Source organism: Ochotona curzoniae, unplaced genomic scaffold (genome assembly GCF_017591425.1).
Source record: "Ochotona curzoniae isolate NIBS_2020 unplaced genomic scaffold, NIBS_Ocur_1.0 scaffold_3835, whole genome shotgun sequence".
NCBI classification, from domain to species: Eukaryota; Metazoa; Chordata; class Mammalia; order Lagomorpha; family Ochotonidae; genus Ochotona; species Ochotona curzoniae.
The window spans coordinates 1288986-1359066 of NW_024467114.1; positions in this window are offsets into that span (position 1 = coordinate 1288986).

Sequence of the window (70081 nt, forward strand, 5' to 3'; positions counted from 1 at the left end):
TCCACACTCTGGAGTGGCCATGCCCACCACCAGGCTCTCAACAACCCGCTCCGGCACACAATGTCTGGGTGGAACATTGGTCCATACAACACCTGAGATGAGGTGAAGTTTCCTGTGCTGAGGCCAACTGTGCCTTCAGAAAGTGCCTCTCACTGCCACTTTGGCCAAGGCAGCCCCAGGTAGACACAGCCAGCTGCAGGCTGTGCCCTCCTTCCTTCCACCTCTGTGGGAGCCCCACCCTCGCCACCTCATCTCATCTCCATCTCCACCCAAATCCTTGCCTCCTAATTCCGCCAGCAGGTGGCTCAAGAGGACTAAGCTTCCCACAGTCACCCTAGCAGTGTGCACCACACCTGTCCCCGAGCGACCCTCAGCTTGGCAGTGTTGTCTAGAGCACAGCCAGGAGTCCCAGGTGAGCCCCGGCCGTCTTGCCACTTTGACACAGAACCTGCAGGTGAAAGCAGGCTGTCGTGGTCAGTGGCTTCGCCCTTGCCACCTGACAGCTCCCAACTGTTGATCATTTTGGGAAGATTCTTTTGTTGCCCGGCCTACATCAAGGCTTTAACCTATCACAAAGGCTTTGCTGTTTTGTCTGGAACCAAGCTTATTGATTTTATTTATGTATCTGCCACAATTCCTAAAGAAGGACTCTTCCAGAATACTTCAGGCATACATGTAGGGATATCACCAGCAGCTAAGAAACGACCAGCACAAAAAGGTAGCCGTCAGACAAGAGGGTGTTTCTTATCAAACATTTGCCTTGTGAGGCAGCAGTAGACACAAAGGGGACTGTGGAGCCTGGTGGCCTGGGCCTGGATCCAGCCATGCCACTCAACAGCCGTGTGACTCTGGGCATGTCTCAGTGTCCTCACCAGAACAGATCATTGTAGAAGCCCTCAGGGGACTGTGATGAGACCAAAGCTCGTCAGATGATGCTACGTTAAAGTCAACCAACACGCAAGCACAGGAAAGTGGGTCAGGAAGGACTCCCAGCACTCCTGCCCGTTGTCACATCCCCAGCAGGTCTCCAAAGCAGCTACTGTTTTACAGCTACCGATACACAGGTCAGGGCAAGTGACAAGGGCTGTCATCAGAACCCACGTTCATCGACTGCCCCGTCCGTGTGGTGGCACCGCTCACAGGATTCCAAACTCCCTGAGGATTCACTAGGCACTGCCATCCGCGTATCTGTTGCCTCGGTGGCTGTGACAGCCCTCTGCGTTCAAGACCTGGACTAGGACTCAGGACAATGGAGGCACCTTCAAGAGATGTCGACCCAGCTCGGAATCCTGGCCTTGTGGAATGGAAGCAGTGACTGTCCCAGCACACTCAGAGCCACAGGCGTCTCCACGCACCGCACATACACGCTGCCAGCCTCCTGCCTCCCAGGTCTTCAATGCAAATACTTCAGGCTGGATGACATTGGTAGCATAACACAGTGAATACCCAAGTATATTTTACTTTGTTTCAATAATTGATTTTATCATTATAGCTTTCAACTCCACAGAAGAGTTGGAAAGGAATCTTAGATGAGGAAGATCACTTTGCAGTGATAAAGGATGCATAGTAAGATCTAGCTGGTGAATTTGTTGGCACCAAATAATAATGGTAACAAAATTCCTTAAGCAGCCACCATAGGAGTTTTTAGGATGCAAGCAGAGACATCAGGAAAGTGAGACTTGCAATCCTGCATGGTCCTCTGTGAAAGCTCCAGTACGGACACTGCCACGCATAGATGCTGCCCAGGTACCCTGAAATAAAACACAAGGCCAAGGTGCTACCTTCTACTCCGTGGATGTGACGATTGGTAAGTGCTTTGGTGGCCTGGCTGCGTCTAAGCCTGGGAATCGTCTGCTTGCTGTGGCTGAGCAGTCAGGGAACCCAAAGTGTCCACCCCGGGGAGAGCATAGTGGCTGGGACGAGGTGGTGGAGGCTGGAACACACATCACCTACAGGGGCACCCCACAATGTTTGTGGAAAACGGGACCAAAAGACAGGTGGGGTTTTGGTGCAAGCAAGTTGAAATCCACGTGTAGTTTCCTCATGACACATTTCCCATGGCATTTTATGGCCCCTGTAAGGTCTTCCACCACGGGTGCCACTGGTGTCCCTGAGCAAAGACTAAGGGGAAGGAGATTTTAATGCCTACAGGAAGCCAGCCTGGTTATAGCCGCCCCCAGTCCAGAAGACACATGGCTCCCCATGGACTATGTGGTCCCTGAAAGTGACTACCAAGGCGCTGTGCACCGAGTGAGAGAAGATGAAAATGCAAGAGATAGGAGGGGACACAGGCCCCAGGGCCGCGAGGCGGTCACTGTTCACAAGCGTTGAGACTGGGACAAGGATGTCACCTCTGGCCATGACTGAATGGCGTATATCCTGTTTACTCTGCCAGCTGAAACGGCAGGGCACAGCAAGCAGCAGACTTCTTGCCAGAAATATAGAAGCCACAGCACTCTGACAGCATTTTTGAAGCACACACTACCACCGCCCTGGGGTTTCCTGTGTAGTGAGAATATCTTTCAGAGAGGAAGGTGAAATTTTTTATTTCAGACATTCAGAAGATTTTAAGGCATTTGTCATCAGAAGAATCACAACACAAAGAGATAAAGAGCCCAGATATGAACTTAATGCAAGTCAATATGGAAGAGGTTTTGTTCTGATCTCTTAAACGTCCTGACTTGGAGCTGGTGTGGTGGCATAGTAAGGTAAACCACTGTCTGAGACGTCAGCATTCCACATGGATGCCATTTTAAATACCAGCAGCTATACTTCTTATCACATTCTCTGCTGTGGTGACTGGGAACGTAGCTGAAGATGGTCCAAATCCATGCGGGCTCATCTGGGTGGCCTACCTGGAGCTGCTGGCTTCTGGTTCAGCCCAGCTCTTGTGGCCATCTGGGGAGTGGATCAGTGGGCAGAAGAATTCCCTATTTCTCCCTTGCTCTTGGTCGTTCTGTCTTTCAAATAAATAAAATACGTATTTTTAAAATTCCCTGAGTGACAGCTTAGTGCATAAATCCAAACAAATAAGAGTGCCCTGCAAGGCTGATAACACGAGGAAGTGCAGGTGTGGCAGAGTGCCAGGCCTGAGACTAGGGCGAAAGCAGACGCAGAGCTGTACAAGAAGCCAGCTCGCTGGGCGCTGAGCTCGATGTCAGGACGCCGAGTTGACTGGAAGCCCTGTGACTTGCCAGTGGGGTTCTGTTTCTTTTGGGGGTGTAACATTGTGCCCCTGGGGTTGTTGTTTCTTTGTCCCTGCCTTAGGACTTAGGTCCCCTGTACTGATGCCACCTTAGCTCAGGGCCAAAGGTTGCAAGTTTCCTGGGGAGGGAGGAGGCCCTGGTCTTGGGGACCCTATTACCCTACCTGTCTCAATGTATGAGTCAGTGGTGGGACTGGTGACCTGCTGGCAGTTGGTTGGAATTCTGATGCCTGAAGGAGGGAGGCCAGGAATCCATGTAGAGCAATGGCTCCAGGCACCTGCCTGCCCGTCCGGCCCACTGGGACATCTGGACAACAAGCACCCACTTCTCCAAGGACTTCTCAGTCAGACCCTGCCCATAGGAACGCTGGGCACAGCAGACTTGGAGGACCTCTGCAGGTGCAGGATCCCTTCACCTTAGCTCATGGACCCAGGCAGCTCAGGACCTCACTCACCCAGCTCTCAGTACCCAGGCAGCATATGTTGTCTTGGGTATATGTGCACGGAGAGGAGGCAGAAGAATTTGGAGTGTCAAATAATTACTGAGCACCACATGGTCCCAGGCACAGACTAAGCAAGGGTTCGGAGAGGTTAGCCAATCTGTGGAGGCAAGAATCAGGCTGGCAGCCAGGGAGCCCTCCTCCAGGGCCAGCTTCCCACCATGCCGCCACCTTTCCTGCCCATGGCAATGCACACGTGCTCCTCTGGGCTGCCTGCAGGAGGCAGACACTCCCCTCTTGGCCTTACAGGCATCTGCAGGGCCTAGGTTTGTTGGGGCCTGGGAAGCGTCCACCCTTCACAGGCGCTGGACAGCCCTGGCCCCGGCACCTGACGGCAGCTCACTTGCGTGAGCCCATTTGCTATGTCCCTCTTCCGTGCCTGCCCAGCGCAGAAGACGGAGCAGGACTGAACCCAGGCCCCTGAGCTGTGACACAGGGCACATGCCTTACAGAAGTGGGGTGACAGTAGAGGAGGCATACAGGCCATGGGCTCAGGCTGCCCCAACTATGTCTGCACGGAGCCCTGTGTCTCCCCATTCCTCAGCCAGCAGTGGGTTCTCCAAGGCCAGCAGGACACAAGCTTCTGGAACAACGCTCAGTTGTCTGGTCTGTAAGCTTCTGTGAGCCTAGGAGTCTGCATTTCTAGCATGTTCCCAGGAGGCGCAGCTGCTGCTGCTCCACGCCTCTGGGCGGCTAGCAGGACTGCCGCTGACTGCAAGAAAGTCCAGCAGAAGTGGGTCAAAGCTTTGGCTCCCACTGCAGAGCCTGGGGTGTAGAGGGAGCATGGCTGGCTCTGCCCTGCAGATGGCTAAAGTGTGAGCTTGGGGCATGCCAGGCTCCACTGCCAGGCACTGGTAGGTGGCGGGATCTCAGCAGGGTCCTGCTCTTCTGCCCCCAGCCTCCACACAGTCACACCAACTCTGCCCTCAGCATTTGCATCTGTGCTGTGCACCTCAGCACTGGGGCACACGGCTGTGCTGGCTGCTCAGGCACCTCATGGAGGCCCCCTGACCTTTGTGAGCCCCCAGCCTTGGCTCCTGAGCAAGGGTGGAGGCAGATGAGCGAGGGAGACAGAGGGCTGCCATAAGCAAGCCCTGGCCCATCCTTGCTTCCCTCCCTACCTTCCTGGGGGTTCCCCAGGGGCATCTGCGGGGTATACCCCACACTGTCATCTTCTGCACCCACCTGAGCTGGCCTCACTTCATCCCAGACCAAGGGCAGAGGCTTGCAGGAGGCAGTCCTGGCCTGCCCAGCCCCTTCTCCTCTGCAGCATGTGGCAACATGTGGAGCAGAGTCTCAATGTACGCACTGAAACAAGGAGACGAAACCGCACAGTGAGATGCAGCCCTTCACCCCCATATGCAGCCCCTGGGGGTGGAGAGGGCCTGTCAAATGGCCTTCACCGGGGCTATCCATAGCCACACACCCGTCTTCCCGGTGGGCCCTGGCCTCGGTGCTCGGTGGCCTTCGTGTTCGATGACCTCAGCAAATGTGGCACAGCAGGGACATGTGCTGTCTGCCTCCCTGAGGCCACATGAAGTGACCGTGAGTTGAGTTCCTGTGCTACAGGCAAGGGGTCCTGGGGTACTGCTCACCAGGCCAGGCTAAGCCAAGGTCAGGAAACCATGAGTGAGTGTGACGTGAGTGAGTTTAGTCACTGCGCCTTGGGAGTGGTTTGTGAAATTCCACTCAGAGGTAAAATTAGGCTGGGGTTTTCCCCTGTAGGACACAGCCCTCCTGCCCACCAGGAGCATGCCTGGGACCATGCCCTGCATGAGATCAGAGTCAGACTGGTGAGGGGTGCCAATGAGAACAGAGCTGTGGTGTCTGCAGGAGCTTGTCATGTGAACACTGGCAGATGTGGCCCAAGGGACTACGGGGTCCTGAGGAAGACAGACTTGAGAGACAGACTGTGGGTCTCATGGGTCTGGCAGCTGGAGAGGCCACACAGCAGGATCAGGGGTCTGGCAGTGTCCCTCGCTGCATCGCAGCCTCACCGACAGGGTCCCCAGTGGGTGTGTGTCATGAGCCAAGTCAGGAAGTGGGGGTCCTGCCAAGTCTGAGGAGGGTCTCGTCCCCTTTCCTATGCCGTGGGAGGAACCAGCACCAACCCCTCATGGGGCAGCCACGGCCAGCCCAGCAGGAGAGTGTGGCAGCCTTGGTGAACTGCGGGCAGTGCCTGGGGTGGCTTGTGTGTGTCAGGAAGGCAGAGGAGGATGGTGCTCTTGCTGAGCGTGTTTCCTGTGGCACTGTTGACAGTGCCGTGAGTTGGAGCCCACAGACACGCACCCCACACTCAGCCAGGAGTGGCAGAGGCGGGGCGCATGGCTGGCATTCCGAGTATTTTTAGCTCTTCCTAGGAACGTGTGGCCGTGAAGGAGCTGAACGTGGGAGGGTGGTGACTGGCCCACAGGCGGCCAAGGAGATCATCTCTGTGTTCTGTTTTCTTGCCACGAGCATCTAGTTCCCCGTGTGGTCACAGAGGCCAAAGGGAAGCTTACTGGAGAAGGTGAGTGGACAGGTAAGGGGGTGGTGACAGGCAGCGCCCACTCTGCCCCGTCCTCGGAAGGAACCTGACCACCTGACAGAACAAGCACAAGGTGTCCCAGACGGACCTGAAGGGACAGAGGTGTGTCCTCTGGACACTGTCATCAGCTGATAGGCACGCCTGGGGCTGTCCCAGCTGAGTTCCCCTCCTAGTAAGACGTGCGACATTGGGAGCATGCAGGTCCAGCACGTACTGCCAGTGCCCTGAGGGGCATGGTCCTACGTGCTACTGATACTGGGCTGTGCAAAGATGACTGTGCCGTTGGCTCATGGGTCTGGCAGCTGGAGAGGTCACACAGCAGGATCAGGGGTCTGGCAGTGTCCCTCGCTGCATTGCAGCCTCACCGACAGGGTCCCCAGTAGGTGTGTGTCATGAGCCAAGTCAGGAAGTGGGGGTCCTGCCAAGTCTGAGGAGGGTCTTGTCCCCTTTCCTATGCTGAGGGAGGAACTAGCACCAATCCCTTCATGGGGCAGCCACAGCCAGGTGCCTCCCATGTGGGCCACCTCACATCCAGGCCCGTCACCCCGGGGATTCACCCACCAAGGGCTAAGTATGAACTGGCTACTGCAGGCCATGGCAGCACTGCTGGGCGTTTCGTATGGAGGGCAGTTCCAAAGCTCGGGTGGAGTGGAGAGACAAGTTCATTTTAGCACAATGATTTCAAGTCTATGCAAAAAAAAAATCGTCATCCATGAGCTTTCTGAAGACTCCACGTATGTGTGGATTTCAAGACCCATCTGCCTCCAAATCAACTTCTCTTTTAATCTCGTCTCCCTTAGTCTGAAGCCCTCTCTTGTACTCATGTGATACCGGAAAATGGCACTGGGCGACAGGAGCTGTTGCGCCGAGCTCAGGGGTGACCCGACAGCAACAGGTGCAGAGACCCTGTCCCATTGTGAGCCCTCAGACATATCTGCAAGTGAGCTCGCATCCAGGACAGACAACACTGGCCTTGTCACCCAGGCTCCGTGAGGTTGTCCAGAAGCCCTCGGCATGCAAGGGTGCCATACTGACACCAAGCCTTGGCTCTTTGCTGTGCCCAGTCCCACACTTGCTGGTGCTCATGGCCTAAATGGGCCCCACCGGGAGATGTCTCTCCCATCTGTGAAGGTCTCTGGGCACTGGGTATCAGACAATCTCTCAGACACTTGGCTAAGGTGCTAGGAAGGGGCATGGAGGACAGGTCCCCTGAAGGTCCAGCATCACAGAGTATAAGTGTGGGCATCTCTCCCAAGGACCAGATAGAGGACAGTCACAACTCACACGTGAGCCCCAGAGCCCAAGGCTTGACTCGGGCCACAGCTGCCAGGAGCTCGGGCTCTGGTCTTCCCCCTGCACCTTGCCTGGCTGGGATGAAGTAGGTGAAGCCCCTGGGAGCCTCTCTCCGTGTCCATAACAATATGGAGTCTCATATGCTATGACAGCAGAAAGGCCAGAGCCAAGTCCAGGCCAGGTGCAAGCCAGTGGCCATCATGCCGATGGGCACACGTCACCTGTAGAGAGACAGTGGGCACCGTGCAGCAGCTCGGTAGTAGGCTGAGCGAAGACCAGGGTGGCACATCTGAGATGACACTCCTCCGAGGCCACAGGATGGCATGAAGTTTACTGGCTCCTCGAAGGCTGCAGCACCTGCAGCCCCACACGTGGCCAAAGCTCGCATCCTAAAGAGGAAAGACAATCTCAGTGAGCACCTCCCCCACTCTCCTCTGGTCCAAACCAGCTTCCATGTCCGTGGGTCACGGGATCCCGGCTGCCTGACATAGCCACTGACTCCCAGGCTTGCAAACAGTAAAGTGGTTTGGGCTGCTTGACTGCACAGCACCGGAGAATGAAAATGTCATGAGCAAAATCAAGTTAAAATTCACCAAAACAAGTCTTGAAAATCGGAGTGCCTGTCCTGATTTATGAAAGAGAACATGAATGAGTTGGTTAAGAATTGCACAGCAAACAGGAACAAAATTAGAACAGTACCTGTTGCCAACCAAGGCGCAAGTCCGAGCGGCACAGAACAAAAAGCCCCGACCCCGTGCTGCTTCAGGGCGAGCGATGGTGTGCAGGAGGCAGCCATGAGGTTGTGTGTTCAAATAACTGGCTGCTTGGAAAATAACAAAATCGCAGTGCATGCTGGGAGAGAGGGGCCTTGCAGCCCGAGACCCTGGTCCTGCCATGCACTTGCTATGTGACCCAGAGATTTCATGGGTTCCCTGCTTGGGATGGGGATGGTTACAATTTCCTGTGAGGACTGAGTGCAGCATGAAGCTCAGGGGCCCAGCCTAGGTCCAGCACTCATCGCCGGTCCTGGCTTAGCAAGTGCAGGAAGGCCGAGGCTGTCTCTGCTGCTGTGGCAAGAAGAAAAGAAAAGCTGCTGAGGAGGGAGGCAAGGAGGACAGCAAGTCCTTTTGGACAAGCAGCCCCACGCCGTCCCTGCGTCTCTGAACCAAAGGAGCCCAGGCCACATTCAGCTCTGAGTCAACCAGGCAGACTTTGCCCACTGCACAAAACCTAAGTGTCCCCTGCACTCAGTCGGCCACGCGTGGCTCCCAGTGCAGGCCCTGAGACCAGACGGCGGCTGCGAGGCTCTGGACCCGCTTCTTGTCCGGCAAGCGTGGCTGCCGGCGCTTTATCAAGTTCATGTCCAGGATTAGCTGTTCTATTTTCTGTGGAGTCTCACACACTTGCAGGCAGATTAATCCTCTTAAACAATGCGCGCTGACTAACCCGGGTAGTTTCTGGTTTGAACCATTTAAACATTAACCGTAAGGTGCAAGCTGTGAGGCAGGCACTGCTCAGCCCGATGCACACCCCGAGGTTGGAGCCCCGGTAGCTGTAGGTAATTTTTTACCAATTAACTAATTCTGTTCTTATTTTGGATTCTCCTGCTAGCTCTGGAACTTTGGTTATTCAAACCATGGAGTGTATTGGGATGGAGATATATTTCATTAAGTACAGTTTGTGCCACATTAGTGGTTAATTAACTTCTAATTGAGTTAAAGGGCTGGGCTGGCTTTTGTTTGTAAGTGGCTGTGGAGGAGCTCCTGTTTCAGAGGCGGAGCTAGGTTTGGGCGCCAGAACTCAGAGCTGCCTGCAGCCCGGCTCCCAGCCCGCCCGCCGCCCGCCGGAAGGTTCCTCCACCCCGCAGGGACCATGGGTGCCCCCGCCCGCGCCCTCTGGCTGTCCACTTAGCAGGCACCCGGGCCTGACCCTCGCCTTTGGCTGGTGGAAGCCGGATGCTCACGGCCTTGCCTTCCTACCTCCAGGCTACTGACCCCAGGCCATGTCCTGGACACCGAGAGCAAGACCTGTGCTGCCCCTTTCAGGAGTTGCCATTCACCAACACACGTAGACTTCTGCATGACGCCAGGGAGTAGAAATGTCCCACTTTGTGTCCTGGGGCACAGCGGTCATGGGGACAGCTGGGCCAGTGACAGACAAAGCCTTCAAATCCTGAAGATGCTGTGGGCAGAGGCGGAAGTGCCAGGCCCAGGGTGAGGCTGGTGTCCCTGGTGTCCTGGGTGCCAGTGGAGCTGTGTCTGAGCGTTCCCCGGCAGTGGCTGGCCACCCGCATCATCACAATACATGCCCGCTGGACTTCAGCTCCCGCAGTACTGCTCGCTCACTATGCCTGCTGTCCTGCCAACCCCAGGTCTCCTCCAGGCCCAGAGCCTGCCAGACACACAGTCTCACAGAGCCTCCCCACTAGCCAAGTGTGTCAGCCATCTTCCAGGCTTCTCTCCTAGGCATCTCCTAGGCTTCTGCCAGGTACAGGCTCTGCCCATGGTTGAGGGTAGACCATCGTGAGGCCATGCTGCCACATGAGCGAAGCTGCACGCTCCCCCAAAATTCCCAGTGCAGCACAAAGCACCATCCTACCCGACACAACCTGACCTGGACAGTATTTGCCCCCTGAGGCTTGTGTACTGGCACACTGGGCCTCAGAATGACGTGGAGGTGCTGGGTCACGAGGCGCTGCCCCCACAAGGGCCCCCCGCCACTGGCTGCTCAGGGCTGCTTTGAAAGCTGCAAGCCTGCCCCTCCCAGCCTTCCAGCCTCACCCGTCCTCACTTCCTGGAGCCCCTGAGAGGCCACTCCAGCTGCCTCCAAGATGGAAAGCTGGAAGAGTCACTTTTCTGTGTAAAGCACCCGGCTTCACATACTTGGTGACAGTGGTGGGAAACGGATCTGCCCTGCCATGCAAGCAAACAATGGCCATGCTGGCCTCAACCCCCTCATGTGACATGAGCTGCAATCTTGGCAGGGGGCACCTGCCACCAGGCTGTCTCCTCACTGAACAGCGCCCATCGCTCACCTCAAGGCCACATTCGCCCACCGGGTCACTGCTGTCTGCCTCCTCGGCCACAACCCAGCCCCAGCCCCAGCCCTAGGCGAGCTCGGGCTTTTTCACATCACCTGGCTGAGGCCAGGCTGCTGCTTCTGTCACCCAGGAAAAGCAGTGCACAAGGAGGGACAACCAGAGCCCCAGGGCAGCCAGCCACACCGCCTGTGATGGCAGGCTGCAGTAAAGACTGGGCAAAGACTTGAAGTCTGTGGGAAATGGACTGAAGACAGATGTACTGTTGGTGTAGTCTGATGACACATACATGTCGTCTGTGATAACATATCAGAGCTCTTTGAATACACACATGAATGCTGACAATCTGTGTGCAGTCCCACAATGTGTAATCACTGATGATGCACTTATATATACACTCTGATGATACACATGTGTAGTCTGACAACACACGTGTAGTCTGACAACACACGTGTAGTCTGATAACACATGTAGTCTGATAACACACGTGTAGTCTGATAACACACGTGTAGTCTGATAACACACTATAGTCTGATAACACACGTGTAGTCTGATAACACACTGTAGTCTGATAACACACATGTAGTCTGATGATACACATGTGTAGTCGGATAACACATGTAGTCTGATAACACACGTGTAGTCTGATAACACATTGTAGTCTGGTATTACACGTGTAGTCTGATGATTCACTGTGCAATTTGATAATACACGCAGCCTGACAGTACTGACACACCGATGCACACACGTAATCCAATGCACATGTACGTTGTCTGAGAGTACAAGCTTTTTTCTAATATATTTATAGTCCAATGACACACAGTGTGGTCTGATGGTACACACATGACCTGTGAACACATATGTGGGCTCTGTTAACACACATATGGAGTCTTTACTAATACATACCTCCCATTAACATTTTGAAGCCCTTTGTACAGCTCTAAATATTAGAGCTGAAATGAGAATTTCTAGAAGAAAACTGTTGCGGTATTGGGTTAGGCAGCAAGTTCTTAGCATATAAACCAACTGGGAAAGGGTAAACCAAAAATGTAGTTTTTTAAAAATACCTTCTGTTCCTTGAAAGGCACTATTTAAAAACGGAATGCTGTGAGAAAATATTTGCCAAACATGTCTGCTCAAGGGCTGATATCCAAAACATAAAATAGGGTCTTCAGAACCAATGACAACAAACGGTCCCATTTGAAAAAGAGCACAACTCAACATTCACACAATTCATGCACGCACAGACACATGGACAAGTCCACGAGGAACTGGCAACTCACCATCGGACTAACGGTGCGGTGCCCGGGGCAATGGCTGCCATCGCCGTGGGGAGACTGGGGTCAAGTCCATCTGCTAGTAATGGGAGACAGCAGGGGATGGTTCGAGCATGGTTTGTGGGAGACCCAGATGGAGTTCCAGGCTCCAGTATTGGCTTGACCAAGTACTAGCTACTGTGGGCATTTGGGGGCATGAACCAGCGATGGATGAGCTCTGTTTCCCTGTATGTCTCTCAAATATAAATAAAGTAGTAAGATCTGCCTCTACCCAGCAACCAGGACAACTGGAATTGCAGACTGGCAATCAGTGGCCCTCCATGGGGATGTAGAGTGACTAGAACATTTAGGCATTGGGGTTGGGTGCCATGTAAGACTATCTTGAAAACAGCCAGGGTTCTGACAGGTGAAACACACAGGTATGCCTTGACTATTCATGACCCCTGTACATCCATGTGGCTGCTGCACTCTGGACTGACTGCAGAGCCTCTGAGCGGACAGTGTGAACCAGGGAGCCCAGCTGCACGGCCTGGGTGCAGTCTCTACCCAACGCGGGTGGACGATTCTGCATCACCACAAAGTCGGGTCACCATAAGCCAGGCAATGTGTGTGCTCAACTCAGCAGCCTCTTAGGGAAAGCCTCCGTCCCTGGAAGTCACACAGACAGCAGTTTCCTTCATGGTTGCATATGAAGGATTTATTGCTTCTAGCCAAGACTGCTGCCAGCTGGGAAACGGTGGGCAAAACTGACATACCCTACACAGATCACACCAGAAAGGAAAACCCTGGGGTGAAGGCACTGCCTGCATTAGAGTGCCAGTCACTGCACTCTGAGCCAGCTCCCTGCTAACAAGCCTGGAAAAGCAGCTGAGGATGGTCCGAGCAGCTGGGCCCATGTCACCCATCTGAGAGACCTGCTGCAGCAGGCCCTGGCTTCAGTCACTAGGGCAGTGATACAGTGAGTGGAGGAACCCTCTCTGTTGCCACCTTCCTAATAGATCTCAGATGTAAAGGGCAGATGCTGTGGATCCATGAGGCAGGAGTGCACTGGATGTAGCACGCCAGCTCACTGCGCCCATGCCATGCCCTACTGTGGGAGTGCTGCGGGGCCCTGGAAGACCAGGGCTCCGTCGCACACTGCAGGAGCACTGGCTGCACCAAGCCCCACTGGCCGCAAAGCCCCACGCAGTGCAGCATGGTCTTTCCTGTCAGCCGACCTGCCCACCATTAGCCAGCTGAAGACACCTCTGTGAGCCTTGTTCAGCCTTGCAGCTGTCCGGACCCAAGCTATGTGGGGAAAAGCAGAGTCTCTCAGACTCTAAGGAAGGTGAGATGGGATGGTGGTGGTGGGGATCCAGGCAACTCCAGCCAGGCAGGGGAAATGGAACCACAGCCCCTCTCTCCCATAGTCCTCACCCTGGCCCCAGCCCTCCAGTTCAGAAGCCCAGGTGCATCCATCTGATTGGCTGGCTCATCCCCCAACCCCATGGGCCCAACTACCCAGGGTCCAGTGTCATCCTGATCCACCAAGGTGTGCCAGGTTGCTGGGATCTGCAGACAGCTATGGGACACTGGCAGGTAAGCCCTATTGGGCATGTCTCTCAGCCTCCCTTCTTTGTCACGGTCAAGTACAGATAGCACAGCCTGAAAGTACAACCCCCTCCCATCTCTCCAGCCTGATTTCAGTGCCCTGCACCCTCCCACACCCACCCTATCTGCTGGGGCAAAATGCAGCAGATATGTGGTGCAGTCAATTGAAATGACACTTATAATGCCCCTTTCCCATCCCAAAGACCCGTCTGTGCTTCTGATCCAGCTTCCTACTGCTGCACAGCCTGGAGCTGGGGGCAGGCGAGTGGGCAGTAGATACCAGCCCAAGCACTTGGGTTACTTCCACCTGCAAGGGAGACCTAGATGGGTGACCAAGGTTTAAGTGTTGCAGGGACTTGGGGAGTGTCTCTGTCACCCTGCTTTTCTAAAAAGAAATACATCTAGGGCCCAGCGCAATAGCATAATGGTTAAGGCCCTCGCCTTGAACGCGCCCTGGATCCCATACGGCGCTGGTTCTAACGCCGGCAGCTCTGCTTCCCATCCAGCTCCCTGCTTGTGGCCTGGGAAAGCAGTCCAGGACGGCCCAAAGCTTTGGGACCCTGCACCCGCGTGGGAACCCGGAAAGAAGTTCCCGGCTCCTGGCTTCGGATTGGCACAGCATCAGCCATTGCAACCACTTGGGGAGTGAATCATCAGATGGAAGATCTTCCTCTCTGTCTCTCCTCCTCTCTGTACATTTGCCTTTCCAATAAAATAAATAAATCTTAAAAAAACAAATACAGCTTAAAGATATACAAGTTACTGAGCACCCTCATTGGGTGCTGCTGGGTTTGGGCTGAGTCAGACCCCTCTCTGCCCTGCTCACTTGCTCGGGGTGGGGGCATGGTCATCGCCAGGAAGCCCTTCCTTTATGCCACTGAGCTCCCCATGTCTGGCTCGAATCTGTCCTGGTCAGAGGACTTGGGGGCAGGTGCCCCTGAAGCTGGATGGGAGCTTCTGGAGTGTCGGTGCCTGGTGGGTGGAGCCTGGTGGGTGTGCAGGCTCCTTGGGTCCTAGGGCAGGTGTGACCTGCTGGCCAGTGAATTGCCACTGTGTGCCCCACATGGTGAGCAGTGAGCCATCGGTGCCTCTCAGGCTGGTCTGCACCTCTCTCTCCTGAGCACCGTGTATGATGGCGCCCAGAGTGCAGGTCCTGCAATGGCCATGTGAGCAGGCACGAGGGCTGGTGCTGGTCAGAGCACTGAGCTCACCCAGTCCCTTGCTCTGAGCACAAGGCCCCCAGCAGTGTCCGATGTGGGGCCTGGCACTACCCCTGGCACTGACGTGGCACTTAGTGCCACCAGATCACCCTGCTGAAGGGGATGTGCTAGGGAAGGGCATGAGGCACACGGCTGGCACAGTCACCAAGGTTTGAACCACAGCAGCAAGGGGAATAAATGTCAATCAGCTCATCACGCACTCAAGCAGCACTGCCCGGCTATAGCTCCCATCTGGATGGCAGCATTCCCCGTGACCAGGTTTTTGTCCTGGCCCTTCTTCCGGCAGGTGCACTGCCCCATGGTCTACTAAGTTCATCAGGCAAATGGACCTCAATTTTGTTTCTCCTGCAGAGGGGTTTGGGGAACCTGGCGACTATGAGGGCAGAGTCTGTTGATGGGGTGACACAGACTGGGAGACAGCAAATGTGGGGAACACTGGGGTGGTCCCCTGAGCACTGGAGGACTTTTATGTTGTTCCCAACTCAGGGCACAGCATCTTCTGAACACCCATGCCCTGGAGACTGGACAGGCAGCCCCAGACCTGTGACTTGCGTCCCACAGTAGACATGAGAGAACCATGGAGTTCAAACTCTAGTTGGACACACGTGTTTGACAGATGCAAACCCAGGACTCTGGTATCCAGTCTCAGGGAAGACACACAGGCACCCCCAGCACTCAGGGTCGAAGCATGGTGCCTTCTCACCATGGATTCAGAAAAGAATACTGCCATGTGGCAGGCAGCGCAGCAGCAAAGCCCCCTGCATAAGAGTCCTCACTCACGCACCTGGGGACGCTGTTTCCTGTAGGTCAGGTCCTCTGTGTCTCTTCCCAGCGCAAATCCCGGCTCGCGGTTCACTTTTTCATTGTGGGTTTCAGGGTCCGCACGGGTACGCCGTGGTGTCGGGAGGCCTGTCCACTAAGCGGAAGGAGATGTGGGAACCCTTCGCTGACTACAGCGGTCTGAAGAGGGGAAGGCCGTGGCAGGGAGATGGCGTTTCGGGAGGTGGACTGCGAGGGTCTGGTTCCCAGGTCAGGCCCTCAGCCGCCTTGGGGACTCAGTTTCCCCTTCCCAAGGGGGGAGGGGACATCTCACAGGACACCTCTGAGGGCCACAGCGGGTTCACAGCGAAGCAAAATCTTGGAGCTGTCTTTACAACACCAAGGAAGCCAAGAAGGCATAATTACTGTCATTATCCCATTTGTATTATAATTCTGACAAGGAGACATTAATAATCCCGTTAAGGACAACGCTTTCCATGGATTCAGGGGAACCCACTCCACGCCATGGGTCCCTGCGTAGGGCCGATCATCCACGGTGTGACCGCCCCGGAAAGCTCCTGCGGGCCTCACCGGCCCATTGCGAGGATGGGAGCACCGAGGCTCGCCAGCACCCAGAAACACAAACAAAACACCCAGGGCCCGCGTTCCCAGCCCCGCGCACCCGCGTGGAGCCCGAAGCAGCTCTCCAGCCCTGCGCCCCGCTGCGCCCGAGTTAAAGGATTTGGCCGCAACAGTGAAGACTTTTTGAGTTGCAGACAATTCGCTTACAAATTGCCTTTGGGGACGTGGGTCCCGGTTTGTCTTCCGCGGGCACGGCTGCTCCGGCCCGGGCTGTCGCTCATCGGGGCGATGGCGGGACGGAGAGGGGGGCGAAGGGTCCGGCCCGTGGCCGCCCGGCCTGCACCCCGCGCCCCCGCGCCCCGCCCTGCGCCCGGCCGGCTCCTCCCGCGCTGGCGGCCGCCGAGCGGTCCGGGCGGCGGCGGCGGCGGCGGCGGGAGGAGGAGCAGGAAAGGCGGCCGGGGGAGGAGGCGGAGGCGGTGGCGGCGGCGGCGGAGGCGGCGGGCGGGGCCGGGCGGGTTTAAAGCCCATCGAGGGGGTGGGGAGGCCCGGAGGAGGCAGGAAGGGCAGGGCGCGCGCGGAGCCGCTGGAGCCGCTGGAGCCCAAAGTTTCCGTGCAGCCTCGGGCCAGCTGTGGCGGTGGTACCGCGGGACGTCCGGGACCGTCTTTCGTGTAGTCTTGTGCGCGGAGACCCGTGCCCGCCGCCCGGCACGCCGAGTGTCGCCGGTGGCCACGCGGAGGGAGGAGCGGAGCCGCGGCAGGTACGGAGTTGGGCGCGCAACGGCGCAAGTTACTTTGTGGTCCGCGCCGAGGCGGCCCGGGCCGGCATTGTCTGCGCGCTGCCCGGCCGCGCCGGGACGCCGGGCCCCGCCGAGGCGCGGCGGGCGGAAGGGCGTCGCCTGCGGGCCGGGGGGCTCGGGCGCCCCGGGGCGGCGGGACGGGGCCAGGGGCGCGGCGGAGGCCACCGGGCTCTCCCCCGCTTGCGCCCCGAGGGTTCCCGGGGGGGCCGCGTGGAGAAGCCCGGGCGGCGCGGTCCGGACCCGTCGTGTCCGACGCCGCCGGCAGCTCGAGGGCTGGGGCAGGGCGGGGGCTTGCGCTCGAGGCCGCGCTTCGAGGGCCGCCACCCCCACCGCATCCCATCCCCACCCCCACAGCCTTCTCCGCGAGGGTGGGCGCCGGGGAGCCCCCGGTGCTCTGGCTGCGCGGCGGGGGCCGCGGTGCGCGCACCCGGGCGGCCCGCGGCGGTGCCAGACACTCCCCAGTCCCGCGCGCGCGCGCGGCCCAGCCGCGGCCGGGGGCGCCTTGGTGCCGGGTTCTGTTGGTGACCCCGTTCCCCGCCGAGGGGCCCCGCGGATTAGCCGTGCGCCGGCCGCGCGAGCGTGATAAGAGCGGTGCGGTTTGCAGGAGGAAATTTCTGATGCAACTTCTCCGCCTCGCCGGTCGCTCCGCGAGGCCGGCCTGGCCCGGCACGGGGGCATGTGCCTTATGGAAACGAGGCTGCTCTTCACTTTGTGCTGTGCGCCTGCTTTCTTGGGGATGGGGAGAAACTCCGGCTGCGGGGTCGCGCGCTGCGCCCTGGAGGCCGGCGAAGCGGGGCGGGAGAGCCACAGGTGACTCCTTTTTTTCCCCTTGGGGTCCCGGGCGCAGGAAAGGTTTTTTTTTTTTTTGCGAGCGAAGGTGGCCTGGTTCGTCCCGGGGATGCGGACCGGGGCCCCGAACACGCAGCGCGAGGTGAGGGCGCGCACCCGGTTGCACATCGCCCCCCCGACCGGCCGCCGTTTAAAAGGCCAGGCCCAGAATACTTTGTTTCTGAAAACGCTGATTCAGCCGTTTGGAGCCCCTGAGTTTCAGACATGGAGCTGCGCGGGGCGTCTCGCGCGGCCCGACTGAGCACACGTGTGGCTGGTGCGGCGCAGGCGTGCACGCGGGGCCGTTTGCACGGGAGGTGCCCCGCGGTACCTTTTTTTTTTTTTTTCACCCCCAGGAGAAGGATGGATTCTGCCACCATCCAGGGAACAAAGTGTATTTTAGGAAGTGCTTGGTGGGGGATAAGCCCTTCTCCAATGCCCTTCCAGGAATGAAGCTCGGCCTCTAGGGTTTTTTTTTTTTTTTTTTTCCTGTTTTTAACAAAATGCAAACTCTGGGATTAGTATAGAGAGCAATCGAATGAGTTTCCCTGGAAGCCCTTGAGCCGGTCCCTGGGTTGCGGGAGGCGATCTGAGGACAGCGTTTGCCGGCCTAGCCGCCTGGCTGCTGTAACTGAGAAGCAAGGCTCGGTCCTTGGGCCGCGCTGGAGTTTCACCGGGCGCAGGCCATTGCCTGCTGGTTTTTTGTCCCTTCGCAGGCCTGGAGCCGAGGCTGGCCCATGCTCCTAGGGCAGGCATGAGGCCTGCGCCCCTCGCTGCAGGCGCTCCCAGGCCTGGTTTTTGGCCCCCCTCCCCCAAAAGTGCCTCCACCTGGGAAAGAGCAGCAGTTGGCGCAGAGGCGGCAAGCCCCGCCCGCCGCTCGGCCAGAGAGCCCAGGGGGCTCCGAGCCTTCAGGGGAGGGCCCCAGCCAGGCTGCCACGTCAGCCCTCCTCACACTCCAACATGCAGCTGTTCTGGGAGGGCGCGGTGGGGGTCTCCAGAACTTGGTGAGGAAAGCACGGGGACTCTCCTAAGTCATCCCATGTGTTTCACCCCTGGCTTGCTCCACGGTGGCTTTCGCTTTGTGGACCGGGAACCCGGAGCTGGTGGGATGGAGAGCCGCTTACCCGGGCTTTGCATGGTGGCGGCCCTGGGCCGGTTCCAGCAGCCACGTCTAGTTCAGAACCCCGGAGCTGGCTCTGGGTTTGGAACCTGCCTGGGCCCAAGACGTTACACTGTGCTTGAACAAAGACCTCTGGGGGGCCTTCCACTTCGTGCTGGGGTGGGAGAATTTCTTCTCGGCTGGAATCTTTGCTGAAACTGGAGGCTTTGGAGGGGGATTCCTTTAAGGAACCCATTTCCTCGAAATTCTGTCCAGCCCTCAGATGCAGGGGCAAGAAAAGCCCATGGAACAGGATGTGTCGGTGTGCTGGTCCCGGTCTGCCTGCCAGCCTGGCAGCACTGGCACTCAGGGATTTTGCTCAGCTCTTGGGCCTGTGTATTTGCACGTTTGCATAATCCCTGTGGCTGCTTCTGGCTGCTAATCCAGCATGGAACTGCACGAGCTTACGACCACAAGGGAGAGGAGAAAGGGAGACTTGCCTGGTGCCTTTCGTTGAAGTTCAAAACTCGATACACTTGTGCCCAGTTTTTCAACCTCTTGTTTTTTCACTCCCGCTTTTTGACCTCACTCTCCCTTTGCTAACTTCTTAAGGTAGAACTCCAGGGCCTGGCTCAGGTTTTTGCGTCTTGCTGGAGACATTGTGAAGCTAGCTGTTTCCCTCTAGGCACTGCTTTGACTGCACCCAGCACGTTTAGATGTTGTGTAACTCCCCCATGAATTGCAGCTCAGGAGTGAGGTGTTGACGTGATCCAGTTATTTCTGGGGTTTGCATCTGCAGGGTCTGTGTGTAGGTGAATGTGTGTCCTGTGCTCCGTGGCTTGGAGCAGCACAGCTGAACTCATCTATGAGGAATGAGCCTTTGGGGCCCCTTGCGCCATGCGACAGCAGACTGGCCTTCTTCCTGGGACAGAATGGGGTTTGGCATGACACAAAAAACCAGTCTTGGAGTTAGCAAAGGCAACCTCAGGCAGACTAGGTGCCGCTGACCTCCAGCACTGGTCTGCCCCCTGTCCCGTCTCCTTCACCCATGTTCTGCAGCTTTGGGGGTCTTCAGATCCCTTGATTTGGGGGAGTCAAGTCACAGGGGTGGACTTTTTATGGCTGTTGTGAGCACTAGGGGACTGAACCAGTGGCTGCGAGGTCTCTCTGCCTTAGAGAAGCCTAAACGGCAGGTAAGGGAGGTGACTGTGGGCTCTGGCCGCCATTCTCGTCCTAAGGAGGTGAGGGGAGAGGGCGGAAGGGACAGAGAGGTGTCTCCCTGAACTCTGGATGCCTCAAGCTTCACTTCTCTGATGTGTGTGGCCTGTGGCTTACGTATTTAATTTTGCAAAAAAGGATTATTCAAGAGCCTGCAGCTGAGGACTAGGAAGTGGAGCCTACTCTCCCAAGTGGGTTATAAGAACCCCATTGCTTGAGTTAGGGTTACTGCCTTGTAGGGCCACGGGAGCATAAAACTGGAGTGGGGAATTGGAGCCCAGCAGGTGAAGTGCAGGTTTCTTGGCTGGTTAGACCACTACCCCTCTTCCCCATGCAAGTTTCACTCCCAGAGTATCTAGACAACACCTGCGCAAAAGTTTACGCTATCAGATACACACATGCTACAAGTAGACACTTCTACACCCTGATACTTTGTTTCACGTGCAAAATGATTTAAAAGGTTGTATAGTATTGGTTAAGACTCTCCTATGTCAGAGTGACTGGCTGTGTTTGTGATTCCAGCTTCCTGCTGGCGCTGCTTGCCTGCTTGCGAGGCAGTCCCATGGCGTTCTGGGTTCCCGGGTTTGGTGGTCCCAGCTCCTGGTGTTGCAGCCAGATGGGGAGAGAACCAGCAGATGGAAGATTCTCTCTGTGTCTCTTTGCCTTTCCAGTAAAAATGGGAATAAATAAAGCTAAGAAAAATATAGTGTACTATACTAGTTTAGGCCATGTCCAAAAGGTATACAAATACATTTCCTAAACCTATGTGGAAAAGCAGAATTAAAAGAGGGAGTTTATTTTGTTTGAAAATATTTTCAACTCTTTTTCATAATCTGCTTTTCCGTGAACTTTTAAAAGACCCCTTGCATATGAATACCTGCATTTCATGTTTGCACTTGGTCCTCCCAAGAGCTCACTATGTGTGTGCAGATCTTCCAAAGTCTACGGAAACCCGAAGTTCTAAAGGCATATGGCCTCGGGAGTTTCGGGTCTGGAATTGGCAGCATGGGGTTAGGGTAGCAAGTTGAGCTTCCCCGCGGAGAAACGCTTAGCGACCCGTTAGGGAGCGGTGCAGTCTCCGAATTCTGGCGCGTGTCTAGCTGCCGGCGGCGTTCTTCTGCGCCGCAGGGCAGCGCGCTCAGAAGCGCGTTCCCGTAACGGGCCGCGCAGCCATGCGCTGGGAGCTGTCCAGGGCCTGCTGTCGTTCTCCTCTAGCGGCTGGTTTCGCTGCCCGGTGCAGTGCCTCCTCCGGCCGCTGCTGCCTCCTGCAGAACCCTGTCGGTCTCCCAGGCCCTCCACAAGCTCTGTCCAGAGAGAGGTCACGACGGAGCCATGATCGAGGCAGGAAAGACTACGAGAGCAGTGGCTGTCCTGGTCCTTCTGAAGGAGTGTGCAGGCTCGCCCCCCCCCCCCCACCTGCCTGGGATGTCCCTCCTGGTCACCTGGAGGCTCAGTCAGCTTCCTGAGACCTCAACACCTTTCTGCTTCATCAGGTGACCTGTGCTTGTTGCTGTCAGTCTCCCTGGAGGAGAGGGTGCTCCGGAGCTGCTTGCTTGGGACCCTCTGCACCCCATTTTGGAGTGTCAGGGGCCAGGTCTTGCCTCCACTTCCCATCCGGCTTCCTACTGGTGTGCTGGAGAAACAGTGGGGAGGACTTGAGTTCCTGGCATCCACATGGGAGCACTGGGAGGCATCTTGGCACTTGGGGTGTGAGCTTGGGGCAGTTACGCAAATTTCCAATCTTTCTGTGTCCCTGGCCTTCTGCCTTTCAAATAAGCAAATATGTAAGTTGATCACGAAAATAAAATTTAAGAAAATGAAGTGCAGGAGCACATGGTATCCGAATGCCTGGGAGCTGGTCTGTGTGCTTATGGGTGCCATCCATGCCAGCTGGGTTTACTTCCTGTCCCGGCTGCCTCTTGTGCTGACCATGAGGACCTGGGAAACGCCGTGGGCATAGGCCCACACAGTCCCACAGGACATTAAGTGTCCTCCTAGGCTGTCTTTATGGACTGGTCACGTCTCCCTTGCAGCGTACGCAGCTATGTGGCTCTTCTTACAGACGCATTAGCTAATCCGCCAGATTTATCTCTTGGATGGGTTTTCTCAGGTGCCCTTGGCAGCAGAGCCTGCTTGCAGCATATACTCCTGGACAGCCTGGTCTCTGGACAGGCTCCGTGCTCCTGGGAGTGCCCTCTGCTTCGCCTGGGGCCTCACGGTTTCTTTCCGGTGTGTTACCAGAACTTGGTAAAGAACTTGCCAGAAAGAGCTTTTTAAGAGGAGATGCATGGGTTGTACCTCAGAGGCCTCTGCTTTGGGCAGCCTCTGGAGGTGGCTATGGTGTGTGGTGCATTGAACACCAACCAGGTCCTGGGAGCCAGGGGTCATCCTTAGGGTTCTGGGAGGGGACGCAAGGAGCACAACCAGGTGACCGTCCCTCCAGCTCCTGTCGCTTGCAACCCTATGTCACACATTTCCCAAGGCCTCCTAGACTTCCAGTGATTGCATCTCCACCCATGGGCTTGGCTCAAGGGGCTTTGCAACTGCCCGATGTGTCAGTCACCCTCTGTCCCTCATCCTTGACGCGTTGAAGAAGGTACCCTCCTGTTGTACGGGGCTGGTGGTGTGACTGGTGGCCACCAGGCTTGGGCCGCATCTCCTTTCATCTGTCTCAGGAGGGGTGTGCTGAGTGACTCACACTCAGAAATGCTGGGAAGTGGATGACAGAGGTGGTGCATGGTCGGGAGAGCCAGGGCGCAGGAGTGAAGCCTTCTCGCTGGTCTCCCCGTACCTCAACCCCTCCTGGGACCCGAGTGGAATTCCTGGCTCCTTTCCATCTTGTGGGCCATGTGGTATGTGCCCTTATACGTGCCACCTGCCAGGGAGGAAAGAGGAGGCCTTGAGGACACGGGTGCATGTGAGGAGGGCCCCTTGGGTTTGGGTAGGGTGCTCTACAAGTGGCTACTCTAAGAGCTTGCCTCAACGCAGCTTCCATCTGATTGGCTTCGCCATATGAGGACTTTTGCCTGTGGTCTCTCCTGTGGTGTGGTCAGCAGATGGGATAGCGGGGCCTGAGCTGGCCTCCAGCACTTGGTGTCCTGGCGGGACTCCCCAGTTTGTGCCCCTGTAGATGGCACACAGGTCCTTTTCTCTTCCGCCATCCACAGCATCCAGCTCTCCTTCCCTCCTGTGTGGCATGTGCACACTTGCCAGTGACCTTCAGGAATCCGCATGTGGCATCTGCAACCCTTGTCTGTGGCAGGCTAGGCAGGTGCTCCCTTGGCGTTTCCAGGCAGAGCTGGAAGAAATGGGTGGGTGGGAGTCGGCTCTGCGTGGCTCTTGTGCACACCACCTTCGTGGGATCACGCAGCAGCTGCGTCGTCTGAGGCTGCATAAGCAACCTGGCGATGACAGGGGTGGATGGGAGTGTGTAAGCTGAAGGTTCCCTGCCAACCTGCCACTGTTTCCAGGGAAAGGACTCGTGTGTCCTTTGGTTTTAGTATCCAGGGGGGTGGGGGTCCTGGAACAGCCTCGTGTGCGTGTGAGGAGTCACAAACGCTCGTCATTCTTCCTTTGTTGCCGGCTTCTCCTCCGCACCTCGCACAGACGCTGTGCGGGGAGCTCCCCCTCCCGGGGTCCCCCCCCTCAATCTTGGGGAGCCGCAATGTCCCGGTTCAGGAGCGTGCGGTCGGGCAGCTTTCGCATGGGCGCTCTGCGGTTGCCGTGCGGATGCCGTGGTGCTGAAACGGCGAGCGGCTGGCGCGCTGGCCGCACAGGGACCCGCCCTCTGCGCGGCCGCGGGAGCTGCCCGTGGTACTGCCGGCGGTGACCTGCCGCGAGCCGAAGCGCTCGTCTGCCGCGCTGCGGGCGGACATGGAGATCTCGGCCGCCAGAGCGACCGGGATGTGCGTCCTGTCCCTCTCTTGGGCGGGGGGCCGTGGGGTGGCGTGTGGTGGGAGGGGGGAGATGGGAGGCGGCGCTGCCGGGAGCCCGAGGTTCTTGGGGGTTGCCATGAGAACCAGGGATCCAGGGATTGGGCAGCAGAGGGCCCCCGCCGGGCCTCGGGGCGTGGCCGCGTCACATGGGTTGGTCCTGGGGTACCATAGTGCGCAAGGGCGCGCGGTGTTGCCCGCGTCTGCCCGGTCCTCGGGGCTACCGGGCCCGAAAGGCTGAGGAGCGTGGAAGGAGGGCGCTGGCACCTGTGCGGTGATGGGCGTGGGTCCGACCGGCCGCGCTCGCGGCCTGCATAATCGCCCGCTTGCCGGGATGGCGGCCCCGGAGGCGGCACCGGCCCGCTGGGCGTGTTAGCGCGAGCTTGCCGCGCCGGGTGGTGGCCCGGGCGGCCCCGCTGCGGAGCTCCGCACTGCAGGCCCTTGGTCAAGGCCGAGCCTGGGCGCCGCCAGCGCGATCCCGCGGCCGAGCGCTGTCCATGCAGAGCGCTGTCCAAACGCTGGAAACTGCCGGGCGCCGGAGCCCTCCCCGGGCCAGCGGCGCGCACGCAGCGACACCGTGCGGCCGCGGCTGCAGCGGCCGGGTCTCCAGGTACGCAGGTGCACTGCGCCGTCTGCAAGGCACGGGTCGGGGGCTGGAGGTGGGATGCGCCGCGGCTCCTGCGGCAGGGCAGCGGGAGGGCCAGCTCTACGTGGGCCGAGGGACCCCCCGAGGTCCTCGGGTGCCAGGAGGTAGGGCCGCGGCCGCAGTGCGTGCCGCATCGCTGCCGCTGCCGCCGCTACCGGTGCCGCCACCGCGGCAAGACGGGCTTATGTAACCTTTCCCCGCGCCTCGGCCGCGGTTACGTAACAAGTAGTAGCGGCCCCGGCGCGCTCTCGGGACCTGCACTTCAGACGTCTGCGGTGGCGGCAGCGGGTAGCGCCGGTGCGCGCCAGCCTGGGAGCCGTGGGCAAGGGGATGCAGTGTGCGGCAGGCAGGGGTGATCTGCCCTGCTGGAGCTCCTGCCGCGGAGCACCTCGTGACTTTGCACCCTTTTCCACGAAGCCACATTCCCAAGCGATGCTGTGGGTAGCACGAGGGACTAGTGCGGTGGAGATGGCCTTGGGTCTGTGCCGTTGACCGAGCCGAGCACACGGAACTGGAGTGCTCACGATGGCGCCAGGAGGAATGGCCCACCTGGGCCTGTGAGCGGGGCAGCTGGGTTGCCCGTGTGCATGCCTGCTGTCCTTGATCCAGGGCCGTCTTCCCTGTGGGGGCAGAAAGGTCCCCTCGCACACAGGTGGCTGCACCTACAGGTGGTCGGCCACCAGGCCAGCAGTCAGCGGAGTGAGTTCTGTCGACGTGTGGCTGGAATCTGCCTTCACTTGCTGCCTAGCTGGCTTGGTTGGGGTCGCCCATGGTGGGCGCAGCCTGCTCAGCGGATGCAGACGGGAGGTGGTGGGCAGGGCGGATGTGTGGGCTGGGAGAGGGTTTGGTTTTTTTCCTGCCGCTTCAGGGAACGAAGGAGGTGCAGCGACCCAAGATTCCAGGCTCCAGGCTCGCCACTGAGCGCTGAGGCACAGCCTTGTGGGCTGGGAGGCCAGCGCCGAGTCCCTGCTTGTCCCACCTGGCCCTTCCCCGGGGCCCCCTCCGGAGCATGGCTAACAGTGGCTGCCCTGTGAGATGGTGTGTGCTGCTGGTGGAAGATCGCAGTCAGGGGAGGAAACGGCTGTCTCGCTGTTGGTTCAAAGAGAGTGAGGCGAGTTCCAGATTGGTAGAATAAAGATGTGTTATTTTTATTCCTGAATCCTCCACTGAGGCTTTCCATCCAGCCCCGGTGTAACTCCCGCCCAGAATGGGGCTTCTGAACTTGGAGAACACTGTGCCTTTTGAGTTTAGACTGCAGTCGGGCCTGCATGGTCTCACAGCCCTGTGGGCCCGCCATGGCCCGCCAGCTTCTGGGGCTTGAAGCTTACTTGTGCTCACTGGGGACTGGCAGCAATGTGTCTGGAAGCCTGCCTGCCCCCCCCCGGGCGGGCCTCATCTTTTCAGACCTGGAGGTTGCTCTGGGGGAAGGCTAGAGTGTCTGTGAAGGGGTGGCTCCTCTCGGACCCCAACTTGCCTGTGTGTGATTGTGTGTGGTCGCTGGGCCCTGCTCCCACCTGTGGAGCTGGCTTCAGGTCTGAGACCTGTCCTCTTGGTTCTTCGTGGAGCAGCCCCGGGGGAACTTGGAAGTGGGAGGCAGGGGTCCTAGGCTCTGGGGCTCAGGGCAGCTCCTCCACTGCTGGTCAAGGGCAGAGTACGGCAGAGCCAGGGAGCCTGTGTCCCTCTCCTTCTGAGGGGGAAGTCAGCTGCCCCCAGTGCTCCCCCAGAACACCCCGAGAGGGCACTGGGGAATGCAGAGCTCTGGGAGGCTGTCAGATTGTGGAGGTGCTGGCATCGATGTGCAGTGTCACCAGAGCCCCTTGGCAGAGCTGAGCCAGCTACTGGGCTGGTCCCCAAGACCACCACGGGCTGTGATCTGCCCTTGACTGAGGTGCCTGTTGAGTTCAGAGGTCCCTGTTTGGAGTGGCACCATTCGCCATCTTCCCTGTGGGCACATGGAAGCTGTCTACCCTCAGCAGGCAACTTGACTTGTACATTTGCTCTTTCCCAGGCCAGTGCCATGCCCTTGGCCTCTTGCACTGCACTGGGTCCCCACGTGGTGGTGCCCTGTGTGCCGAGCCTGGTGTGCGGTGGACCAAGTGCATCCCGCTCCTGGGCCACCTGACCAGGCTTTTCACTGCGAGTCAGGAGGTGTGGAAATGACCCACCGAGGCCTGACCCCCAAGCCACGTCAGCACCTGCTCCGTTTCCATGACGACTTATTCCGGTTTGTTCTGGTTTGTTCCAGAACGGTGTTCCCTGGCCCTGTGTTGAGTGGGCTTAGGTCATTTCCACACTGCCAGAGTTTAAATTAAAATGGGCAAGGGAGATGTTAACCAGGGCTGGGATTGGGGTGTGGGGGTAGCAGGCATTTCTGTGACCTTCTTGCTCTTGTCCCCCCTCTTTTCTGGGCCTCCTTGCCTGGTCCCTGCCCTTGGGGAGCGACTTGTGGGCTCTCAGGGGTCTTGCTGGCTCAGGGTGCCCCAAGCTGCAACCTGGCATTAGAGGGGTGGGAAAAGGCTATGTGTACCTGTGGCCCCTTTGGTCACCTCCTCTCCCAGGTTATGTGAGAGACACTTTCCATCTGCTGCCCCCCAGATGCCCACAGTAGATGAGGTGGGGGCAGGCTGAAGCCAGAAGTCCGGGCTCCAGGTTTCTTGTGAAGTGGCAGGGTCCCAAGCACGCATGACCCATTGCCTCCAAAGATGTGCATCCAGGAAGCTGAGGTGGAGGTCGGGGAGCAAGGCAGGGGCTCCAGCCCCTCGCTTTGATACGAGATGGTAGTGTTCCCAGCAGCGACGTGACCAGTGTGCCCAGGCATCACCGGGGAGAGTGCTTCTGAGTTGTCAGTTGTGGCGATGGTTTGCAGCTGGTGGGCCGCCCCGTGAGCCCAAGCAAGTGTTCAGTGCCCAAATAGGATGAGGATTACAGGGAGGCCCCGGAAGGCTGCGCAGAACTGCTCCCACTGTCACGCAGCACATGCTGCAGGGGCCAGCTGGTGCTGTAACTTGCTCCTGCCCCGGTTAGGTTGCAAAGAATGAGAACCCCTTGCATTTAGGAGGGGGAGGCATGTGGTCCCGTATCCTAGGGAGGGCCAGGCCCTCCAGTGGACACTTGAAACCATGGACAGCACTGAGCCCTGGGCACAAGGGGCCCTCTCAAGGTCATGGGACGTGAACTTAAAAGATGGGGTTGTTCTGGTGCAAAGTAGCTTTGAGTGCACGTACAGAGACAGTCTCGAGCCAGCACCTGGAAAATGGACGTTAGGAAAGAGCACTTGGGTATTGCGGAGTCTCACCGGAATAAACCAATCTTTTACCTCCGAAAAAGAGTATCCTTATCAGCTACAATAATGCTATAGGATGATTGGAACACTGTGCTGCCATGGGAGTTGCATGGATATGGGTTATTTCTCTCAGACCTTGTTGATTTGTTTTGGCACTGCTGTTGCACTAACAATTTGGTGGTTAAGGATGTAGGAGTGTTTGAACGGCAGCATTGTGGTCCTCCAACTGTGAGCCCCATAGTCCAGGCAGCTGTGAGTATCTGATGTGTGGATGGTGTGTGGTGTGGATGGTGTGTGGTGTGTGTGGTGTGGATGGTGTGTGTGGTGTGGATGGTGTGTGTGGTGTGGATGGTGTGTGTGGTGTGGATGGTGTGTGTGGTGTGGATGGTGTGTGTGGTGTGTAGTGTGTGTGGTGTGTAGTGTGTGTGGTGTGGATGGTGTGTGTGGTGTGGATGGTGTGTGTGGTGTGGATGGTGTGTGTGGTGTGTAGTGTGTGTGGTGTGGATGGTGTGTGTGGTGTGGATGGTGTGTGTGGTGTGTGGTGTGTGTGGTGTGTGTGGTGTGTGTGGTGTGGATGGTGTGTGTGGTGTGGTGTGTGTGTGGTGTGTAGTGTGTGTGGTGTGGATGGTGTGTGTGGTGTGGATGGTGTGTGTGGTGTGGATGGTGTGTGTGGTGTGTAGTGTGTGTGGTGTGGATGGTGTAGTGTGTGTGGTGTGTGTGGTGTGGATGGTGTGTGTGGTGTGGATGGTGTGTGGTGTGTGTGGTGTGGATGGTGTGTGGTGTGGATGGTGTGTGGTGTGTGGTGTGGATGGTGTGTGTGGTGTGGATGGTGTGTGTTGTGTGGATGGTGTGTGTGGTGTGTAGTGTGTGTGGTGTGGATGGTGTAGTGTGTGTGGTGTGTGTGGTGTGGATGGTGTGTGTGGTGTGGATGGTGTGTGGTGTGGATGGTGTGTGGTGTGTGTGGTGTGGATGGTGTGTGTGGTGTGGATGGTGTGTGGTGTGGATGGTGTGGATGGTGTGTGTGGTGTGGATGGTGTGTGGTGTGTGTGGTGTGGATGGTGTGTGGTGTGTGTGGTGTGGATGGTGTGTGGTGTGTGTGGTGTGGATGGTGTGTGTGGTGTGGATGGTGTGTGGTGTGGATGGTGTGTGGTGTGGATGGTGTGTGTGGTGTGGATGGTGTGTGGTGTGGATGGTGTGTGGTGTGGATGGTGTGTGTGGTGTGGATGGTGTGTGTGGTGTGGTGTGTGTGGTGTGGATGGTGTGTGTGGTGTGGATGGTGTGTGTGGTGTGGATGGTGGATGGTGTGGATGGTGTGTGTGGTGTGGATGGTGTGTGTGGTGTGGATGGTGTGTGGTGTGGTGTGTGTGGTGTGGATGGTGTGTGTGGTGTGGATGGTGTGTGGTGTGGATGGTGTGTGTGGTGTGGATGGTGTGTGGTGTGTGTGGTGTGGATGGTGTGTGGTGTGTGTGTGGTGTGGATGGTGTGTGTGGTGTGGATGGTGTGTGGTGTGGATGGTGTGTGTGGTGTGGATGGTGTGTGTGGTGTGGATGGTGTGTGTGGTGTGGATGGTGTGGATGGTGTGTGTGGTGTGGATGGTGTGTGGTGTGGTGTGTGTGGTGTGGATGGTGTGTGTGGTGTGGATGGTGTGTGTGGTGTGGATGGTGTGTGGTGTGGTGTGTGTGGTGTGGATGGTGTGTGTGGTGTGGATGGTGTGTGGTGTGGATGGTGTGGATGGTGTGTGTGGTGTGGATGGTGTGTGGTGTGGATGGTGTGGATGGTGTGTGTGGTGTGGATGGTGTGTGGAGTGGATGGTGTGCATGGTGAATAACAGACTGAATCATGGCTCAGGTTGGGTGGGGCAAAGTGGTGCACATTTTGTCAGTATAGCATGCAGTTTAAAACTTACAAATTATTTATTTCTGGAGTTTTCCATTTCCTATGTCAGGCTGCAGAAATCTCAACCGTGGGGCCAACACAGTGGCTCAACTGGCTAATCTTCCACCTCCGAGTGCCAGCATCACATATGGGCACCATTTGTGTCCTGATTGCTCCACTTGCAATCCAGCTCCCTGCTTGTGGCCTGGGAAAGCAGTAGAGAATGGCCCCAAAGCCTTGGGACCCTGCACCCACATGGGAGACCCGGAAGAGGCTGATGGCTTCTGGCTTCAGATCAGCTCAGCTGTGATCATGGTGGCTATTTTGGGAGTGAACCAACGAATAGAGGATCTCTCTGTCTCTCTTGTAAATCTGTCTTTCCAATGAAAACAAATACATCTTTAAAAAATAAAAACATCTCATCCATGGCCAAGGAATGGCTGCAGTGATGAGTGTGTGTTTGTCACCCATTTCCTGAAGGACCTGCAAAGTTTTATTGCTGAAACAAGGCGACCATAAGGTGTCTGGCCACAGCGTCTTTGGGCATGCTGAGCTCTAAGACACTGTGTCCATGGCGACCTCCAGTTGTGCAGGTCTGACCTGGGCTGCCACACTCCCCACTGGCCCCCACATGGCTCACGCTTTGCACAGTGGGATGAAATGCATTTTCATATTTGGTTTCTTTTTCTCTAGGAATTTTCTGAAAAGGCACACTTTGTCATGTAAGAGCAATTATTGATTGTGCTGTTACTGAAAGATTATGTACTTTGAAAAGTTACAGAGATGGAGGGAAAGAGGGAGAGAGAGATCTTCTGTCTGCTGGATGTTACAGGCACTGCTCGGTGGGTGCAGGGAGCTGGATAGAGTGGAACATGGAACATGGACTGGCATCCACGTGGATGCTCGTGTCACGGGCAGGGACTCTGCTGGTGGAGCTGCATTGCCAACCCCTGTTATTACTTGACTGGTCATCTTCAGCCATGAGTAGCCATCGGTATCCTAAATGGCAGTTTCAGCTGTGTCCACAACCATTCTCAACTGGTTATAAATGTTTGTGTCGACCCTTCCTTCGACATTTGCCAAGGCTCCTGGGGGCTTCCTGCTATTGGTTTCTGTTTTGCTCATGTGGTGCGATTCTCTCAGGAAGGTCCAGGCAGCTTCATCTACCTTCCCGATAGGGAGCCTCTGAGCTGGCACACTGATGTCTTTTGGGGTCTCAACCTTGCAGTCATGGACAGGGGTGAGGGCATGGGGGGCTGCTGGTCTGAATGCCCCCTTGAAGTTCTGGGGCTCAGAAAATGTACTTTGTGAGGCTGGTGGAGCTCCTGCGAAATACAGGCACAAAGCCACACGTGGATATTGGAATGGAGGCCCTTGCAAAACAGCCTCGGGTGCCGCTCTCACCACACACCTGTGAGTGCCCTCATCACAGAGTGGGTGGCTCCAGCATGGGGAAGAGAGGGAATGGGTGCCTGCGGCTCCAGGGTGGTGCTGTTGGAGATCAGGCGGGCACTCCCAGACGAGTTCCTCACGACATGTCAGCTGCACTGCGGGCAGGGATGGCTGGTGAGCCGGGCACCAGGAGGGGGCCTGTGGCTTCCTGGAGGTGGTCCTGGTGGCTCTCGGGGCACATGCCAGTGAGCTCTTAGACAGGCACAAGAGCTGTCCTGCTGCAGGGGAGTTGACCCTTGTCACCACGTGGCAGAGCTGCTGGCCGAGCCATGTCCTTGTCCCCAGCTTTGCAGGAGGCAGGACTACAGAGCCCTGACCTTCAGTGTTCTACAGAGGGAATCCCTAAGGAGCCGTCGGGGAAGCTGCCCGGCCTCTCTAACCACGTGTGCTAAAAGGCAAGAGAAGTGGGCTGAAGCGGCTGCATGAGATGTGTGGGTTCAGGCCTGGCTCTGTTCCTTGCCAGCTTGCTGCCTGAGAGGCAGCAGAGCCAGGCCCATGGGTGACAGTGCTGGGGAGGGCATGGGGGCCACCAGAAGGCAACACCAGCCTGAGACAGTTCCAGTCACCCACACGCAGCTCAGAGGAGCTGCTGTGTGGGCTGTGCTCAGCCAAGCTGGGGCGCAGGAGCTCCAGGGCCTTGGGTGGCTGTCTACAACCCTGTGTCCTGCCTCAGGTGGGACACGGGTCAGAGCCTGGCTGGTGGCCGAGAGAGGGAGTGCTTGCCCGGTGGGGCTGTGCATTGCTTCAGACCTGTTATCGCTTTTTTGGGAGGGAGGGGCGGGGGGATGAGATTGTGTGTTTGGTGCTTGTCCCACCCTGGGTTGTGAAAGCAGAGGGTTCTGCACGTCGGCAGTGTCCGTGTCAAGGCTACCTTGGAGTGCCGTGCGCAACAACAGGTGAGCTGTGCTGCAGGGCTGGAGGACACGTACTCAGGACTTTGTGTGCGATGACGTGGCTTCAGGGGGCCAGGGCAGAGAGCAGCAGATTCATAGGAAGAGGGGCTCCCCCACCAGCCCCACAGTTTGGACTCTGCCCTGACTGTAGGCGGACAGCCCCAGAGGGAGCTGGTTTTTCTTGCAGCAAGGGTTTCGCCAGAGGTCAGCGTCCAGGTCTCCATCTTATGTCCCAGTCTTGGGAGAAGAAAATGCTTGCCCTCTATAAACCCCTACTGTGAGACTGAGACACACGCAACACATTTACACGTGCAAGCACTGCCATGGCACCATGACTTCAGCAAGATCCGCTGTGCCTTCTCACATTACTCCTGTCACTGCAGCCACACCAAGGAAACCCCACTTTCTGCCTCCAGAAGGTGACCCGCAGACCAGGGCAGGATGTCTGTAGGCCTGGTTCTTCCCTAAGTAAAGTAGATCTGATATCCTCTCACTCTGCATTGTGCCTCTGGATCCATGGCGTTGTAGCATTTATTGTTTAGCTGTGGGACTGTTGGTGGCTGGTGAGGAGTATTCTGACTGTCGGGCTCTGGTGTGTGTAGCCTTCTCGGTGCCTGTGTCAGCTCCTGGGGGAGGCGGGGGGCGCAGGGTGGTTGTGCAGTTCTTGCCCAGCGGTGATTCGACACTCAGCTTGGAGGGAACAGCCATCTGCTTCCATAAGTGGGTGCACCATTTTCTAGTCCTAACGGCCAGGAGTTCCAGCTTTCCACATCATTGCCAATACTTGACACTTTCCTCCTTTTTTTTTTCATGGTTCTTGATAAGAGGTATTCCAGTAAGTGGGAAGTGGTGTCTCATTGTAGATTTCATCTGTTTCATGAACACACTCCAAAAAGTTTGTGGAAGTTGATTTTGGTGCAAACAATTTTTAAAATCTGTGCATATGAGAAGTCTTCGAAAGTTCATGGCAAATGCATATTATGAAGACAAGTTATTTGCACTAGAATCAATCCATGTTTTAATTCCATCTTCCACAATACTTTTTGAAGTATTTTCTCTTCTGGGTGTGAATCCATGATCAGTTTGTGATGTACAGCTGCTTTGGGCCTGCGCTAGGGTTGCTGTTCTATGACACCCAGCTTCTTTATTTTCTTCTTTAGTTGCCTTTTTTTGGTGTCCTAGCTGATAAGTTATAAAACTCAGTTCATGCAGATTTTTCCTAATGATTATGCTTAGAGTTGATAGTCTGATGGTGGCTGCTGTGGTGTGTTGGTGGCTGCCGTGTGATGGTGGCTGCTGTGGCGTGATGGTGGCTGCTCTGTAGATTGATAGGTAGGCATTGAGTACTGCATGAAAGGCCTTGAATCTTGAATGAACTTCAGCTGTACAACTCTCCCAAATTTTCCGTCTCAGGGTTGGGGCTGGTGCTGACAGTGCTCATGCTGAATGGGATCCCCAGCACCCCCAGCTTTTCCTTGGTCTCCTGGCCTGATGCCAAATGGGATCCCCAGCACCCCCAGCTTTTCCTTGGTCTCCTGGCCTGATGCCAAATGGGGTCCCCAGCACCCCCAGCTTTTCCTTGGTTTCCCCGGCCTGATGCCGAATGGGGTCCCCAGCACCCCCAGCTTTTCCTTGGTCTCCTGGCCTGATGCCGAATGGGGTCCCCAGCACCCCCAGCTTTTCCTTGGTCTCCTGGCCTGATGCCGAATGGGGTCCCCAGCACCCCCAGCTTTTCTTTGGTCTCCCTGGCCTCAGCTGCAGGTGTGGGGGACCATGGGCCCTTTGTCTCTCTTTGCCTTTGTAGTGACAGGAGAGTGGGTCTCCCACTGCCCCCTCGTGATCTGCAAGGGGCTGGTGAGCTACAGGCCTGGACTAGGGCCCTGGCTCGGTCCCTGCGTCAGATGGCAGGGAGAGGGACGTGAGATGCTGGGTATCAGCAGAAGCTCTCTAGTGGGTAGGGGGTGCGGGGGCTGCTGGGTGCCGACCCTGTTTTCACACAGGGTAGGGGAGGATGCAGCCAGGACTAGGGTATGCTTGGAAACTGGAACCGCTGGACGTGTGCTGCCCTCCGCCTGCCTGTCCCCCATACATGTGCTTTCAGGAGGCAGAGATCAACATTCAGTGGCTTAGAGCCCTAGGTCCTACCAGCAGCCTGAGATACTTCAAAGGCACTGACCCTGCTGGACCCCTGCTTAGAGCTGGCCCTGAGGCATGGAATGGAGTGGAATGCCTGGCCTGCTGCACCCCGCCCAGCTCCATGGGGCCGTGTGCAATGGGCTGAGGCCACCCAGCCCCAGCTCCAGCCTTGAGCGGGCCGTGTGCAGCAGCTGAGGCCTCCTAGCCCTGTGGGGCGGTGTGCAGCAGGCTCAGCTGCCACGTGGTCCTGGCCAGTGATGCATGTTTGTGCGGCCAAGTCTCAAGGTCTGAAACTCAGTATTGTTTTAAGGAAATCCTTGTAGAGTGGCAGGGCCTCCTAGGTCGGTACAGTGCAGCCTCTAGCAGCAGCTCTGCCCTAGGCGTGGCCCCGCTGCCTTCCCACTTTCCTGTGTGTGGGGCTGGCTGGGGGCCCTGGAGCAGAGGGAGCCTGTGTCCCCGACAGGTGTAGTCCTGGGGCCCCCGACAGCTCTTCAGGCGGAAGGAAAGACGCCTGCAGAACTTGTGGCTGTACAGGGTCCCTGTTTACTGGTGCTTTCTGACCATTTTAGAAATTAAGGCAGGAATTTTAGAAAAACATTTATAACTGTTTAAAAAGAGCAGCAATCAGCTCATTCTATTGCAGTTAAATGTCTTTTGTGAAAACAAAGGGAAACGAGACAGGCTGCCCGTTGGTGTGTCCCCTGATGTCCGTCTTCAGAGATGGCAGCTGGTCTTTTCCCGGCTGCCGACCTCCGGTCACATGTCATGTGGCCTCCAGAAAATTCCAGCACCCTCCCCAGAGGAGGGGAGACAGATGATCTGTGAGATAATTTTGGCTCCACCAGGCTTGAAGGGGTCCTGGCCCCAGGGCTATGCAACAGGCCTAGCCAGGCTCCAGGTGAGAGGCCACTGCAGGCACGCGCCTGTGTCTGGGGGTGGGGAAGAGGCCCAAGAGGCCGTGTCCTCGCCTCCCCAGCCCCCGCTGCCTGGGGCCCACCGTGCACACCTGTCGCTGTGAGGATGGAGCTGTGCCCGGCGCCGTCGCGCCTGTTGGTCATGCCAGCTGCAGGCTCAGCGGCTCGGGCCTGTGACAGACCCCAAGGACGCCGCTCACACCAAATAAGGGAGTGCATAGCTCTGCGGGCCTGGGGGCCCCTGCATCTGTGTCCTTTTTTGGACTGCGCTCTGGCTGAGGCCTGAGCACGCTAGTGCCAGAAGCTGTCCACCACCTCGACGGGCTTTGGTCGACAGCAGGAGTCGCTTCCCGGCCTGCTTCCCCCTGGCTGTGAGTCTGGGGGCTGAGGCCCAGGTGGGGTCGGCCATAGGGGTGCATGGCGCAGCTCAGAGGGACTCATGGTGTGGGCGGCTTTGGCGGTCTCCTCCCCCAGCCCTGGGTGTCTGTCAGTGCCCCAGATACACACAGTGGGCTGCTTTCCTGTGGACAGAAGACTTGTCTGCCTGGGGAGCCTGGGACACCCCAGCCAGGAAGGTTTGGGTGTGCTGTTGAGGGGAGGGAGTTTGGGGGAGTCCAGGGGGCTCCCCGCTCTCCTCTCCATGCTCGGGGTGCACATGGTCAGAGGCCCAGTGAAACCCTGCTAGTGCCCCCGGGAAGGCAGCCGGGCACACTCCCTGGGACTTGGGTCTTGTACCCACGTGGCAAACCCGGGTGAAGCTGTTCCTTTAGCCTGGCCCAGCCCTGGCCTTTGCAGCCATTTGCGGATTGAACCATCGTGTCTCTGTCACTCTGTCTTTTCCACTAGCTGCAACTCTGCCCCTAAGAACTAAGGTTTTTTGAACTTATTTTTTATATGTTTATTTTTAATACTAATGAAGTCCACCAGTGCTGAATTGCAAATGGTCTCAAAGCAGCACTGTGGTTCAGAGCTCTTGTGTGCCGGGTACCTACAGCTGCCCATGAACTGGCACTGTGGCAGGACAGGCTTCCCTGTGGAAGGGATGCATGCTCCTTTGTGGAGCAGCGTGCGGTTAGCTATGGGCCACACCGGTGAAAGGGAAGGCTGGGAAACGACCACCGTGGGCTTGCATTTGCACGGAGGAGCTTTGGGGTTTGGGTTAGTCTCCCTGAGGTTCCTGTCCTGCTCCTTCACAGCCTGCCCACCCACAGGTGCAGTCCTGGGCTTCTGGTCCAGTCCTGACCATGCCATTCAGGCTGGGGGGTAGGGGCTGGGGACCTTTAGAGTCCAGAGGAAGCTGGGGTTGTTTCCTGGGGGTGTCTCCAGAAGTGTGGGTACAAGCTGCTGTTACGACTGTGTTAGTAGCTCTGGCTGCAGGGCAAGAGCCTGCCTCGATGGTGGGCTCAGGGCAGCCCCCAGGCCAGCCTTGTAGGCTGTTACCGGGCTGGAGAGAGTGTGGCTGGGGGCAGGGCCTCTCAACATGCTCTCTGTTGCTCTCCCTGGTGGGCGAGCCCAGGTCCAAGGGGCAGAGGGAGGGCAGTTGTGTGTGCTGGCCCTTGACCCCTGCAGAGGTCAACGCCCTGGGGCCCCTGCGGGACGTGTGCAGAGGTGCTTGCACAGCCCCCCACATCCTCATTTCTGGGCGTCAACCAGAGGGTGAGGACTGCCTCTGCCTCTCCCTTCTGCAGACCCACGGACACCAGCGCCAGAAGTGGCCAGTGCTTCCTCAGCCTTGATCCCGGGAGCCCACCAGTGGGTGAAGGTACCGCAGACCATTGGGAACCAACTCGGGCAGCCCGGCAGAGACCACCAAGTGGCCGGAGGGGTCAACATGGATCACGCACGAGCACACAGCAGTAAGTGGCCTCTGTTGCAGAAGGGAGAGGGCGTTCCGGGAGGTGGTGGGGTGAGTCCCGTGTTTGCTCCCAGGTTGCAGGAGCAGAGCAGAGGGTGAGCCGGCAGCTGCTGCCTTCGCTCAGCCCAGCACCTCGGAGCTGCCCTGTTGGACGGGGTGGAGGGCCCGAGTGCCGTGGGGAGGGACAGGCATGTGTCTGGAGGCTGGGAATCACACTGGAACACCCAGGGGCACCCTGCACATGAAAGGACCTAGGGCTTGGAGTGCCATGAGGCTTAAGTCCTCCCACGGCTGCCCTCCTGCTCCATTGCTGCCCTGAGTCTGCAGAGGAGACACTGGGTGTCCTGGTCCCTGCTCTATGCTCTCCCAGAGGACCTCACGGAACCTGCTGGGCATCCAGGGACACAGGGAGGTGGGAGGATCCGGAGTAGGGGCTCATAGAGTGAGCCATGTAGAGGCCACCAGGTGATACTGAGATCGGTCGCCACTGCTCAGCTGTGCAAAAGTGACGAGTCCCTTCGCGATTGATTCCTGTCCCTGAGCCCAGCCCCGGCTTCCTTGCGGATGTGTGCCTGGCTCTGCCCCATGCCAGCACCCTGGGAGCTCCTCACTGGGTGCAGAGGTGTGGCCGTCCCTCCTCTGGGGGCTCTTGTCCCATAGGCAGTGCCAGGGCTGCCTGGCTGGCCTTGGTGGCTCCACGTCCATAGAGACTAGTCCAGTAAGGAGGGACCCTCACCCTGTCTGTGCCACCCAACTCACTGCTGGGATGGCTCGAGTGGTAACAAATGCTTCTCATCGCTGGCGTGTGGGGGTCTGTGTTGTATTTTTGTGTCTTGAAGCCTCTTAAGGTAAGATGTATAAGGGAAAAAAGGAGGAAAAAAAAAGAGAGAAGAAAGCAGGGCCCTAGGCAGCAGGCAGCAGGCAGCGTCCGGCTGCTTCTGGACAGAGCGGGGTGTGTGCCCTGTGCTCATGAGACCCAGCCTGCAGCACTTAATGGCCTCATTGTGCTGAGGTGGAGTGGGGATTTCTCTGGGATCCCTGGCCAAGGAGGGCCAGCCCTGTGCAAGGGCCAAGGGTGGACAACGGGCACCCAGCGTCCAGAGGTCGGGTGAGGGCCGGGGCGGCACGGGGCCCTGGCACCTGCAGCCACCCCATGCGGCAGCTATGCTGTGGGATCCCTGGTCTTCAGGAACCTGCCGAGAAGTCCGCAGGACCCTCGCCATGGCCCAACCCCAGGCAGCAGCATTCCCCACTCCCATCCCCTGTTCCCACTGCCTCCCTGAGCAGTCCTCGCTCTGCCAGTCCCAGGCCACCTGTGTTCCAGTTGCGCAGGAGGAGCAGTGCCCAGGCTACCTTCCCACTCTCACACTGGTGCAGGCGGGTTCCGAGTCCCTTCTGCTGCAGCCCTCTGGGCATGCTCCCATGAACCTGCTTCCCACCCTGAAGGGCCACGGTGCCCTGCCCTGGTGGGCGCTCTGTACAACACTGAGGGGCACATGGCCTCCGGGCTGCTGTGCAGTCAGAGATGGCTGCAGACCTCTGCCTCTCAATAAGGGAAAGGGCTGAGCCACAAGGGGCCAGTCTGCCCCACTCTGCCCATGGGGGGCAGGGACAGGAGGCCAGCATCGCATGGAGCACCCAGGTGGACGACTGGGAAGACAGTGGAAGAGACCCAGGTGAGTACTTTGGCCGCTGGACAGATCAGGTCTGGCGGCCATGGCAGGTGCTGCGACTTGCATTGTGTCTCCAGACTCCTCTGCTGGGGTTCCTGCCCTGCAGTGACTGCTGAGGGATCGTGTGTGGGCTGCCTCCAGGGGTTCTGTATTGTAAAATGTTTCTATTTGAGACGTTGATGGAAGAGAGGGAGGAATGGGGAAAGACACACAGATGGGTCTCTTAACAGCTAGTTCATGTCCCTGATGGTCTCAGTGGCCAGGGCTGGGCCAGGCAGAAGCCAGAAGCCTGCCCCTTCATTCCGCTCTCCCAGATGGGCAATAGACCCTGGGCCTTTTGAGAGGTTGTAATGATTGCCATGTATCAGTCAAGCGTGGCTTGCCTGGCCACACTATCAGGGGGAGTAAGCATGGCTGGACAGCCTGGGTCTCCCTTCCTTGGGTCGACTCAAGTGCTTGTCCTCTGGTACGTGGTGCCATGATGGGAACACCCACACAGTCCCGGGGGCACAGCCGCCTGAGTGTGCATGCTAGAGCAGTGCCGTTTGCCCTGGAGAGTATGTTGCACACATGAGGGGGCCACTCCACCTCCTTGTTCAGTTAAGGTTAGTTTGTTTTGCTAGCGTTAGGAAGCGTTTGGACGTGGGTTAAGATCGCGATTTGTGCTGACGCCATTTTGGCTCTTGCTGACTGCTGCCATCCTGGCAGCCTTCCTGTGCAGGCTGTTTCTGCTCCTCAGGTAAGCTGTGTCAGCTGTGCTATGGAGGATCACGCTCCAGTCTGAATGAATAGCACCACAGTAAGTGGAGTGTCCCCAAATCCAAGAGCCTCCCAAGGGCCCCACGGCCTTGGGTGTTGTGCACATCAGTGTGTCTCTACCTTGGAGAGTCCAGGGAGAGTCGGTGGGCGCTGCTGACCCTGGGTCCCTGTGCCGCAGCAGCGTGAGCAGGATGTCCTGGGCTAAACTGTACCTTGTTCTGTTACTGCTTCTCAACTGGCGTTTGCAGCTTGTGTGCCTGGGACCAGAGGCCCTCCTCTTTGCTTCCCTGCCTGGCTAGAAGCTTCAGGAAGCCCCACACTGAGGGCAGCACCATTTGCTTTCTGGGTCTGTGATGGAGTCCTGTCTCGGAGGCCTTTCGAGGTTGTGTCAGACGCTTGCCATTGCATGTCTGTTCACACAACTTGCATCATGTCCCTGTCATGGCTTCCATGATGGCATCTATGGTAGGATTCGGTCTCCCTCGGGGTCTGGGTCCAGCCCCCGCCGTGGGCCCAGCCACCTGCACGTCCTCACTCTAAGAGGAGGCATCTGTTGGGTGTACCATCACTGCTGCTACTCCAGATATTTCATTTCGGGAAGAAGGCTTCTTGCTCATTCAGGAACTTCTGGAAGTTGCCAACGATGTTAGCCAGGCATCAAGAAACCCTTTGTTTCTGAGGTATTTTGGAAGTGGGTTGGGACACGATTCAGTGTTGCCCAGGTCAGTATATTCTGTAGGATTTGGAGTTTATGTCGCAGGGCTGGAGCCCCCGAGTCCCATCTGGACCCTGTAGCGTTTGTCCAGTGCCGAGGGCCAGTGTGTGACCATGTTGCACTGCCCAGGGCTTGTGTCTGCCACAGGCTCTCTCCCACGTGCTTGGGTGCCACTGCAGTCAGTAATGGGCCGTTGTGCCGTGCCAGGACTCCTCTGTCTCTCAATAGCTGATGGCAAAACTTGCCATCTGCTGTTCTGCCAACAGAAGTGGTTGGCACAGAGACCAGCCTGCCAGGGCAGCTGTCACTGCATTGCACTGCTTGTGCCTGTTAGACGTGCCGGCTCCCCAGATGCAGGCTCCACAGGTGAGAGCTGGGGTGGAGGTGCAGGGCACATGAGGGGAACCAGGCCAGGTCCGAGGGTGAGAGGCGGTCCCTTTAGGAGCCTTCATCCTTGGTTGACCATGAACTTCAGGATTTCTTTACTTGTGGTCAGCATAACTTCGAGATGTTAGAAGTGCCCTAACTTGAAATTCTTGGAGAGAAGTTGAGTAGGTGTTTTGTTGCAGTGTGCCTCCAGGTGATGGTCGACCTTGGGCTGTCCTGTTCTACATGTCTTCTAGGAAGGCAGCCATGTTTGAAGACCAGTCTGCATGAAAGTGAAGGAGGCACACACACATGCTCACTGAGATCTTCCACCCACCGGTCCACCCTCCAAATGGACACTCCACAGCCAGGAAGCTGGAGCTTCAGCTGGGTCTCCCACAGGGGTAGCAGCAGCCCTCCGCTGCCCAGGCTCCATTAGCAGGGAGCTAGATCAGCCGGTAGAGCAGCCGCCCCTCAGTCCAGTGCCTCATTCTGAGACGCCAGTCGCCGGCAATAGTTTCACTGGCCGCTCTCACGGCTGGCCAGCCAGCATCCGGGTAACTTCGTCTGCGACAGGGCCATGCTGGGAGTGGTGCTGGGCCTCTCACTCCCAGGCTGCTGGCCGAGCATTCCTGCCCTGCAGCTCAGGGGCTCTGTGTTTAGCTTTTCATCAGGCACTAGCTGGCAGGGAGCAGCATGGAGTGAGAACCAGCTCATAGCTTCTCTCCTAGGCCAGACTGTTGACGGTGGCCATGTCCTGGGCCCGAGTCCTCTGTGGTGTCCCTCGGCCATCTTCAGGGTCGCTTTTATTGCTGTTCTGGGGCCAGCATGGAACTGTGCCTTTTCTGAAGACTACTTGGAGCTGCGGCTTTTTGTTTTTTCCCCCCTTTCTGTGCTTCTTGTAGGTGATTTTATCATTCAGAATGGCCCCCGCAGTGTGAGCGGTGGCTGGTCCAGGATGGGTTTGTATGTGTCTAAGTGGCAGTGCCTGTTGGGTGGTGCAGTGTGTGAGCAGGAGGCCTCAGGGACTGTGGCTGGAGACTCTGATTTGGGGGTCAGGATGACTCTGGGGACTTGACAGTGAATAGGGAAGACTTTGTATTCTGGATCACACCAGGCTCTCCTGTGTCTTCCTCCCCCTGAATCATCTTCTGTAAAAAACCAAAATGCAGGTAGGCTGCGATTAACGTGCAGGAGGAGCAGGGAGGAGGCCCTGCAGTTGCGTCTGGCCGTCTGTTCTCGGTGCCCTCTGGCTGTAGGTGACTTTTGTGTCTCTGAAATGTCACGTCCAGGCAGTGAGCCCCGTGGATGGACTTGTTGGTTTGGAGGTCGGCCTGCGTCTCCGTCGCACTCACGTGTGGATTTTTGCCAGCTGCTCACGGCTGAGGGACGCGGGGCTGCAGGTTGCCAGCTTCCGTCTCTGCAGCTGAGTTCTTCCAGGCTGCTGCCTTCAAGCCTTTCCTCGGGACATGGCCTGGCTTGGCCAATCCGGCTGCCTGGCTCGGTGATGCCTGGCTGTGGAAGTGGGCAAGGTAGGTCTGAGAGGCCAGGTTGTGGGCTCCCGACGTGTGGACTGCTTCCTAGACGAGAGCCATAGCCGTCACGGGCCCTCCGCTTCTTTGCTTTTTTTTTTCCACCTACTTTTGTCTTAGGTAGATAACTAGAGAGAGCTCTCTGAAAAGGGGTCCCCAAGGCAGCAAGGACTGTGGCCTGGGACAGCCTGTCCTAGTTAGCAGCGAGTTGTTCTGGGGCCCTGCTGAATCCACAGCCAACCTGGATGCTGTTGTACCCTCTGGTTCAAATGGCCGCATAATTGGAGCTGCATCTTGAGCTGGGGCCAGCTTGGTTCTGCTGGGGAGCACGGAGGGTCCAGTGTGGAAGCCCAGACATGTTCTGGTCTGTGTGTGTCTGCGTGGCAGCGGCATCCTTCTTGCAGCCACGTCCAGGGTGTCTTCCCCCCGGGGCAGCTCCAGCCAGGCACGGGGCAGCTCCAGCCAGGCACGCTTGCGCCGCGATGATCCCTGGAGCCCGCGGCGGGCAGCGGGAGGAGCCTCCCTGGGGTGCAGCAGGCTTGGGACGGCCCCTTCTCTGTGCATCTGGCTTTCATCCAGGGCTGGCGCTTGGCAGCTTATTCAGCTTTTCAGGTACGTTGTGCCTACAATAAATAGCGTGGCACCTACCCAGACATCGCTTGTGGCCGTCTTTGGAGTTCATGGTAAACAGAAGCTGAATTTTGCAAAGAACTTTGGCGGCGGCGGCTTCCGCGAGAGGCAGCAGAGGGAGTCCCTCTGGGGGCGCAGCCCCAGCCCCCAGCTGGCTCCTAGAAGCTGGCTCCCCCTCCTTTGTGAGCGAGGGGGCCGCCCAGCGCTGAAGTTCCCCGGAGCGGCAAGGTCCGTTCTGAACGGGATGGCGAAGGGCTGTTTGCAGCGTTCCGGCCTCCATTATGGGAAGGTGGAGGAATGCAGGAACCGCCCGCAGCTCTGGGGCGGACAGCCGGGAATCGCCCCGCCCCCCGCGCCACCTGCTTCCCGCCGAGACCCTCTGAGGGCCTCTCGCCGACGGAGGGGGCGGGGGACATTTTTCCTGCCCTTTTCTTTGTTCCATCCAGGGTTGCTGGTAGATGAATTGCAGACGGAGGCTCTGGGTGTGTGTGTGTGTGTGTGTGCTTGCGCACGCGCGTGCGCGCCTGCATGGGTTGAAGGTCACCCCTCTCTGCAGTTTTTTGAACCAGGGAGGGAAGGGGAGTTGCATTGGAAGCGCCAGATCCCGCGAGTTTTGCAAACTTAAGGAGAAAAACTTAGGTGGTTGTTGAGGGTGATCCTGGTTAGCAGGAGACTCTGGCTGTCCCAGTCGACCGAGATCAGTTTTATACTGAAAAAAATTCCATATTTTTAATTTGAAATAGATGTGTGTATTCGTAAAAGTGGGGAACTGTGGAGTTTGAGTTCCTCGCACCCCTCCCACCCCCAATACACACAACTCCCGAGAGCAGAGCCATCTTTATCTCCTGTGCTTGCAATTCGGCATCACTGTGAGGCTGGGGCCCTGCTAGCTCCCCCCTCCTGGAGGACCCCCACAGCCCTCCAGGGCTGCTGCTTCAACTCCAGGCCTCTGGTCTCTTATCTGCTGGCCTGGCCTGTAGCATTGAACATGCAGGAAATTTTCTGGAAGGTCTTGGACTCACTGGGGCCAAGTGCCCCCAGGCGCTGCATCCAGCATGAGCCTGCGTGCATCGGTTTTAAAGATCTTTTTGGCTTTTGTTGTGTTTTTTAAAAGGCAGAGTCGTAGAAAGGAGATCTTGCATGAGCTGGTTCCTGCCACAGTGGCCACAGTGGCCAGTGCTGGGCCAGGCCTCAGCCAGGAACTCTGTCCGTCCCCCCGTGGATGCAGGGACCCAAGCCCTGAGGCCATGTTCTGCTTTCCCAGGCCGTAAGCAGGGAGCTGAATTGGAACTGGCGCCTGTATGGAATGCCAGTGGCGTCCTTGGCGGCTTAATCTACTAGGCCACGTCGACAGCCCCAGGCCCAACCCCTAGACCCCCATCCCCCCTCCTACCACTGCCAAGGTTGGAGCATTGGTTTCTGGGAGCTGGCTTCTGGCCTGCCCCCCTTCTGGGGCCCCCTGCCTGCAGCCCTGCTCTGGCGCCCAGGCGGGGTCCTGGAAGGAGGTGTGTGGTGGGGGTAGGGGGGGAGAAGGCCAGCGAGCCAGGAGCCAGCCGGACAGACGCCTCCTGGAGGGAGCTGCCGGCTTCCTGTGAGGCCCCCACTCGGCTGAGAGGCCCCAGGGCTGGGAGGGGCCAGGGAGGCCACCCCAGCCTCTGCTCTGCCTTTCCTCGTGCAGAGCGGGCGGCCAGGCACAAGCCCCACCTCTGGCCGCCGTGTCCCTCCTCAGCCTGGCTCCCCCCATTCCGGCCCCACTACTGCCGGGAGAGCCAGAGCGCATGGAGCAGCGTGCGGGACGCCAGCGTGGCTCCATGCTTCGCGGTATGAGCAGCCCCCCGTGCGCCCCCGTGCACCCTGTGCACCCCAGCTTTAATCCTCCCAGGCTCGAAGCCTGCTGAGGAGGGCGCATGTGGGTGCGGCATGCGTGGATCGACAGGAATTTCGGTCGAGCCAGGCGCGGTGGGCAGGGAGCCAGAGGGAAGCCCAGGGAAAAGGCTCATTCTGGGTTCGGGCCTTTGGAGAGTGGGGGGCTGGGGACAAGCCCGTGGGCCGGAGGAGTGGACGGGATGGTCACGGGAGGCCGGGAGGTGGTGGTGGCAGGGAGAGGGCTGCCCTCCCTCCGCCCTTCTTGCCTTCTGAACGTGGGAAATACACCAAAAACCTCATGGGCCCACGGGCGGGCGGGGCGGTGGGGAGGGCCGGCAGTGGGGTGAGGGGGTGGCCCTGCGCAGGGTGGGCCAGAGGAAGCCCTAGGGAGTGACACTGAAGCCGAGGAGGGGGAGGGTCTGCCCGAGGCCCTCTACAGGGAAGAGGCCAGCTGGGCAGGAAAGGGGAGGGCAGAAGGGTTGGGGGAGCAGGAAGAGTCAGAACTGAGCGGGAACAGGGGGAGAGCAGGAAGGAGGGGGGGCCTGGGCTCCTCCCCTGGCCGCCCAGGAATGGCTGCCGCGTGTACACGGCCGCCTGGCCTGGCGGGGCCTTGCTGGCCACCAGAGCGTGTTGGCTGGTCTCTGGGCTTTCTGGACAGAAAGGGCAGAAATCGCCCCGATGGAAAGCTGGCCACTTCTCGGGGTCCCGGAGGGCACCGTGGCCGTGTTCAGAGCAGGCCTCCCTGGCTTCTTTTGAGGCCCCAGCCGATCCTGGTGCAGAGCCTGGCTTGGTGCGGCAGACCCAGGCTTGTCCCCTTGGCCAGTTCTAAAAAGCACCTCCTTAGCAGGCGTCTGGCGGCGGTTACCAGCCCGTGGGCCGCCGGGCTCCCCTCCCAGCTCCCCGTGGAGGAGGGCAGGCCCTGTGTGGAGGTCTCGGCCCGCCTCTCCGCCTTTTCTCGCTGAAACAAAGAAGGAGTGGGCCGGGCGGGATGCCGGTGTGGGACACCAGGCTGGAGGCCGCGGGGGAAGCCTGTTCTGGTGCTGAGTCCTGGAAGCTGGTGGCTTTTACCCTTCCACGCTGCCCGCTCAGCTCAGTGATGCTCGGCCTAGCTCGCGCTTCTCCACGCTGGCTGGCCCGTGCGGGGCGGAGGCGCCCCCCTCCTCGGTCAGACTGGCAAACGTTGAGCAATCCGCCGAGTGGACTCCTTATCTGAGAATTCCTTCTCTCATTCTCTCACTCGGCTTGCTTTATTTATTTAGTTGAAGGGCAGAAGTGTTAGAGAGTATCTTCCTTTAGGCCAGGCCAAAGCCTGGCTCTCCCACAGGGGTGCAGGCGTACTAACAGGGAACTGGATGGGACGTGAGGCTGCTGGTTCTCAGTGGGGTTCCAGCCTTCTCTGCCACAGCAGCCTCTTCCCCCTTGGCTTCCCTCCTCGCTCCCCTCATTCAGAGGGTCACTCCCCGTATTCCATCTCGGTCTCCTAGGTGGGTGCCAGGAGTCGATGTGCCTGGACCGCCAACTGCTGCTTTCCCAGATGTGCCAGCAAGGACTGGGACTCGAACCAGTGCTCTTACGCGTGTCATGGGGTCAGGCGTGGGTTGGCACTTGCAGTGCTGTGTTGATGTAGAGAGGACGTCGGGTTTTAGATCAGGGAGGAGCTGGGGCACTTCAGGGTTATAGGAGCTCCTCCAGCTGGATTCCCATCTAGGTGTGCCCGCTGCGTGGTGTGCAGTGGGCGCACAGAGGGTAATGAGGCTGGCAGGCTGCTTCATCATGGGGGCATGCCAGAGGCCTGTGGTCTGATAAGGATGGCATCGTCTGTGGTTTCTCGACCCTTGAGCTAGAAGGACAGGTGTCCCAAGTTAGAGAATTCACGTGGGCTTTGCTTTTGTCAGGTGTGGGGTGACCTGTGGGCAGGAGCTCAGCCCACTCGGGGACACTGTGGGAAGTTCCAAGGACTGTTGCTGTGGCTGCTGAGGGGCAGACCAAGTTCTGGCAGAGGGCTTCTCCCTGCACCCTGCACCAGGTTCTGGAGCCTGCTGGGGCGAGAGGGGACTGTGCTGCCATCTGAGCAAAGGAGATCCCAAACCCCAGCCATGGTGTCTCGCAGAAACAAATTGCTGGGCGTGCTGGGGCTCCCTTGCAGGTGTGTGAGGTGCTGGTGGGGGCTGGAGCTGTGGGTCCCTGGGTAGGTCCAGTCACTGCCCCCCTGCTGGGGCTGGGGTGGGCTTCACTCAGGGCCAGCTGAAGTAGCTTCTGTTTCAAGGAATTTTACTGTAGCTCAGCCTGGTTTTGGTATGTGCCTTTTTCATAAAAACTTCAGTTTTATTGAAGTTTCCACATTTGTTTCTTTACTGAAGTCCATAAAATTACAACCTGATTAAAAAACATTATATCCCTTTTTCGTGTGTGAAAATTTTATAGTTTTCTGGATTATGTTTTTAAGAGATGTGTTTTATATTATTTCCCTTGGATTTTTAATAAATTCTGCTGTTTTGCTGTTATTTATTTTCCTTTTATTTGAAGTGCAGCGGGAGAGAACATGAGCAAGTGAGTGCAAGAGGCTGGTCTTCTGTCTGCTGCTTCCCGCCCCAAAGGCCCCCCGAACTGCAGGGCTGGGTGCACCGTGCCAGGGGGCGGGCTTCCCGCTGGGCCTCCCACCCAGTGGCAGGGTCGGCTGGCTGCCGGGTGTGTGCAGCCCACAGTGGCCTCTTGGGCCGCTGCCCTTCCGGTTGGTCTCTGGGGGGCGTTGCCCCTGACATCTCCTTGCTCTGGCTGAAGGAGAGCGGTGGGTTGTTCACTTCATCTTCTTTCATGCAAGATGGGAATCTCACAGTGCTCGGATCCTTGCTGCGTTTTGTCTTGACCTGTGACCGCATGGTCCTGACTGACGAGGGCTTTCATTGCGTCTTAGTTTCTCAGATCAGTTGTTTAGGCCAGTGCTTGCTTGTCATTTTCCAGTGGCTGATTTTTTTTCCAAGGCGTTTGTTATTAATTCCTAGTTTGTTGTCTTGCGGTCCATAGCCCCTTGGTCTCCGACTCCGGCATCTGGAGAGCTGCTGTGGCCCCTGGCGAATCAGAAGAGATAGCCTCTGCCAGACTCTTTCTTCGAGCCCCTCTCTCACCACAGAAATCTTTGCATTTTTGCAAAAAGCATGACTTTTCTTTTCTGGTTTGTTTTTATTTTGAAAGATTTTTTATTTAAAAGGCAACATTAGAGGAACCCATCTCTGCTGGTTCACTGTTCAGACAGCTTCACCAGCTGGAGCTTCGTCTGGATCTGCTATGTGGGTACAGGAATTCTAGCACCTGGTCCACGCTCTGCTTCTTCCCAGGCACACTAGCATGGAAGTGGATCAGAAAAGGAGCAGCAGGGACTTGAACCTGTGCCTGTGTGGGATGTTTGCACTGCAGACAGCCATTTTACCCATGGACTGGTCCCAGTATTTCATGGGACCAAAGGTGTTTGTGTTTGGAAATGCTGCAACTCTGTTGCGTGTGCGGGTGCGCTTTGGAGCCCAGATTCACATCCGCCTTTGCCCTTCAAGGGCAACTCGCTTTCTCTGACTTCTTTGCTTTCATCTGTTCCTAATGTCAACATCCCGATGTCTGTTCTCCAGAGCCGAGATCTGTGTGTGTGTTTGCCTCGCTGCCGGAGCCAAGGCTGAGGCTGGGTCCCTTAGCACATGCTGACAATTTGGGTTAGTGTGTCTTCGCCCTAAATTTTGCAGGTACTTAAAAAGCATCGATGAGACAACGGAATTAAAATACGAGGCTATTTTGTTGCAGAAAGTTTTGGAAGCTATGTGAAGTTTGGTTTTTTTGTTTGTTTTATAATATGTGTTTTCCAAGAATGTTTTTGAAAACTTCTGCATGGATTTTAGTTGTTTGTTTGCATGAAAATGAGCTCTTTGTTGGATTTGAGAGGGAGACACAGGCAGACTCAGCTCCTGGCTGAGCTGCAGCCCACGTTGCCACCGTGGCCTGGGCTGGGAGCAAGTTGGGGCACAGTGCAGGTTCCTCGGGCCAATGGAAGGAGCCCAGTGCCTGGACCCCTCAGCCTCGCCTTGCGCAGGCCGCGGAGTCAGGAGCCAGAGCCAAGCGTCAGACCCAGCCCTGGGCCCTCTGCTGACTGCAAGGGTGGACGCTGTGTCCACCCCCAGCAGCTCACCCCATTTCTCTGGACAATAGGTGAGGCCCTCCCTGGGCTGCCACTCCATGCTTTATGTCTGTTGGTGGTTGGTTTTCATACCCTTGCGATTCTGTTTCTGTCTCTCCTTTTAGATTTGTCAAAATGGGAATATTTTTGGATTGCCGACGTTCTGTTGTAAAGTCTTTCCCAAACACTGTCGCCTGCTCTTGGTTTTCCCTTTGATAAGCAAAGTATTTGTTTCCATTTACACTTCTGTTGTGTTTTGCTCTGTTTTCGCTTCTTGTGATTATCTTAATAGATTGTGAACACTGCTCATTTGAATTTTTCTCAATGAGGACTGGACTCTTGCGGCTGCTGTGGGAGGTACACCCTTTCTATCCCAGGGTGACTTGGCATTGATTTATTGGAAAGGCAGAGTTAGAGGCGAGGAATGAACAGGCATAAGGTCAGATCTCCCGTCTGCTGGTTTGTCCCCGTTTGGCCACGTTGAAGCCAGGAGTCTAGAATCGCGCTCACGTGTGTGGCCGGGACTTACGGGCTTGGTCCGTCCTTCCCTGCTTTGCAGGCACCTCCTCAGGGAGCTGGCTCGGAAGTGGCACATTTAGGACTTGAACTTAGGACCCAACAAGATGCTGCCATCACCGGTGGCATCTTAACCCCCTGTGCCACAAGTTGGCCTCACCAACTCATTTTTAGCATTTAAATTTTGGGGCCGTTGCAGCAGCCTAGCAGCCTAATCTTCTGACTGCAGTGCAGGCATCCCCTGGGCGGTCTGAGTCTCGTTGCCCCACTTCCAGTCCAGAGAAGTGGAGAACAGTGGAGGATAGCCCAAGGCCTGGAACCCTGAACCCACGTGGGAGAAGCAGTGGAAGACGCTCCTTACACCTGGCTTCACTTGTGTGGCCGTTTGGGGAGTAAACCAGCAGATGGAAAATCTTTTCTCTCTCTCTCTGTAACTTTACCTTTCAAATGAAAAGAAAATAAACCTTAAAAAGAAATCTGAACTTTTCTTTGACACTTTAAATGTTAATTGACATGTATTATTTGACGCTGCGCCTGAGGACCAACCGTCCGGAGCAGGAGGAGCTGGGGTGCTGAACTGGGACTGCCCGTGCGGGTTCGAGTGCGCCACGGAGGGGGTGGTGAGCCTTGGGGGAGGGGTGGTGAGCCCGCGGGGAGGGGAGAAGGTGGGCGCCAGATGTGCTGGACGTCTCCCAGCAGCGGGGAGTGCTTGTGCTGATTTTGTGGTTAAGTGCTACTAGTAAGGGTCGTCTCGGCATGGGCAGGGGCTTTCGCCAGCCACGTGTGCCCGCACAGCCAAGCTGCTGGTGCATAAGGCGTGTGTGCAGGCGCGGGTTGGGGGCCTACGTGGCACCTAGAGGCGCGGCAGTTGGCCAGGACCAGCATGGGAGCAGGCGCACGTTCTGAGCCGAGCAAGAGAGCAGAAGCTATGGCAGTGGGAGGTAGAGATGGTGGGGTGGGGGGACCTTACTGGGGACTGGTGTTCCCGGAGAGCTTGGTGGCCACGGGCCTGCCACGCGTTCATCTGCTGGCCTGGCTCTGGTGATTGGTCCATCACCCGGATGAGAGGGGGAGCAGCCTGCATACGGTTGAGTTGTGGCCTGGATACTGTGTGCAGTCACCTGGAACATGAGGGGCCCGAGCCAGTGTCCCCTGCCGTCTGCCACCCACGACGTCACTTGAGCACACCCAGTGTGTGTTTCGGGGCAAGGGTACCCGGGCATGGTGATTTTCAATTTATGGCAATTGTGTTATTTTAATTTAGTTAGTGCTGATTGCCCTTAAAATGGAAAAACAAACAAACAAGCACAGAATCAAAAGAACAAAGGCGTGTCAAGTTGAGCGGCTGGACCCAGAAGTGTAAATATTGACATTGCCGAGTGTTGACTTGAGTGCTGGCCAATTCCCCACTCTACCCAAGCTCTTTCTGAACTATACTTTTAACCGAGAATTTCAGTTTTTTCCCAACTTCAGTACTCCGGTAAAAATCACACTTCTGTATGTTGGTTTAAATTTTTTCTCTTTTAGGAGTTGCATTTATCTGGAAGTCAGTGTTACAGAGAGGAAGAGAGTTCTTTGATCCACTGGTTCACTCCCAGATTGGCCACAGCAGCCACGGCTGGGCCAGGCCAGAGCCGGGCACTGTATCCGGGTCTCCCACGTGAACGGCAGGGCCACATGCTGCGGGCTTCTCAGCTGCAACAGCAGGGACCTGAATGGGGAACGGCACAGTGGAGGCTCGAAACGGCATCTGTGTCGGATGCTGACGAGTAGGCAGCTGCCAGCTCACTGAGCTTCATCGCTGAGGCCTGCCACGTGGTGATGATCAGGGCAGACACAGTGGCCTCACACAGCAGTCCCAATTCTTGGGTGACAGTAGTCAGAATCTGTCCTCTTGGCTTTTTTGTTTGTTTGTTTGTTTGAAGTGCAGGGTGTGGTTGTCCAGTCATCCTGTGAGATGGAACGAGAGACCTCTGGCTGTTGTCTGACTGTAGCCCCTCGCCCCCTGCTCCTTACCCTTCGCCCCTGCTCCTTGCCCCTCACCCCTGCTGGCTCCAGGAGCACTCCCCCAGAGAGGGAGCTGAGCCCATGGGCTGGCTGGGCTCACAGCACAGCCCTCACTGAGAACCCTTTGTTGTGACGCACACAAAGCTGCTGTATCTGCTGCCTGGCACGCCCCGCCCAGTGTTGGGGTACGGGGCACAGCTGGAAAGCAAGCTGCTGAGCTCGGGACTGGAGCTGGGGTGCAGCGGAGAAAACCAAAGCCGGTCATGCTGACATCCTGTATGGATGGGCACTGGTTGCAGACACAGCCACCCGCTTCTGATCCAGCTGCCTGCTCGTGCTCCTGGGAACACAGTAGAGGAGGGCCCAAGTGCTTGGACCCTGCACAGAGTGCCAGCACCTGGCTTTGGACTTACCTAGGCCAAACTGTTGTGGCCGTTTGGGGAGTGAACAGGAGGGTAAAAGATTCTCTCTTTGTCTTTCAACTAAGTAAATCTTGAAAAAGAGAAGCTGAGCTCTGAACCCAGGAAGACCACACAGAGATGGTGGCGTGTGTGACGGTAGGGCACGGAGCAGCCAGGTGTGGTTCTGTCTAGGTGCCCTACTTGGAAATGCTGAGGACTGCACGTGTGTCGGATCTGGGAACGTTTGAGTAGCTCAACACTGAGCAGGCCTGAGGTGTTCTGAAATCCAGACCTTGAGGAGCATCCACGGGACTGGGAACTCCTGTGTGCCGGGGACCCCGGGCCTCACGAGGGCACTGGTGGCAGAAGAGAGCTGTGAGGCTGCGTCACTGTGGGTGGCCAGATGACCGAAGGCTGACTCTGTTAAGGACCTCATGGCTTCACAGCTTGCCTGGAGCCACAGAATTAGGACGTGGGAAACCTGTGACCAGCTTCTCTTCATGGAACATGTGAGACCAGCTGTGACCAGCATCTGTGTTGCCAGAACACATGAGAAAAGACTTGACCAGGTCCCATGTGCTGAAGCAGGTGTGAACACCTTGTGTGTATTGTAACATGTGTGACCAGCCATGGCCAGGTTCCACGTGTGACTAGTGAATTGTGATGCTCAGAAGAGCTTTTGGACTCTTCCAACAGCCTAAGCGGTTCTGCAGACTTCTTTGTCAGACATCCTTAGCCAAAGATGCTCAGTTCGTTCATGCTTGGCAGTGGTAACTGCGCCCATCTGTCTGGTAGGGCTAAACGGAGCCCAGCCCCTCCGTGGCCGGGCTGTCCCTATGTAGATGTGCACTCTCATGGGCTCCCGGTGAGGAACTGTGCCTTCTCCTGACCTCCAGGGCCCAGGACTTGCCCCTGAGGGTCTCCTGTAGGGCAGAGCCTGGCTTGCATGTGTGTGAGACTGGCTGGTCCGAGATGTGCCGTGGTGTCTCCTTTATTGTTCCATTTCAGTCTGCCACATTTTGTGGATGTGTTCATTCGTCAGGACATGTGGCTCCAGTCCGCCCTTCAGAGGCCTTCAGCTGTGCTGCCAGCAGCATGGGCGTGCTTCCGGTTCCCCGGGCTGCCCGCCCCAAGTGGGATTGCTGGGTCCCGTGTGAATGCTGTGCTTAGTTTTTGTGGATTCCCGTGTAAGTGTCAGCGACAGCTGCATCGATGCACATTCTCACAAGGGATTCCCAAAAGTTCTGCTTTGTCCGCGCCTGCGCCCAGGCTTACTTCCTGTCTTTGTTTGCCTCTGGTTCCTCCCTGTGGCTTCAGTGACCAGTCCCCAGGGACGCCGGGCATCTCTCTGTGGCACATTGGCAATTCCTGTGTCTTCTGGGAGGGATGGGAAGTCCATTCCAGGCCTTTGCCTGATTTTTACTTTTTTTTTTAAGGTTTATTTATTTCAGGGAGAGGGAGAAGCAGATCTTCCGTCCACTGATTCAGGCTCTAAATGGCTGCAGTGACGGGCCTGAGCCAGGCAGTGCGGCCAGGCCTTCATGTGGGTGCAGGAGCTGAGGCACAGGGACCACCTGCTGCTGCTTTTTCCAGGCAGGGAGTTGGTTTGCAAGTGGAGTGGGCGGGACATGAATGCCTGGTTTTGAATTGTGCTTGCTTGTTGAGTTGTAGGAATTCTTCATATATTCTGGGTATTGACCCTTGGGCAGGCAACTCTGCAAATATTTCAGCCAGTTCTCTGGTCTGTATCTTCAGTCTTTGACGGTGCCCCTGGGTGCAGAGAAGTTTTTAAGTGAGCTGAAGTCCAGCTTATCTGTTGCATTTCTTTTGTTGTCTGTCTGAAAACCCTTGTCAAAGCGGGCGTGATGCTGGCTTTCCCTTTCGGAGTGCTGTATTATTTACTCTGTACCTTCAAGTCTTTATCCACATTGAGTTGATATTGTTTGTAAGATTAGGGTCTGACCTCACACCTCTGCTTGTGGCAGACACTGTCTCCCTCTCCTGTGAATGGTCTTGGCACCTGTTGGGAAGGGTTATTTCTGGGCCGTCTATTCCATTCCAGTTGGCCATGCCAGAACCAGGCTGTTTTAGTTCCTGCAGCTCTGTAGTGAGTTTCTAATGGGAATTTGGGCCTGTTCCAACTGTATTGTCGTTTCTCAGGTTGGATGTGGCTGCTTGGGGTCCTGTGCAAAAAAAAAAAAAAAGTCACAGGAATTTTAGGATCCTGCAGAAAATATCTTTGGGGTCTTGCCTGGGCCTGCCTCAGATACCCACATCAGCATAGGTCAAGTTTGGCCTCTCTGGCCCTGAATGGGGGCGTGGCTTCCCTTCCACCACGTCTGCTGTGTGTTCTTCCAGAAGGCTTTCATGCTTTGTTTGAGAGGCAGAATGAGCACAGCTCTGACCCCTCTGGGATGGAGACCCTGGGATATTCTCATGGCTTATCAGCTCAGCGCCACCCCTGGGGTCGGGCTCCTTTGCAGACCCCTAAGGGAATGCACCCCAAGAATGAGGCTGGGGGGCAAACTGCGCACATTTGGCCACTCTTGATCCAGCCATGTGACGGTTGAGTGGTGTTTTATATTTGGGGTCTAAATTAATTTCCAGGAGTCACCATAACGAACAGCCTCCGTCAGAGTGCTGGGCCAGGAGGTGGAGATTGGGGAGTGGCTGACTTCCCAACTCTCCCAGGCCTACACCTGCTGTAGATCCTTGGCCCAGTGTGCCCCAAGGTGAGGCTGGCACATAGGGAGCCCATGATGGGCAGGGCCACAGCTGATGTTTCACTATTTTTTTTAAAGATTTATTTATTTTTATTGGAAAGTCAGATTTACAAAGACAAAGAGGGACAGAGAGAAAGAAAGGTCTTTCATCTGCTGGTTCACTCTGCAAGTGGCTGCGACAACCGAAGCTGAGCCAATCTGAAACCAGGAGCCTGGAGCCTCTTCTAGGTTTCCCATTGTGGGTGCAGGATCCAAAGGCTTTAGGCCATCCTCCACTACTTTCCCAGGGAAGTGAAGCAGCTGGGACATAAACCAGTGTCCACGTGAGATTCTGGCATGTGCAAGGTGAGGACTTGGCAACCAGGCTACAGCGCCAGGTCCTGTTTAGCTGTTTTGATGGGTGAGCTCGGTGCTCCTGATAGTACACAGTTTCAGAGCCACGCAGGGGAGAACACTGAACTGGGAGGCTTGGTGTCCATTGAGAGATGCGGCTTGCCCCTGGCCATGGATGGGAGTGCCAGCACCTTCTGAGATGCTCTGTAAGCTTGCCGAGGGGCCCTTGCTGCTTCTTAGGACTTGCTCATGTCCTTGGGGTGCTGACGGGTGCAGGCAGAAGCGGGGCGAGCAAGGGAAGATGCTGCAAGCTTGTCAGTTGTATGCACCACTCTGAGTGCCTTTCTGCCTGCAGAGTTTGGCGACTGCATTGGTCACAAGATTACTGGGTTCTGCCAGTCTCCACATGTTGAAGGTTTCTGGTGCCCCTTGGGCATGCCCCCCAAGTGCTCCCTGTCTGCCAGGCCACCCTTGGCCCCTCTCAATGAGTGTTTTCCCAGCATAGAAGCACATCATTGGTGGGGCTTGAGGATGTGGAAGGAACCCATGGCTGTAGCTGGCCATCTAGATTCCTGTTTGCTCCATCTGCCTCGCCACGCATGGGTATGCATGGGCACAAGGGTCCTGGTGTGATGGGGCAGGTCCAGGTGCCAATGGCATGTCTGCCACCCCTCCCTTCATTGCTGCCGTGTGACTGACATCTTCCCCTGGACCTGGCCTCGGCCCCATGCTACACTCCTGCTTGCTTGAAACCCTCTCGGGTCCCTTTTGGTGCTCCTGGAATGTGAATAGCCAGTTGGGAGGATGGTGAATGCTGTACCTGAGCTTTCAGGAAGAGGCAGTGGCTGTGCAAAGGGGTGGATGTCTCAACTCAGGGCTCTGGGAACGGTGGGCTCAGGGAAGGGCCATGGAGCCGAGGCCCTCATTTTCCATCCTCTGCAGGACTGGCAGACAGTCGCGTCGAGGCTGTCTGCAAGAGTCTGCACAGCATCCATGGCTCCTCCCAGGAGTTCCGAACTGTGCCTGAACCAGGGCGGTGCTCCCTGGTGGCCCTGGGTCCTCGGAGGAAATGCCCAGGGTCTTGCCGCATCTACTCCTGCAAAGATGTGGCACTGGGGAGCTGGGCAGCGCTTGTCCTCTTTCCTGGAAAACGAGATGACAGTTCCAGGATTTCTCAGAAAACAGAATGAGTTACCACGGGCTCTGGTCTTGAGCAATGACAATTAGACGGCTCTCGGGGCTCTCTGGAGAGAGACCTCTTCGGCGCCCTCATAATTGTCCGACTGTAGCCTCGCTAACGGCTGTGGCGTGGACTGGACGTGTGAGTCAGCCGATGAGTCACCTGGTAGGTGGCTTTGTAGAGAGAGGGACACCACCGTCGGCTGCACCACTGGTGGAGATGAGACCGCCCTCTGTGGCCGTGGCCTGTGCATGCCACTGTCCCGTCGCTATGGAGACCCCTGTATCCAGTTCTCAGCTGGTGCTGGGGGTATCACGACCTCAGGGCAGCAAGCGGGAGGTCTCTGCCATTTCTGGAAGCCCACAGAACTTGCCTGTTGCCAGGCACACCGGGCCTTGGAGTCCCCGTGGAGGAACAGCTAGAAGGGGAGGCACCACGAGCCATGAAGGCCATGATGCTGTAGTAAGCACAGGGGAGCAGGGAAGGAGACCCCAGGGACAACCCCAAGGGAGAGGAGGAGCCGAGGCTGGGTGGCCAGGAGCATCGGCACTGGGCGGGGGACAGAGTCAGGCCTCGACAGGCTGGGACTGAGGACTCATCTGCGCACACAGGCTGTAACAGGACAACAGGACTGTGTGTGATTGTGAAAAACTTGTTGGGGCCCCAGAGTAAGAATCTCCCAGGCCCAGTTACCACTCACTGAAGCACCCTCATCCCACATACAGCTCCTCTCCAAAGCTCTGAACCCAAAACCTCTCCCATCCCAGCACACACTCGGCCCAGAGCCAGGACCCTCGGAAACCCAGAATACCCCAGCCCCACAGTGCCTGTGCTCCCTGGACTGGACACCAGATTGTCCTTATGTACAGATGGCCCTGAGGGCTTGATCGCCACCAGCCGCCAGCATCAGCAGCAAGCATCTTCAAGCAGGATGCGCTGTGCGGGAGGAAGCGGGCCCTGCGGGTCAGGAATGAGACATTCCAGTGCTCTGTAGTAAATTTGCTGATGAATCTGTGCAGAGATAGGGTTTTCATAAGACATGTATTTGAAAGGCAGAGAGGGAGAGTGTGTGTGTTAGATCTTCCAACCATTGGTTCACCTCCCCCAAATGGCTGCAGTTATTAGGACTGGGCTAGTTTGGGATCTCCTAGAGCTCTCCCCAGGTCTCCCTTGTGCGTGTAGGGACCCAAACACTTGGGCCGTCTTCTGCTGCCATCGTAGGCCTTTAGCAGGGAGCTGGATTGGGAGTGGAACAGCAGGGACTCCAGCCAGCACCCCGTATGGGATGCTGGTGCTGCTATGACACAAGTCTGGCCCCAAGATTGCCCATTTTAACAAACACATCTCTTCAAGAGTTTAAAATCATGGAGGAATATTTACTTCAGACTTGGACGGCCTTGGGTTTGGGAAAATGTTTGTCATCCATACACAGTGACAGCATAGCAGGTGCAGATGGAGAGCCCTTCTTCAGAAATGCTGAGTCTCCAGTTCTGTTGTAGCGTCTGGAGCTGTATCCCGGGGTGTCTTGGGGACAGGACCCCAAGCCCATACATGGGCTCAGCTGGCTCTGGCTCTGTGGCTGTGCACACAGGCTGCAGGTGACGTGCCACGGTATTTTTAGCATATGCCCGAGTTTGACCGAGGCTTGTGGAGCACGGTCAACTACAGAATTCCCACATGTGGCCCTGGTGTTGGCACCCAGAATTTCGAATTTGGAAACCTTTCCAGTGTGAGGTTTTCAGATTAGCAATACCCAGCCCATGACTTTATTTTTGAGATTTCCCGATTGGTGACCATACCCTTGCTTGCCTGGAGATGAAACTTCTTTGGGTCCCACCTGCCATGCTGCCCCAGGCCCTCCACCTGCTGGCAGAGGCATGACAGCAGCCAGGGAATCAGGGGACACCCAGGGCACCCAGTCCCTTGTGTTGCTTCTGTGTTAGTCCTGTAAAGGAGCAGGAGGCGCCCCTGCTGCATTGGAACAGGGGCCTGGCTGCTGGTTCTGCCCAAGTGGCCCCACACCTGGCATGGAGAAGGGCTTGTGCATCTGCTCCTGGCTGTTTAGTGCCTGCACCTTTACCCTCACACTCCATCGAAGAGGACACAGCTCTGTGAGATGCCCTGATGTTTGCTGTGTGTGATCACTCCAGCATTCTGTGTCACTTAAGGATAGGAGTCTGGGGCAGCACCATGGTATAGCAAGTAAAGCTGCTGCCTGTGACAGCAGCAGCCCATGTGGGTTCCAGTTAGTGTTTGGCTTCTGTGCTTGTGGCCTGGGAAGGCAGTGGAGGGCGACTCGTGTCCTTGGGCTCCTGTGCCTACTTGGGAGACCCAGAGGAAGCTCATGGCTCCCAGCTTCTGATCATCGCTCTGGCCATTGCGGCTGTTTGGGGAGTGAACTAACAAATGAAAGACCTTTCTCTGTCTCTGTTTCTCTCTTTAAGTCTGCGTTTCAAATACATTTTTAAAAAATTTTTTTAAGCTTTTTTTTTCTGAACCGAGTGGCTGTTGCCCCCCCGGCCCCCCAGGCATGGAGTGCTGTGGACAGAAGGGAAGTGGGTATAGTGCCCAGGACCTGGGCTGGGATCTGTGCTGCAGTTTGCCCCAGCCCGTGTGTTTCTCAGCAGCCACGTTACCTCCATCTCTCGATGTACCTGGCTGCTTGATTGATTCCCGTCGCTGCGTCCAGCTATGCTGTGGTGACCTTCTCGGACATGTGGAACCTGTTTTTCTGCAGTTTTGTCTTGCTGTCTGGGCGCAGTGCTCGGATCTTTGTTAATGGCCTCCTGTCCTTCTCCTTTCTCTCTGTCTGGTAATTTCTGTTTGGATGCTAGACATTGTGATTTTTATTTTTATGTGGCTGAGTGCTGTTTGTTTGTTTTTTTTTTTTTATGTTCCCTGAAGTATGTTTTGAGCCTTGTTCTGGGAACACTTAAGCTTGTCAGTCGTACTTTGATTTGCCGAGGCTTTTACGCTTTGTTGGCCTGCTGTCGTTTTTGTTCTGGGCTGACTTGCCCTCCGTGCTGGGGCAGCATCCTTCCGAGCAGGGTGAGGTGTTCAGTGCATACCTCTGCCCGCTCCTGGGAGCTCCTGCGATTCCTGGGGGCTCTCCTGCCGCGTCCGGCCTCTCCCACCACCTCTAGGTGCTTGCTTGAAGATTGTGAAGTCAGCAGTTCGCAGGTAAGGGTTTCTGGGGAATCCTGAGAGGGCCCCCAGCGTCCCCCTCCTGCAGGCTGCCTAGCAGCTCCCTCCATCTCTCCTTGGACTCTGCCTAGAAAGGAAGACCCGGGTCTTCCTTGATTTCCCTCTTCATGCTGAGGTCAGGAACCCTGTCCAAGTAGGGAAGCACGGGCTGGCACGGATATGGCCTTGCCTGTGTCCTCTCTCTTAGAACCACTCTGCCGGGCTGCCCGGTGTCCAGTGTATGAGAAGCATTTTAATCTCTCAGTTATTTAAGGAGAGAGAGAGGGTACATCCAATCCCTGATAGTTCATGTTGGCCAGGAGCTCTGAAGTCACCCATGGTATTATTTTAGCCATGGTTCTAGGAATAGATTAGCTGCGGAACGTTTTTTCTGTAGTGGACAGACTCAGCCTGAGGGTGGGAAAGAGGTTTGGAGGTCATGTACCCAGAGCTCGGGTGTTGGTACGGAGCGGGCGTTTGCTCCGTGTCCTGGAGTCTTTCCCGCCGGCCGTCTGCTGACTCCGGGCTCCTGCTGCAGTGTGAGTTCTCGTACAGGAGAGTGAGGGGTGGCTGCGTCCTGGGCATGAGGGCCCACTGTGCTCTGCTTACAGGCGTGAGGACTGGTTTGCACTGCCCTGGCCTCAGCGCTGGCCGTTCTCTCTGCCTGTCCTGCTCCTTCCCACACCTGGTGCACATGCATTCTAAAGACCCCAGGTACCTCGTCCCACCTCCAGGGTCTCAGCCAGCAGCTGCCATTGACCATGAGGGGTTTGGAAATGGGGAGGACCCCAAGGAAGCTTGGAGACCTTTTCCCCTGGGAAAGTGGGAATGGGTTCCAGTTAAGGAAAGGCACTGCTGAGTTTCCCTCTCCAACAGGAAAAATGCGGGTGCCTCAATGCCCACACATGCGGTAGCATCCCCAGTGGGGGGCTCACTTGGTTGCTGCAACCACCTGGGGTTGGCCTGGCTGCTTTGTAGGCTGTGGGTCATGAGAGGAAGTAAGAAGCCAGGAGCTGAAGAAGATGGCGGTGCTGGTTGGAACCTGGTGGAAATGGGAGGCCATGGAGACCCTGATGGAGTGGTGCAGGTGGCATAACGGTCGGTAGTGCAGGTGATGAAGGCTGTGGTGAAGTTGGTGGCAGTTGGTGGAGGTGATGGTGGAGGTTGCAGAGGAGGTGACACAGTGACAGTGCTGTCATAAAAATAGCAGTGGGCATTCACAAGTGGTGATTTATTTCTGTTCTGGCCACATGGCCTCTTCCCAGCAATCCTTTGGGGCTGTCCCCCCCCAAGGTCACGCGGTCCCCTTCGGCAGGAATTCTAGAGCTGGCACCCCTTTCTACTCCAGGCTGAGCAGCCTCCTGGATGTGGGAATGCCCAGTCCAAAAACAGGAACAGGACTGACTTGGCAAAGGCGATTTATTTTGGGAAAACCATCCGTCAAAGATTGGCAGGCCCTGGGCGTGGGGCTCCTGGGTCAGGTGATGGGAAGGTTCTAAACTTAGCCAGTGACGAGGGCTCCCAGCAGAGGAAATGCACGTTGACTCGTGCGCATCTCAGCGTGTCCCTTCCTGCGAGGACTCTGGCTCTGCCCACCCGGCGTGGGGCACTCCTGGGCTGAGAGCAGCGCGTGCAGGTAGTGCTGGGAGCTCAGGGAGTATGGCGTGGCTGCGCGGTGTGTGTCTGCGTCCGTGCGTCCGTGTGGGAGGCCGGTGGGGAGTGGTGAACTTTCACATGGCAGCATTTGACATCCCTGCCATTTTCCCTTGGTGTCCTCTCTTCGAAGACACCCATGTGCTTGGATTCCCAAGGACCTTTTTGCATCAAAATGCACTCATCTATTAATTCTGTTTCCGGCAGCTTTTACAAATCTCTGTACTCATTCAATCCGAAATCAGAATGAAAGGGTTTTGGTAGAGGACGATGGCAATCTTCAAGTTGAAAAGGAAGGACGACGAGAAAAGATCAGAATTTGAAGAAGCTGACTTCATCTCCTAAGAGCCAGAGTGCCAGCATGTCCACAGATGAGCAAGGGGGAACCTTGCTTTGTCTGCACGAGAAATCAGTCCGAGGTTCCTGGCATCATGAGCCTGTCTGCATGTGGAGTGCCAGGGAGAGTCAAGGGTGCATGGATGGGGATGTGTGCACGTGTGGGTGTGGGTTGACTGTGTGTGCACATGTGTGGGTGTGGGTTGACTGGTATGGCTGTGTGTGCATGTGTGTGGGTGTGGGTTGACTGGCTGTGTGTTCACGTGTGTGGTGTGGGTTGACTGGCTGTGCGCACGTGTGTGGATGTGGGTTGACAGTATAGCTGTGGGTTGGGGTGGCTTTGTGTGAGTGTGGGGTGGGGGTGTGTGTTGGGTGGATGAGTGTGGTTTGCCAGGGGGCATGGCTGCATTTGTGTGTTGGCTGAGTGTGGGTGTTTTCGTGTGTGTTGGCTGTCCATGTGTGTGCCTGATTGTTGCTGTGTGTGCATGTGTGTGTATGGCTTTGTGTGGATGTGGTCATGTGTGTGGTTATGGATATGACTATGGAGGGTGTGGTTGTGCCTGTGAATGTATGTGTGTAGGCCCAGGTGGGCACTCCACATTGTAAGGAAGCCCTTGCCCCTTGTGATCGCATGGGTCTGTTAGTTCATTTGTAGGTGAGCCCACTGCCCAGAGTGCCTTGTGGGCTGGCCCCAGACTCTGAGCCCCAAGTTTTGGGGCCTAGGCTCAGTCAGGGACATTGTGACTGGGAGAGAGCAGAGGATCGTGTCAGAGAAGACGCACACGGACCAGCGTGCTTGCAGGCAGCTGCTCGGCCTGCATATGGAAACCACCGCGGTCTTGAGCCACCACTTGTCTGGGAGGGAAACAGCACGTTGCAGTCCTGGCTCTGCCCACCGACCCTGGTGGAGAGGGGCCGGATGCTGCACTTCTCCAGCGTGGACGAGTGTGTGCAATCTTCACCCAGTCCATGCTGCATCTAAGGGATGTGAGGCGGGCAGCCCCGCATGCACACCTGCCCCTCTCAGTAGGTGTGCTGCTGCCTGGTTGTCTCCCTGGCTGGGTTAGTGAGTTTGTTGTAGGGGAGCCCGGCCCACATGGAGGTGCAGAGACTATAGACACAGTGGGTATGTGTTCTGTTTGTGCTACATTTCCGGTGTGATGGAACAGAGCTGGTGAGGTGGGAAGCTGAGGCTGTGAGATGGCAGTCATGGGGGAAGGGAGACCCCAGTTAGGGCTTATGTGGAATGTGGAGACCCCAGGGTCGCACCACTCACCCCACCAAGAACCAGCATCCACACATGGCTTTGGTAAAGCACGTGTTTGGTTGTCTGTTGCCCCAGGAGACCGGGATGTGCTCACTGCGTGTGCATGTACAGTAGTTTTCTGTGCGTTTCTGAATGAGCACTGAGAGCTGGTTGCTGGCTCCTGAGTGTGCAAGAGGAGAGGCCCTGGCAGTACCGTCTGCTCTCTGTAGCATCAGGAGCTCAGGCTTGATAAGCGATGTGTGCAGATGCCTGTGGAGGGGACATGGAACTCGGTCTGTCCATCCCGGGCGTTCTGTTGGAGGCTTGTACCGGCGCGGTCCCATCTTCCAACTGTGTGGTGGGTGAACCAGCACTGGGACGAGGGTTCCCATTCTGTCTTAGGTGACCCCATGGTTATAAGGGGACACCATCGCTCATGCATCAGTGCTGCCTGCTGAGTGGGGTACATGTTTCCCAATGAGAAGACCGCACTGGTGCAGGCTCTGTCCTGTCAAACGGATTGTCGTCTTGCTGGCAACCCATAGTCACTCACCCTGTATCGCCACACACACGGGGTTTATTTTCTCACATACACAGGGTTTACACACACATAGTTTACACTCAGTCTCTCACACATGGCTTACAGCCTTAGACACATGGCTTATATGCCCCGTCTACACACACACACACACACACACACACACACACACACACACACACACACACAGCTTACAGCCTTAGACACATGGCTTATACTCTCCCTGCTTCTTAGGCTTGGTTTATACTGTCTCTGAAATGTGTTTTATCCTGTTGCATACACATGACTTGCACTCACTGGCTTACACACAGCTTACACTGCTCACATGTGTGGTTTACACAAATGGTTTACGCTGTGCCTCTTACACACATAGCTTATAATCACTCTGTCTCACACAGACACTTTTTAATCAGAGCAGCTTGTATTTTTGGCATCTTCCTAAAGTTTGCAGAGGTAAAATGTCAGTGATGTCATGAAGCCATTATAGAAAACAGGCGTTGCCCACCCTAAGTTAGTCACTTGTAGTGATGACATAAGGAAATAAGCCAAAGGGCTTACTCCAGCCCCTGCTCCAACAGTTGGTGTCTTGGGTCCTTGGAAGCAGGAAGGGCCAAGGTTGCTTCCATGCCCAGGAGGGGAACAGCCCAGAGCTAGGCACATGCTCCGATCCAAACCCTGCCGTGTGGTCCAGCATAAAGGAGAAAAGCAAGGGGGACTGGGAAAGATGATGGAAAGCTGTACCGCGACAGGAATCGGTTGGATGCACACACTTGGGATCTGTGCCTAGCCTTTCCAGGTTGTGTTTCTGAAGATGTCGGGCCCAAATGCCACGGTCACCGTGGAGTCCTAGACAGTGTCAGAAAGCAAGAACAGACAACTGGCAATGTAGTTCTCCGAGCAGAAGCCTCCTTCCCCTCCTCCCCCGCGGTGTAACGCTGAGAAATCTATGAAGCTGAACAAATGCAGCATGCGGTCAGCGGCGTCCACACACCCGTCCTTGTGCACCAGGAGCAGACCCCCAGCAAGGCTGCAGAAGAGAAACCTTTTCTGTCATAGTGGCTGGAATTCCAGGGTGTCTAGGATGGAGTTCAGTGGAATTGCTGGGTGCCACAACACGTTGCCGACGGGCCTGAATGGAGAGCTCTGCTGTGAGCAGGGATCCGAGATGTAATGTTTCTTCCCCACTGCCTTCAGGACATCTGTCGGAATGTTGCACGCACTTCGGAATTTCCTTACACCCAAAGAAACATTTCAATGATCTCTTGAGCTTTTGGGTGTCCCTTTGTGTCTTAAATGTAATGCTGGCACAGCCACACTTGATCTGACTTGACAGGTGGTTCCCAACTTTAGTAAGAAAGCAGAGTCAAAGAGGCTCAGGGCGCTAACTCTGCCTGCAGGGCCAGCATCCCATCCAGCTCCCTGTTGATGCCCTGGGAAGGCAGCAGACGTGGGCCCCTGCACCCACATGGGAGACCCAGAAGTTCCTGGCTTCAGATGGGCTCAGCTCTGGCTGTTGCAAGTATTTGGGGAGTAAACCATCAGATGAAAGATCTTTTGTCTCCTTCCTTTTTGATTTAAGGCAATTTTTAATTGCCTTTCCAGTTAAAAATTAAAAAGAAGCAGCCAAGGCAGATCTGGAGAGCTGGGGCTGGTAGGCAGGAACGGGTAAGGGGCCAGCCTGTGCCCGCACCTTTTGAGGAGCCCAGGGAGAGCAGTGTTGTCCCCAGAGTGGAAGGGACAGACAGGGCCCAGGGAACACCTTCCAGAGAGAGCAGTCAATGTGAGGAAGGTGAGCAGGACTCCCGAAGGGGCAGGCGGGGCCTGGGTGGGCAGCCTGCTTCATTAGCCTACCCAGGCCCACAGTGAGTCCACACTGATTCAGCCGCTGAAGGTCCGAAGGCAAAATGTCTTCCAGCTCTTTGAACGCCACGTAGTGTGGAGGGAGGGTCTCCGTGTTCATGTGCTGGCAGGCTAGCCGACTTTCATAAGTAGAGCGGCCGTGTGGCCACCAGGGGAAAACACTCCGTTTCAGGATTACACATTCGGATTCCTCTGCCGCCGTCATTAAAGCGCTGGAGGCGCAAGCCGGCTGGCAGCCTTGCAGGGCCTGTAACACGGGGAGCGTTAGTGTCCCGCGTTTGTTTCTTTTGAATCCTATAAACCCTATAAATAGATGAAGATAAACAATCCAATAGGAGAACTGGCCATGAGCAGGCGGCAGAGGCTGGTGCCTGGGGATGGGGCTGGCAGGCCCGAGGCCCACGGAGGGGCGCGGGTGGGGAGGAGGTGGGGCGCGCTCTAAGGAGCCTGTGGTGGGCTGGAGCAGAGCCCTCTTTACGCACAGTGGGGTGCGGGCCGTTGGTCTTCTTGGCGCGTGCTCCCACACGTGGACGCGAGCTCGCAGCTCTTCAGCTCCCGCTCCGTGCTGCACAGCCCGGCCCCCTCCTCCTGCTGCTGGGGTGGGCCCCTCCCTGGGGGTGGGGCGGCCAGCGTGGAGCTGGGCCTCCAGCACGGCCTGCAGGAGCCTACGTGTCCTCCCTGTTCTCTGACGGCTGCCAAGTGCAACGCGCAGGAGTCTTTAACGAGAGGCCTCGAGAGACGCAGGGCTGGTCTCGTTCCTCCCCCGTCCAGATCCAGGGGGTGGGCCGTGCTGAGCAGGGGCTGATGCCGAGCCGGAGCATTCGCTGTGGCCTGCTCGGCCCGCCCCCAGGCCCCAGTAGAGCCGAGAGGGCCCCTTGCTCCACGTCGCCCAGCCGCCATGCTGTGCCGAGCAGCTGCGGGAAGGGGGGCTGGAGTGGCTCCTCCCAGCTGCACGCGTGTGGAGGGCAGAGCTGCCTCTGCAGCCTGGCGGGTGCCGGGCGCCTGCAGCCATTACCCCGGCCCTGCCCGGAGCCTCGGCCAGGGGCGTGGGCAGTGATGGCTCCCGGCCCTGCTGCCCCAGGTCCCCTTGCTGGCCTTGTCAGTGGGGCCTTGCCAGGTGCCGCACGTGAGTGGGACCACACGGAATCTGTCCCTGGCCTCTGCCACTGAGTGGCCTGGTCCCAGGAGTAGTGTGGATGTCCCTCCCCTGCTGGCCTCGCTGGGCAGAGCAGGTAGCAGTGTCGCCCTGCAGCCTCTGCCCACAGCTGCTCCTGCTTGAGGCTCCCACCAGCACTCTATGGCCCCACAGAGCCCAGGAGCCCGTTAGGGCGTTCTGTGTGTGCTAACTATCAGGGACCCCCAACTTGCTGTTTGGGTGTTCACTTCCTGTCCTTGGTTCCACGGTTTTCACTTTCTTCACCCACAATAGGAGTGTCTGTGGCTCATTGAGGCCACGCATGGTGCACAGCCCAGGCCCGATGTGGCGGTGAGCCCCGGGGCCTGTTTAACTTTAGACCATATAGTGGAGGGAGTAGAGGGGCACAGCTTAGCACCGAATTGTTCGTCCCTTTAATTAGGAACCATGATCAGAGAATATCTTTGGATCTCCCTTGAGTAATAAATGTTGAGTATCCTCTCTCCCATAATTCAATGTTTTTTCCGTTATATTGCATTTTAGCTCCATTTAACTTTCTGTTTAAACCATAGCTAACTAGTTTTAATCGGTCTGCAGCTGGTCCAGATAGATAGAATACATATTTATTTCGGAGTGAATTTTTCTGTAAAATTTGAATCTTTATCCCCAAAGAAGGACTGACACGTACCTGAGCCCCCCCCACACACACACACACAACCAGTCCTGCTTTCAGTGAAATCACGCTTGTCTACACACACAGCTTGTGCCGTGGGCAGCGGTGGTGGGCTCACGGTCAATGTGACCTTGCCCCTGGAAAAGCAGCAGCTCTGACTCCATGCACACCCTCGTGGCTGTGGGGTCCCCGCACACCGAGCGCCCAAAGGGGGGAACTGTGTGGGAGGGTCCAGTGTGATGTGCCCATGGCCAAGGCCAGCCCGCCTGTGTGAAGACGGGGTGTTTGTGATAGCGCAGACCTTTGCAGAGGTGGGAGCAAGGGTTGTCTCCCTGGTCCTCAGCCCACCCCTCCCTGTGGGTATATTTCTCAGTGTGCAAAGAGGCAGATCAGCAGGCTCCTCCTTCCTTGAGTCTGGCAGCCAGGAGGCCCTGCTGCAGGCTCCAGGAGGGGCCGGCACACGCTGGCTGCCTCTGGCGGGGGGCATATTTTCCCCTCAGTGCCCCAGGAACCAGGATCAGCCCGGGGACCTGGGTCTCCCCGATTCCAGAGACTAACCCGCCCGTGGTTGTGTGAAGTGAAAGGTGGTTTCATAGATGCAGGCCACTTGCTGGTGTGGACGGCTCCTGGCCAGCCCGAGGGGTGGGACGTGGGGGGGCAAGGGCGGGCTCTGTCTGCAGCCAGCTCTCCGTCTTTCAGACCCTTGAGCAGGAAAGCTTCCCACAGGCTTGCAGCCACCCCCACTTCTGGAACGCTCTGGAATGTGTCTGATTGTTCAGATGCATGTGGACAGCTGGGCACCCCCCCCCCCCAGCTCGCCCGAGGTCCCGCTGGAGCTGCTCGGCTCGCTCTTGCCACCGCCTGCGGCTTCTGGCTCTCAGCCATGTGCTGCCAGAACATTCTATGTGAGGTACAGTCTGGGAACATTGCTCTATGCCAAGACTGGGGTGCAGCAGCCCACAGGGGGTCCTCATGGCCTCCTGGCTGCTTCCAGCCTCACATCGGCCGTGTGGCCTCTGGACACTGCTGTGCTGGCATGGCAGCTGGCAGTGCTTGGCTGCCTTTGTGGACAGCCCCTGGGGCCTCTGCTCCACCCCTCCCCTCCCCTCTGGAGTGCATCCTCTGTCCGTGACCTGTGTAACCTCCCCCTTTGTGAGATGTGTGTCTGTCTTTACGGTTTGTTCAGGTTCTTTGAAGCCGGGCCTTGTGTTGTGTCGGTGTCCGCGTTCAGTATTCAGGAAGGTGGAAAGAGTGTCGGGCTTGCGTGCTGACCGGAAGACACAGTGACACTTAGAAGCAAAATGCCGAGTTGTGTCTGTTGAGTGCTGTGTGCCTGTTCTGCAGGGATGTGAGCGGAAAGCACACAGCTGGGAGCCTGGCCTTCCATGTGCCAGTGGAACCTTCCCCAGCCAGGGCCAAGGAACACACCTTTGCCAGCCTCCAGTTTCAGAATTCTGCTGGACAGTCTTTCTAGAAAGACTGCTGGTGGGTGACCAGAAGCTGGTGACTGCTTGCCCAGTGCCTGCTGGGTGCCAGCTTTGAGGGGTAAAGACCTTAAGAAACTCAGGTTTAGTGCAGAGGAAGATGGGTGAATAGAAACTTGGCATAAAGCTCCCAGCCAGAGAAGAGGAAGCTGTCAGCTTTGGCCTCGAGTTGCGACTTGGTAGTTTACCTCCGTTGCCACTGGCAGCAGAAGTAGCTGGGCAAGCCCTGCTTCATAACTGTGCTGTTGCATGAGGCTCCGACTGCCACCATGTCCAGCCCCAAGACTGGAACTTTCAGAGTAGGGCTACCCCCACGGGGCTTCCAGGTGGCCCAGCTTGGAGCAGGTGCCTGCCCTGGGCTCTCTGAGTGTCCCATCCTTCTGGGTGAGCCACAGCCCTGTCCACATCCTAGGCTTTCCAGTTCTGGGAGCTGTGCCATTTCTTGGAACTGCTGGGATGACTCCCCCTCTGGACGCCTTTGAATCTAGGCTCTTTTTGGAGCTGAATGCCCTCCCCTTTACTGTCTTGCCTGCAAACAGAGATCTCGTTTGAAAACTCTCCTCTGCCAAGCAGTGAGCATAACCGTGCTGGGTGTGTTTATAGAGCGGGAACTTGAGGTTCTCTGACACGCCACACTGTGCTCTTCCTTTAGCTTCCCACTCATCCTCCAACCCGGCACCGTGTGAAGCAACTCCTTGCAGTTGATGAGTGCTCTTTCTTCCCAGTGGCCTCCGCGCCCAGATACGGAGGGGCGGGCTGAAGCAGAGTGACTTCCGGGGATGGGACACCTGGGTGGGAGGCCACAGCCCTTGGAACAGGAGAGCCGCGTGTTGGGAACACTCACAAGGTCAGGCCAGTGTTTGCTTTCGAGTTCTGAAAGAGCCATGGGGGTCGGTACACTGAGACTGCAATCCGCTGGCTTTGACTTGGTCATGGAATCAATGCTGGGGTTTGCACAGTATGTTGACTATAGGTAACGACCACGTATGGCCAGTTGAAAACAGCACACAGGACTTTGCTCGCTCACCACAGACCGGAAGGTAACAGAGTGTACAGACCTCGCTGTGTACCCCCAGAGGCACGTACAGTTATCAGATGTCCATTTTTAAAACAAACAAACAAAAAAAGGAAGGTCTTAGAATTGTCATAGCCCTGCTTCATCGTAGCAGCTCGTCTCTGAAGTCCCAGCACCTGCCAAGCCAGATGAAAGGGAGGCCAACAGGTGGGAGTGGGGGGCTTCTCACACACTGCCCCCTTCTCACTCTGCCTTTCAGATGAATAGATGCACGCTTTCCAGTAAGAAACGGGTGCAGAGCTCCAGGACTGAGCGAGGGGTCTGGCCATCCTCTAGGCTGACCGCTCTGGGGTTTTATTTCCTGCGTCAGATCCTGTCTGCGGAAACCACAGAAGTGAAGCCTCAAATCCTTTTTTATTTATTTCTTTTAATAATTCTATAAATTGGCAGTTACAGTTGTATTTTTCATTGGAGTTACGTTATGTGATTTGCTTTTACTTTTCCCAAATCTCCCGAACTGTAGAGTCACAGCAGCGGGCTGCCCTCGGCTATATCTGCGAGTTGGTGTGCGGGAGGACATTTTGAGAGACCCCCAAGACTCGGGGCCGGCAGGCAGCCAGGGCAGCTTGCTGAGCGAGCAGTATCCGGAGGAGTCACCTTTGCAGCTCACCGTCCACACAGTTGGGCTGGGAACCTTGGCTCTGGCTGTGTGTGCTGGTCACTTGTCAGTCTCTGCAGGACCTGAACCCACAGAGCCCTGCCCCACGGCCACTCGTGGCCCGATGGGTGCCTTTGTTGTGGCAGTGCTCGCTGCCCCAGTGGAGCGTGCGTGGTGGGAGTCCCCAGCTCTGAGTGCCCTATCTTAACTGTCTCCACTCCCATTGATACGGAGAAGACACTAGAGGGTGCTGTGTCCCCAGCAGTGCTGCTTTCCAGGGCAGGGCTGGCAGAGGGCTAGCCAGGGCAGTCCGTAGCTCCCTTGATCTCCCTCCCCTGGGCTGTCCCGGGTCGGCACACTTTGTTCGGTTTGTGGAAGACATTGGCTCGGAATGGCTGATGAGCCAAATGCAAATGTGTTTCACGGAGTTTGTGTCTATTTTAGAACCAGACTAGCCCCGTCTTGCTAATGATGGCGAAATCGAACGAGATGTGAATTTGAGATCAGATAAACTGCTCAAAT